Source organism: Gossypium arboreum, chromosome 10, assembly GCF_025698485.1.
Source record: "Gossypium arboreum isolate Shixiya-1 chromosome 10, ASM2569848v2, whole genome shotgun sequence".
NCBI lineage: Eukaryota > Viridiplantae > Streptophyta > Magnoliopsida > Malvales > Malvaceae > Gossypium > Gossypium arboreum.
The window spans coordinates 73001957-73074045 of NC_069079.1; the positions used below are offsets into that span (position 1 = coordinate 73001957).

General features: G+C 37.0%; 3 long non-coding RNA genes across 3 annotated transcripts; 1 reads left to right on the forward strand and 2 right to left on the reverse strand.

Moving 5' to 3' along the window:
• The first annotated feature begins 9466 nt into the window (after positions 1 to 9466).
• LOC128281604 (uncharacterized) lies at positions 9467 to 10626 on the forward strand. The gene is made up of 2 exons (XR_008271851.1): positions 9467 to 9619; positions 10444 to 10626. It is a non-coding gene; the product is annotated as an uncharacterized LOC128281604 (long non-coding RNA).
• Positions 10627 to 17648: 7022 nt separating this feature from the next.
• Positions 17649 to 19299, reverse strand: LOC128281634 (uncharacterized). The gene is made up of 3 exons (XR_008271884.1): positions 19200 to 19299; positions 19042 to 19085; positions 17649 to 17839 (listed from the first exon to the last, which is right to left on the reverse strand). It is a non-coding gene; the product is annotated as an uncharacterized LOC128281634 (long non-coding RNA).
• A 3217-nt stretch (positions 19300 to 22516) lies between these two features.
• LOC128281659 (uncharacterized) lies at positions 22517 to 24166 on the reverse strand. The gene is made up of 3 exons (XR_008271912.1): positions 24081 to 24166; positions 23923 to 23966; positions 22517 to 22707 (listed from the first exon to the last, which is right to left on the reverse strand). It is a non-coding gene; the product is annotated as an uncharacterized LOC128281659 (long non-coding RNA).
• Between the last annotated feature and the right edge of the window lie 47923 nt (positions 24167 to 72089).

Here is a 72089-nt window from a genome sequence, read left to right on the forward strand (position 1 = left end):
TTATCAAGCATTTTCTCAACCATCCCATCACCATACCATAAGATCATTTACACAAAAAGGTATATTGCTATACATGCCATACTTAAATTTACAAGCCATTTACCAAAAGTCTTAGGATAGTGTGGTGAGCCTTGACCTATCCCGACTCTGAGCTGGCTTGTCCAAAACTACAATGAGTAAGAAGGAGGAGTAAGCATAAATGCTTAGTAAGTTCATATGCAAATAATAAGTAACATAACAAACAGTTATACCAATCAACATTAGCATGTATCACTAAAACACATATCACATTTTAATCATTTTCATCATCTTATTACCTTATCGTGGTTGTATCAATACTCAACCCGAGGGTTAAATACATACCTGTCCAAAATATCCATTTCACATCACTTACCAATACGTCTATTTACATCTCGAATATTCCTCCATTTGAGTAGAACTTTACCCGTTGAACACATCGGAATATAATTCGGATACATGGATAACTTGCACATAAGTGCCATATATCCAATCAAGCAATCATGTAACCCGCCCATAAGCGAACTCGGACTCAACTCAACGAGCTCGGGCGTTCGCATCCATAAGTGAACTCGGACTCAACTCAACGAGTTCGGATGCCTAGTTACATTTCACGAACTCGGACTCAACTCAACGAGTTCGGACATTCGCATCCATAAGTGAACTCGAACTCAACTCAACAAGTTCGGATGCTCAACCATCCTAGTGACATGTCACTTGTATCCTAATCTATTCCTAAGGTTCAAACGGGATTTTTCTTGAACACTTATCCTTGCCGTCTTCCGTAGAATGCCGAAATCAATACTCGGTAACAATTATATTTAACAAGTAGTTCACATAATTTACATATTATTTGAAATTAACCACAAAGCATACATTTCATAATAAAATTCAGCATAACATATAATTAACATCAATAACTTAAAAATAACCATTATGCTACATTATTTACACATGAACTTACCTTGGTACCAAAATACAAAGATTTTGCAATTTAGTCCACAATCTTTTCTTTTCCTCGATTGAGGTCGATTCCACGTCTTTCTTGATCTAAAATAACACATTTAGCTCATTTAATACTCACATTATCAAATTAATCCTTAACTCAAATTTTCGCAAAATTACAATTTTGCCCCTAAACTTTTGCATATTTACATTTTTTCCCCTAGGCTCGGGATTAAACTTTATTCCTTATTCTTATGTTTTACAACACGCTGATCACTTTTCTCTTCTATGGCAACATCAAATTCTCACTCTAACATGTACTTGTGACTATTAGGTATTTTTACCGATTAAGCCCTTTTACTCGTTTTTGCTTAAAATCGAGTAGTACAAGTTGTCTAACATAATTTAAAACTTCATATTCTATCATAAAACATCAAAATACACAAATTTCACCTATGGGTATTTTTCCAAATATAAACCCTATGTTAAATTATTGCTAACATAAGCTTTATTGAGTTACTGGGATCTCAAAAACGTAAAAATCATTAAAAACGGGGCTTGGAATCACTTACTATCGAGCTTGGAAGCTTGAAACAAGCCCTAGCTATGGAGAACCCTTGAAATTTCGGGCTAATGAAGAAGATGGACAAAAATTGGCTTTTAATTTTGTTTTTAATTCATTTTAATAACTAAATGTCCAAAATACCCTTACTACTAAACTTTCCAAAAATTCCTTCCATGTCCTAATTTTGTCCATGAACTATTTGAGACCTCCTCATTAATATTCCAAAACAATTTCATACTAAAAACTTCTAGAATGCAAGTTTTGCAACTTATTCGATTTAGTCCCTACTTTCAATTTAAGCACTTTAGGCATAGAATTTCATCACGAAATTTTCACACAATCATGAAATCATATCATAAACCTCAAAATAGTTATAAAATAATTATTTCTATCTCGTATTTATGGTCACGAAACCACTATTCCGATTAGGTCTTAATTCGGGATATTACAACTCTCCCCCCCTTTAAGGATTTTCGTCCTCGAAAATCTTACCGGTAAACAGATGTGGGTATTGATTTCTCATAGTTTCTTCGGATTCTCATGTAGCTTCTTCTACTCCATGCCTTTGCCACAACACCTTCACAAGTGCAACATTTTTATTTCTTAGTTGTTTGACCTCTCGAGCTAAAATCTTAATCGGTTCTTCTTCGTAGGTCATATCTGGTTGTAGTTCAATTTCTGTCGGTGAAACTACATGTGAAGGATCCGAACGATACCGACGTAACATAGATACGTGGAACACATCATGAATCTTCTCTAATTCAGGTGGTAATGCTAGCCGATATGCTACCGGTCCAACTTTTTCAATTACTTCATACGGCCCAACAAAACGCGGACTTAATTTGCCCTTCCGTCCAAATCTAAGGACTTTCTTCCACGGAGTCACCTTTAAAAATACTTTATCACCAACTTGAAATTCAATGTCCTTTCGCTTTAGGTGCGCATAAGATTTACATCTATCCAAGCGACTTTCAAACAATCTCGAATTATCTTCACTTTTTCTTCAGTTTCTTTTATTAGATCAACTCCATAAATCTGATTTTCCTTGAGTTCAGTCCAATACAATGGCGTTCGACACTTACGACCATATAATGCTTCATAAGGTGCCATTTTCAGGCTCGTCTGATAACTATTATTGTAAGCAAATTCCACCAACGGTAAGTATCTTTCCCAACTTCCTTGAAATTCCAATACACAATATCTAAGCATATCTTCAAGAATCAATTATTCTTTCCGATTGTCCATCGGTTTGTGGATGAAAGCAAGATCTTGAAATTTAACCCGTACCTAACGCGTCTTGTAACTTTTGCCAAAACTTGAGGTAAACCTTGGATCTCTATCTAAAATAATCGATAATGGTATTCCGTGTAATCTAACAATTTCTCTAATATACAGTTCAGCCAACTTGTTAAGAGAATAATCCGTACGTATCGGGATAAAATGAGCCGACTTAGTTAATCATCAACTATTACCCAGATGGCATCTTTCTTTCCGAGTCAATGGCAATCTGAAACAAAATCCATAGTAATCGATCCCATTTCCATTCGAAACCATAATAGGTGGAGTAATCTGAAGGTACTTGGTGTTCACTTTCACTGTTGAAAAATTAAGCATTTGGACACAAACTCGATATATCTCTTTTCATTCCATTCCACCAATACATTTTCTTCAAGTCATTATACATTTTGTACTACCCGGATGAATCGAGAAATAACCACTATGTGCTTCCTGTAGGATCTTTTGAATCAATTCCTCATTCTTGATTTTACACAAATCCGATCTTTAAACATTAAGCACCCATCGAACCAATTCAAATCGATCCGTGTCGACTTCACACTTTATTTTCTTTTGGCTAGCAAATCTTGATCATTTTACGAGTTTGAAATCTCTTGTAAAACATCGGTCTTGCTCTTAACTCGCTAGAATCGAACCGTCATCGACATTTTCAAGCGAGTGTTCATAACTCTCAAAGCAAACAACAACTTTCTACTTAAAGCATCAAGCAACCACATTCGCTTTTCCGGATGATAATCAATAACAAGCTCGTAATCTTTCAACAACTCCAACCATCTTCGTTGTCTCAAATTCAAGTCTTTTGTGACATCAAGTACTTAAGACTTTTGTGGTCGGTATATACCGACATTTTCACCATACAAATAATGTCGCCAAATTTTCAAAGCAAACACCACCGCACCAATTCCAAATAGTGAGTAGGATAATTCCTCTCATGAGGTTTTAAGCGCCTCGAAGCATATGCTACCACTTTTCCTTCTTGCATGAGCACACACCCCAAACCATTTAGAGAAGCATCACTATACACCACAAATTCTTTACGATTAAATTTGTACTAACACTGGTGCCTCTGTTAATAACTTTTCAATTCTTCAAAACTCTGTTGACATTCTTACGTCCATTCAAATTTAACATCCTTTCGAGTAATCTAGTTATAGGAGCAGCAATTATAGAAAATCCATTTACAAACCGTCGATGATACCCACTAGCCCTAAGAAACTTCTAACTTCGTTACATTTTTGGTGGTTTCCAATCAACAATGGCTGAAATTTTACTAGGATCAACCGTATACCATCACGAAACAATATGACCCAAAATCCAACTTCACGGAGCCAAAATTCACTTTTACTAAACTTAGCATACAATGCTTATTTCTCAAAGTTTGCATAACTATCCTCAAATGCTCAGCATGCTCTGTCTCATCTTTTAAATAAATTAAAATATCATCTATAAACACCACAACAAATTTGTCCAAGTATGGTCGAAATATGCGATTCATTAAATCCATAAACACAATGAGGAGCATTTGTTAATCCAAATGGCATAACTAAAAATTCATAATGACCATACCTTGTTCTAAAAGCAATTTTAGGCACATCCGACTCTTTTACCCATGATTGGTAATACCCAGATCTCAAGTCAATCTTTGAAAACCATGTTGCTCCTTTTAGCTGATCAAACAAATCATCAATTCTTGGCAACGGATACTTGTTTTTGATTGTCACCTTGTTTAACTGCCGATAATCAACACACAACCTCATAGAACCATCCTTCTTTTTCACAAATAACACGGGAGCACCCCAAGGTGAAAAACTCGGTCTCACAAAACCTTTTTCAGTCAACTCTTGCAACTGCGACTTTAATTCCTTCAACTCTGCTGGTGCCATTCTATACGGAGCAATCAAAATTGGAGCTGTTCCCGGTATCAAATCAATACCAAATTCTACTTCCACGGAGGCAAGCAAACCGGCAATTCTTCGGAAATCGTTCGCAAATTCACACACACTGGCAAGACCGATTCAACTGTCTTTTCAACTTCTTTTGTATTAATTACATACGCCAAATAAGCTTCATAACCCTTTCTCAGATATCTTTGAGCCGACATTGAAGAAATCACACTAGGCAATGCCTCTGATTTATCTGATTCAACCCGCAGAGTTTCACCATTTCCACACTTTAATTCTATAACCTTTTCTTTGCAATTTACTATAGCATCATGCAATGTCAACCAATCCATACCCAAAATAACATCAAATTCATCAAACGGTAACAACATCAAGTCGGCCGGAAAGTAATGACCCCGAATCATTAAAGGGCATTTCTTGCTTACTTTATCAACTATCACGCATTTGCCTAACGTGTTCAACACTCTAATCATAAATTCTGTGTTCTCAACAGGTATATTCATACTAGACACCAGTTTCATGCATACATATGAATGAGTAGAACCGAGATCAATCAAAGCAATAATATTAACATTATAGAGGGAAAATGTACCGGTAATCACATCAGGTGAGGAAGCATCTTCACGTGCTTTAATAGCATAAGTTCTAGCCGGAGCCCTTCCTTCAGGTCTAACTGGTGCAACCCTGGCTTCATTCTTACTGCTTGCTTTGCTCCCAGCTTTTCTTGGATATCTTCCTCTCGAATCCGCCCCACTTGTTTTTGTATTCTGAAATTTTTCTTTTTCAGCTCTCTTTGGGCGTCTCTAATAAAATGATCCGAGAACCACATCGAAAACATTCATTTGCTCTACGGACCAAAATGATTTCTACCACACGGCGGCACTCGGGTTTAACAAATCTCGAGTTCCCTACTTTGGTTGCCAAGTAGTGCGGGATTTAGGACCCATATTTTGCTTCCTATAATTCCCATATGATTGCCCAGTGAAGCTTGGGAGCGAGATTCATATTCCTTGACTTTCCAGTTCTTTGTGAAAATGAACCACTCATCGGTCTTTTCTTCTAATTTCTAGTCTCGGCCTCTACCTTTTCTTTTCTTTAAGTAATTCTTGACCTTACAAGCTCGATCAACCAATACTACAATTTCTTTTAATTCAAGAATTCCAACAAATACCTTGATGTCTTCGTTGAGCCCGTCTTCAAATCGTCGGCACATCTTGGCCTCTGAGGAACATACTCTGGCATACTTACTTAATCGAACAAACTCTCTTTCATATTCATGAGTCAGTCATATTACCTTGCTTCACTCAAGAAATTCTTTACGCTCGATCAATAAATCTTTCACTAATATATTTCTTCCGAAACTCTTCTTGAAAGAATTCCCGGTTATTTTCTCTTTCGGTACCACCAAATCAAAGTCTTCCACCAATTATAAGTGAATCCTCAACAAAGATATAGCGCATTTCAAACATTCTTCAAGTGTACAAGATAATTCATCAAATACCGGATAGAATTTTCAAGCGAACTCGCTTTCTGCATCATCATCAATATTTGCTCTAAATTCTTCAGCCCTTGTTTACGAATTACATCAGCGGGGTTCGTGAAATTTTATCATATCCATACCTTGAGGCATCGGAGGTGCAGATTGAGGAATTGGGGAGGTGGGGAGGTCGTACATTTGGGTTCGTCTGAACGAACTCGATGTACCATGCACTCATCATTTGGAGAAAGGCTTCCGATCCCTTTCTCCTCCTCCCCGACCAACAGTGAGGGGTGGGTTTTCGATCGGTCTTGCTCCTTGGCCGGATGGCGCATTACTCTCTACTTCATCTGCCACAACTGGATCGGGATCCATTTACTATATAAAAAAAATTCATTTAAAAAGGTCAGAAGTCGTCACACTATCACAATTCATACATATGACATGTAAAGCAAAATCCGTACATACAACACGTAGTCCGAGAACCGACTAAACCTGCTCTGATACCACTAAATGTAACGCCCCCACGCCCGAGATCGTCGCCGGAGTCGAGTATGAGGTGTTACTAAGCTTAGTTTAACATATTTAGAACTTTGGATTATTTATTTCTACATTCACAGCTTTTAAGCTACTTGCATCACAGTCACAAGAAAAATCATATCTCGAGTTACAAAACTCAAAATCAAGATCCGTAAATTTTCCCTAAATCTAGACTCATATAACTATCTACTAATTTGTTTCTAGAATTTTTGGTTGGGCCAATTAGTACAGTTTATTAGTTAAAGTTACCCCTGTTTCAGGACTTGACTGGTCTGACCTCTGTTTACTTCGAACCACATTTCTCTCTGTACAAAATCCATATGACTATGAGGTTTATTTCTCCTGAAATTAGACTCAATAAGGATTCTGAGAATATAAAATACACTACCTAATTATATCTTTAAAATTTATGGTGAATTTCTAAAGTTGGAACAGGGGATTCAGAAACTGCTATGACCCTGTTTCACTAAAATTCAAATATCTTGTAACATATAATTCCTTTACCTGTTTCATTTGTTTAATGTGAAATTAGACATAATAAGATTCAATTTGATATGTAGTCCATCACCAAGTTAAATTTCTATGATTTTTAGTAAATTTTAAACTCGCATCGTGTTCTTTGTAGTATTACATTTATGGCAAATTTCATCCCTTATATGAGTTTTTATGCACTAAGTATCTTAATAATTTTCCTTAACATCAAATATAATCTAAACTAACTATTTTCATAATTTATCATTATCAAGAATTTCCTCAACCATTCCATCACCATACCATAAGATCATTTACACAAAAAGGTATATTGCTATACATGCCATACTTAAATTTACAAGCCATTTACCAAAAGTCTTAGGATAGTGTGGTGAGCCTTGACCTATCCCGACTCTGAGTGGCTTGTCCAAAACTACAATGAGTAAGAAGGAGGAGTAAGCATAAATGCTTAGTAAGTTCATATGCAAATAATAAGTAACATAACAAGCAGTTATACCAATCAACATTAGCATGTATCACTAAAACACATATCACATTTTAATCATTTTCATCATCTTATTACCTTATCGTAGTTGTATCAATACTCAACCGAGGGTTAAATACATACTGTCCAAAATATCCATTTGGATCACTTACCAATACGTCTCTTTACATCTCGAATATTCCTCCATTTGAGTAGAACTTTACCCGTTGAACACATCGGAATATAATTGGATACATGGATAACTTGCACATAAGTGCTATATATGCAATCAAGCAATCATGTAACCCGCCCATAAGCGAACTCGGACTCAACTCAACGAGCTCGGCGTTCGCATCCATAAGTGAACTCGGACTCAACTCAACGAGTTCGGACATTCGCATCCATAAGTGAACTCGGACTCAACTCAACGAGTTCGGATGCTCAACCATCCTAGTGACATGTCACTTGTATCCTAATCTATTCCTAAGGTTCAAGCGGGATTTTTCTCGAACACTTATCCTTGCCGTCTTCCGTAGAATGCGAAATCAATACTCGGTAACAATTATATTTAACAAGTAGTTCACATAATTTACATATTATTTGAAATTAACCACAAAGCATACATTTCATAATAAAATTCAGCATAACATATAATTAACATCAATAACTTAAAATAACCATTATGCTACATTATTTACACATGAACTTACCTTGGTACTAAAATACAAAGATTTTGCAATTTAGTCCACAATCTTTTCTTTTCCTCGATTGAGGTCGATTCCATGTCTTTCTTGATCTAAAATAACACATTTAGCTCATTTAATACTCACATTATCAAATTAATCCTTAACTCAAATTTTACAAAATTACAATTTTGCCCTAAACTTTGCATATTTACATTTTTGCCCCTAGGCTCAGGATTAAACTTTATTCCTTATTCTTATGTTTTACAACATGCTGATCACTTTTCTCTTCTATGGCAACATCAAATTCTCACTCTAACATGTACTTGTGACTATTAGGTATTTTTACCGATTAAGCCCTTTACTCGTTTTTGCTTAAAATCGAGTAGTACAAGTTGTCTAACATAATTTAAAACTTCATATTCTATCATAAAACATCAAAATACACAAATTTCACCTATGGTTATTTTTCCAAATATAAACCCTAGGTTAAATTATTGCTAACATAAGCTTTATCGAGTTAAGGGATCTCAAAAACGTAAAAATCATTAAAAGCGGGCTTGGAATCACTTACTATGGAGCTTGGAAGCTTGAAACAAACCCTAGCTATGGAGAACCCTTGAAATTTCGGCCTAATGAAGAAGATGGACAAAATTGGCTTTTAATTTTGTTTTAATTCATTTTAATAACTAAATGACCAAAATACCCTTACTACTAAACTTTCCAAAATTCCTTCCATGTCCTAATTTTGTCCATGAACTTAAAATTGGTCAAATTGCTATTTAAGACCTCCTCATTAATATTCCAAAACAATTTCATACTAAAACTTCTAGAATGCAAGTTTTGCAACTTATTCGATTTAGTCCCTACTTTCAATTTAAGCACTTTAGGCATAGAATTTCATCACGAAATTTTCACAAAATCATGCAATCATATCATAAACCTCAAAATAATTATAAAATAATTATTTCTATCTCGGATTTATGGTCACGAAACCACTATTCCGATTAGGTCCTAATTCGGGATATTACAATTTAGGGGTAAAATGAATTAAAATACAAAATTAAAATCCAATTTTGCTCATCTTCAACCCCATGGCCGAATATAGCAAGGAGAAACCATGGCTAGGGTTTTTCAAGCTTCCAAGCTCGATTAGCAAGAAAAACTGAAATTCGGGCTAAAATGGAAAAATACCAAGTTGTGGATGAAATGGTAAAAGTAGCCATTTTCGCATACGAGGTAAGGTCATGTGTAAATAATGTAGCATAATTGTTATTTTTAAGTTATTGATGTTAATTATATGATATGCTGATTTTTTTTATCGTGAAATATTATGCTTTGTGGTTAATGTTGAGTAATATGGAAATTATGTTTACTACTTGATAAATATGAATTGCTACCGAGTATCGGTTCCGATATTCCATGGAAGACGGCAATGTGAGATCGAGGAAAAAAGCCCGTTTGAACCTTGGGAATAGATTAGGATACAAGTGACATGTCACTAGGATGGTTGAGCATCCGAACTCGTTGAGTTGAGTCCGAGTTCACTTATGGATGCGAATGTCCGAACTCGTTGAGTTGAGTCCGAGTTCGTGAAATGTAACTAGGCATCCGAACTCATTGAGTTGAGTCCGAGTTCACTTATGGATGCGAACGCCCGAGCTCATTGAGTTGAGTCCAAGTTCACTTAGGGGCGGGTTACATGATTTCTTGATTACATATGAGGCACATATGTGCAAATTATCCGTGTATCCGAGTTGTATTCTGATGTGTTCAACGAGTGAAATTTCTAGTGAAATGAAAGAACACTTAAGATGCAAGCGACGTTTTGGTAAGTGTTGTGAAATGGACACTTTGTACAGGTATGTTCTTAACCCTCGGGTTGATAATAGATACAACAACGATAAGGTAGTAAGATGATGAATGATGTTTAGAAATATGATATATGTTTTGGTGATACCATGCTAAAGTTGTTTGGTATATTTGTATTGTTATGTTACTTGTTATTTACATATGAACTTACTAAGCATTTATGCTTACTCCCTCCTCTTTATTTACTGTAGTTTTGAACAAGCCAGCTCGGGAATTGGGACGGGTCGAAGGTTCGATCACACTATCCAAAGGACTTTCATCTGGGTAAATGGCTTGTAAAACTTAAGTATGGCATGTATAGCAAAATATTTATTTTGTGTAAATAATTTTATGATATGGCCATGATTGGTTGAGAAAATGTTTGATATTGATAAGTCATGGTGATGGTTAAATTTAGATCATGTTTGATATCATGGAAGTTTAATAGGTTATCTAGTTCATAACAACTCATGAAAAGATGAAATTTGCCTTAAAACAGAATATTGCTGCAGCAATGACATGAATTTGAAAAATCACTAAAAATAGTATAAATGGAATTAAATGATGAGCAAGTTATGAAATTTAAGCTTAATGAGTCTATTTTCATATGGATAAAAAAAAGAGGCATATAAATTATACTTTATGATATATTTGAAACCTTGTGAAACAGGGCCAGAGTGATTTCTGGATCCTCTATTCTTACTTTAAAAATTCATAATAAATTGTAACAAAATAATTAGAAGTCATTCTTTATATGTGCAGATTCCTTATTGAGTCTAGTTTTAATATAAATAAACCTCGTAGTCATTGAAATTCTTTATAGATAGATATCTGATTCGTAATACACATATGTCAGAGCAGTCAAACCCTGAAATAGGGGAGACTTTAACTAATAAACTGTACTAATTGGCCCAACAAAAAATTATAGAAAAAAATTATTAAATAGATATATGAGTCTAGATTTATGGAAAATTTACGGATCTTGATTTCGAGTTTTGTAACTCGAGATATGATTTTTCTTGTAACTGTGACACGAGTAGCTAGAAAGCTGTGAATGTAGAAACAAAAGATTTGAAGTTCTTAATTTGATAAATTATGTTCGGTAACTCCTCAAGCTCGACTCCGGCGACGGTTTCGGGCATGGGGGCGTTACATATATCATGGCCAGTAGCCAAATCAAGGTATTATTCGCACCCGAAGTGGCAATATCACGGCCTGAAGCCAGTGCATTAACTTAATGACATTTCATTATCATCATAACTATACTTAAGATTCAACCGGGAAGTTTCACTTGTCGATTTCATCGTCGAACACTTCTGTATAGTTGTATTCACAATATAAACATTATCTGCAATCTCATAAACCATTTTATGCAATATCAAAGCATATAACATTCGTTTATAAATGAAATTACACATACAAACTTACCTCGTACTCGTAATTGACGAATCGAATCGATTACTTGATAACCTTCGATTTTCCTTGATCTAAATTTGATTCCTTTCTTTCTCAATCTATATAAATTCAAAATTAACTCTTTTATTCATCGACTCATTCAATTACATCTACAAACACATATTTGGTCATTTTTGCACCTTTAGCCCCTAAAGTTTCACATTTATTCAATTTAATCCCTATTTCATAAATACACAAAATTCACAAAATTCAATATGGCCCATGCTTAGATGAATTCTCTATAAGTCCCTAACAGCCCATATTTTTCATTTATTTCACAATTTAATCCCTCAATTTACACTTTTCTCAATTTAACCCCTAATTGACATTTTTATCAAAAATAACTTTACAAGACATGTATATTAAACACCAAGCTTGCATAATTCGTCCTCAAACATCATAAAACTCATGGATTCATCAATAGAATTTTTCAAAATCACTAACAATTTCAGAAATTAAGGTACGAGATAGCTAGTCTCAAAGCAACGATCACAAAAATGTAGAAATCATTAAAAATCGAGCTCGAAACATACCTTAATAAAGCCACACAAGTGTCGAATGGTTTAAGCATTCAAAACCCTATTTCTTTCTTCAATTTTGGTTTAAAAGATGAGAATATAAGCTTTAAATTGTTTTCCTTTTATTTATGTTAACTTAATGTTTTGTTTACCATTTTACCCTTGATTAATAAACCATTTAATCATCAATTATAAGGCCACTTATGTCCATCTCCCCTATCAATGGTCTAATTACATCATAAGGGCCTTCCATTTAATAAGTCATAGCAATTAGGCACTTTAACAAATAGAATGCAACTTTTGCATTTTACGCGATTAGGTCCTTTTCCCAAATTAAGCACTCAAACACTAAAATTATTTCACGAAACTTTCACACATAGATAATCACATGCTATAAACATCAAAAATAATATTAAAATAATTTTTTAACCTTAGATTTGTGATCCCGAAACCACTGTTCTGATTTAGCTAAAAAACGGGCTATTACAACTCTCTCCCTTAGGGATTTTCGTGCCCGAAAATCATACCAATGAATAGGTTTGGACATTGGTTTCTCATAACATCCTTGGGTTCCCATGTAGCTTCTTCAAGTCCGTGTTGATGCCATAATACTTTTACTAATGTTATTCTTTTATTTCTCAATTCTTTAATCTCACGAGCTAGAATTCAAATCGATTCTTCACTACACGATAAGTCTGACTGAATCTCAACTTTAGTCAGGGAAATAACATGTGAAGGATTAGATCTGTATCATCGAAGCATCGATACATGAAACACATTATGAATCTTTTCTAATTCAGATAGTAATGCTAGCCAATAAGCCACTGGTCCAAGTCGCTCGATAATTTCATACAGCCCAATGAATCTCAGACTCAATTTTCCTTTACAACTGAATTGGAGTATTTTCTTCCACAGTGACGCTTTTAGAAATACTCTATCCCTGATCTGAAACTCAATATCTTTCTGTTTCAAGTCTGCATAAGATTTCTGTCGATCTGATGCTGGTTTCAGACTATCACGTATTACTTTCACTTTTTCTTCTATTTATCTAATCAGATCAACCCCGTGAATCTTATTCTCACTAAGTTTAGTCTAGTACAAAGGTGTTTGACATTTTTTGTAACATCTCAAAATAGGGCCTAGTCAGAATAGTGGTTTCGGGACCACAAATCCGACATTAACATATTTATTTTATGATTATTATGAGGCCTAGAATATGAGTATATGCATGTGTTAAAGTTTCATGAAGAAATTCTAAGTATAAGATGTCCAATTGGAATTTAGGGACTAAATTGAATAAATTGCAAAACTTGGATTCTAGAAGCAATTTGTATGAAATTGCTATAGATTATGAATTAGAAGGTCTTGGAGATCAATTTTCCCAAGTTTTAATTTTTGGACAAAAATGGGCTTGCATGGATGAAATTTTAAAGAAAGGGCATGAGGGCATTTTGGTCATTAGGCATTTTAATGAAATAAAAAGGGAAAAATAAAGCAAAAATATACTCATCTTCTTCCCATAGCTACCAAAATTTGAAGGGCACCATAGATAGGGTTTCTTCAATTTTCAAGCTCAATAGTAAGTGCTCCCAAGCCCCGTTTTTCATGTTCTTTGCATTTTTGAAATTCTGGTAGTTTGCTCTCTCCATTTCTACCCATATTTCATTCTAGGGTTCTGTTCAAAAATTTACCCATGCATGAGTTATTGGTATTTTGATGGATTATGGAAGAATATGAAAGATAAATGTGTGTTAAACATTGGCTTTCATGAGAAACCCTTATAGGGACTATTTTGCAAAAGAAGTAAATGTGTGGTAGAAATGAGGAAAATAATAAAAAATGTGGGTTTCCATAAGAGAGAAAAATGTTTGGTTAGGCTTGGGTAAGATAGAAATTGCATGTGTTTCATTATACGAGCCTAGGGACTAAATCGTAAAGATGTGAAAGGTTAGGGGCAAAACGGTCATTTGGACCGAGGGTAGGTATTAAACTTGAAATATATATAATGTGGGGTATTAATGAATTAATTTTGCTGTTATAGACCCCGAGGAACAAATTTTGGAGGTCAATCGTGGTAAACGCAAGGTTTCGGAATAACCGAAACACAACTCCGAAAAGAGTACCACGTAAGTTCGGATAACTTAAAGTAAACCCTTGATATGCATAATTGTATGAATTATGAATGCTTGATGATTGTATTTGTTATTGGTATGAAATATCATAGAAATGCATATTAATGATAACATGTGAAAAATATCTCGGTTGAGGTTGACAAAGGGAATTCGATGGATAAACCCTCATTGAAAAAGTAAACTGAGATCCTGCATGTGTTGCAGTAAGGATTTAGCCCGGACGGGTAATCCGAGATCTCAGGTATGAAAAAAAATCTAGCGCGGGCAGGTGTTCCTTGAATGATCAAGCCTCTTGAAGAATATGTGTGCATGATGGATTCAGCCTGGACAGGTAATCCGATTAGGGTCTGAATTTAGCCTGGATTGGTAATTCAGATTTGAGCTCATTAAGGGTGTTTGGCCTAGACTGGTAATCCTGACATCACCTTATGAGTTCATATAACGGGGGATTTAGCCTAGACTGGTAATCCTGCCATGTGATGTGAGGTTCGCAAGAGTGCATAGATGGAATAATCATTCGTATGAATTGACGGATATTGGGTATTCCATCAAGGTTTCCTAGAAACTCAACAAGATTAACATGGGATATACATATATGAATGAAATGTTGAATGATGAGCTCATCTAGTTAAATTACATAATACATGATTATATGACTAACTCATTGATTGAGTGCATGTGATAGGAAATCATTTCATAATGGATGATTTCATGAAATAAGTATGGATATTTGCTAGTTACTCGGTAAGTTTACTTTCCAGTTATTCGAGCTTACTAAGCATGAAAATGTTACCCTTCTCTTTTTCCCTGTCTCACAGAGCTCAAGGACTCATAAGGATTGGAAGACAATTAGGGAGTGAACACACTATCAACTAAACAAGCTTTGGTACAAAGACTCAGTTTATTTTGTTCAATGGCATGTATAGTATTTTTGAGTATTTTGTTATATATGTCATTTGATTTGCCCAGTAAAGGCATGTAAAAATATGTTTATCTCTTTGTATATGGCCATGAAAATTGGCTTAATTTAAGTAGGCTATGACCTATTATTTTATGCATGGTTTTAATTACGAAGAATGGGTTGCTATCAATTGGCAATGAATCACATGAATGAGCCAATTTTAGATGGATTAAAGTAAAATGGGAATCCATGACACTAAATAGGAAATAACCATTTATGTATGAAACCAATGATATGAGGTTTCCATACAACTATTTTCATTAAGATTATTTACAAGTATATAATCAGGCTTCTTCTCAAACTTGGTAACCATTAGGCACAAGTAGTATAAAGGGGTGACTAAAGGCTTGGAAAATAGCCTAATAAAGTCCACATGGTTAAACACAAGGACATGTGTCTAGGCCGTGTGTGACACACGGTTCCCTTCCATGGGCGTGTGCTATGGCCGTGTGTCCCCTGAACTTAAAACCTTAGCTCAAAGTTGTACACGGGTAGGCCACACGGGAGTGCGCCATGGTCATGTTAAAATGACAGTTTCGTCCACGGGCAGGTAGCACGGGCGTGTTTCATGGCCGTGTTGATAAGTCAGTGTTGCCCACGGTTGAAGAGCATGGGCGTGCCCCAAAATACACGGGCGTGTGAGTCCACACGATCCACCTACACAGGCGTGTGTCCCTTTTAGTTAAGGAAAATTTTCTTAGGAGCCCAAGGCTAATCGAACGTGCCCGTATTTGTCCCGCATTGCCTTCCGATATGTTATAGGTCTCGAAGGCCTATACAAGGGACGAGATGTTCATGATTGAAAAGTTTTAAATTCAAATGAAATTTTGTGACCCGAGTTAGTATACTGAAAGTGTAAAGTTCCGGTAATGCCTCAAGCCCTGTCCTGGTGTTGGATACGAGTTAGGGGTGTTACATTTATTGGTATCAGAGCTATGATTTAGTTGGTTCTAGGACTACCATAGAGGATGTTAAGGTTCGCTATACATGCCATTATTTGAATGTTGATAGTGTGACGTCTCCTAATTGTTTAAATTGTTTTAAATATAGTAAATGTCTTCTAATCAAGCACAAGATGAGTCTGAGGGAGCCGAGAGCCATACTCCAACTTCTGTACAACGAGCTGTATCTAGTAGTAGTAGAAGGCTGATGTCAGAAGGTCGAGAAGAGGCCCGAGCTGCCTTCTTCGATATGATGGATGAATGGTTTGGGGATTATCTAAGAAATCGCCCCAATATACCAAGACCACCCCCACCCCCTAACCAATCTAAAGAGGATGTGCCACGAGGTATGGCACCGATAAGAATTGGTAAAGCCCCGATAGATAAGCTTAGAAAGTATGGGGCTGAGGAATTTAGAGCGAAAGTTGATGATGACACTGAAAGAGCTGAGTCCTGGCTTGAGAACACTACACAGGTGTTAGATGATTTGTCATGCACACCCGAGGAATGTTTGAAGTGTGCTGTGTCCCTTTTGAAGGACACTACATATAATTGGTGGAAGACCATATCCTCGATAGTGCCAAAAGAAAATATTAATTGGAATTTCTTCCAAGCAGAGTTTAGGAAGAGCTACATTAGCCAACAGTTTTTGGACTCGAAGCGAAAGGAGTTCCTAGAACTCAAACAAGGTAACAATGTTGTAGCGAAATACGAGAGAGAGTTCGTATGACTAAGTCAATACGCAACTGAATGGGTCTAAACTGAATCGGAAATGTGTAAACGCTTCGAAGAAGGTCTCAATGAGGACATCAAGTTGTTGATTGGGATCTTGGAAATATGGGAGTTCGCCACATTGGCCGATCGAGCCAAGAAGGCCGAGGAACTTAATAATGAAAGAAAACAAGTTGAGAGAGAGGCTCGAGTTGCGAACAAGAGGTCTAGCAGTAAAACACTCTCGTTCTCCACGAAGAAAGCCAGGGGCCTGCATGAATGCTCCACTTCGTCAGTGTGATATTCGGGTAGATCAAGAAGCTCTGTAACACCCCAAACCCGGCCCAGATGTTATGGCCGAATCTGACGTGCCACATTGGAGTTGAAAACCCATGTTCCGTTTTAGTGTTTTAAAACCATACATTTTATTGAGTTAACAAAGTGTATGGAAGCTGCGCACTGTAGGTATCCGAGATAGAGGAGGTGAGCCATGAAGGTCGCTAAGTACCAAGCTCTTTAATTGGATCCAATCCTAGACATGCCCACAACCATAGCCACACTTTGTCATATCGAGTTTAAATTTGTTTAAGTGGACGTCTTTGATAAATCGATTAATCGTGGTGTTGAGATATTTTGAAAACAAGTATCATTTTGAAAACACGTCCTAAGTCTAGCCCATTTGAATAATTATCAACCAGGTTTAAAGTTATTAAAATTAAAGTAATCCCGAAAAGAAATAAAAGGAAAGTTAAAATGGCCTTATTACAACCCAAAAATAAATAATATTTAAAGGAAATTTAAAGAAAACCGACGCTTATTTAAAAGTCCAAAGACAATCACCGTGGCCACTCTGAATCCCCTCCGGCCCAAGTCCCCACATCAAGGCTCACCTGCAAGGTTAAGGAAAGGGGGGTGAGTTTGGAAACTTCGTGTGCAACAAGCCCCTTCGAGCCCAAAACAATAACGACCTATTGGGTCTAAGCCCAAATCCAATCTCAATCATGCCTCGGGCAGTAGCCCTTTTCATATTTCATATTTCATAATCTTGGGCGAAGCCTTTTCATATTTCATATTCTTGGGCGAAGCCTTTCTTGTAAGCAGTATGGCCCTTAGGCCCATTTCAATGTCAAATATAATTTCAATGAAAGAATGCAACCCATTTGGGGAGACTACTCAACCCACCATCCGCTACTCTCTACCCGTACCAACCAACACACCATGTGGGATTAACTCGACCCACCCCGCCAAACTCTCCTTTGGCGGCATATTTGCTTTATCATATAACCGAGGCCTAGCCTCTTTTAATAAGCAGGGCAAAAGCCCTTTCAATAAGCGGGGCATAAGCCCTTTTATAAGCGGGGCATAAGCCCTTTTGATAAGCGGGCATAAGCCCTTTTGATAAGCAGGGCATAAGCCCTTTTCACTTCCTCCATCCATATAAAACCCAACCCAATGCATTTATGATTACCTCATGTGCATATCATACATATCATGTGCATAGCATACATTTCATGTGCATATCATACATACCATATTTATCAAAATCCCATGTATTAAAATCATACATAAACCCTAGGGGTATAATGGTCATTTTACCTAGGGGCAAACGATCATTTTCATATTATAAGGGTAATCTCGTAATTTTACCAAAATTAGGGTTTCCATGTTCATTAACGATTACTAACAATCCATGGGTGCAACAGTGATTACGGCCCATTTTAGCGAAATCGAGTTATTGGGCCTAAAACCCTAATGGGCCCTACTTAGCCAATTCATTGTCTAGGCCCACTTAGCCTATATTCCATAACGGTTTTAACGGTCTTATCATGCAATTTAATGATTTTCGTTTTCTACCAATTTTACCCAAATAGGCCGAAAGCCCAATGGGCCCCACTTGACCCCGAGGCCCAACTTACCAAGAACGTCAAAAATCACATTCTTACCGTTTCCATCGTTCTCGATCATCGTCTCATCGATTCTAACCAACTAGTGAGCGTTCGCTTGCTCACAAGTCCTCGAAATGCCAGAATTCCGGCATTTCGGCTTTTCGGCATTTTATCGCTTTAAGCTATGAAAGGGTTCGTTTACACACCTGATTTGCGATATTCCTTGACGAGATCTCCTATGCGATTTCTCCTATAATCAACCACTTATAGATTAGACCATGTTAATATTAAACCAAATCGAAAACTACCTATTATCATCACTTACACATTCGGCCACCATCCACAATGGCCCTTGGGTTCATACCTTTGCCGAAGTTGATGACTAGATTTAGTCACTCCGATGATCCAAGCTTTTCACACACTTCTCGATCGGTAGCCTTTAATCCTCACTAGTACCAACAAACCAAATAACACCAAAAACCCTTTTAGCCTTAGTCGACAGAGGGGTTTTCAGCTTTTCTTAAACCACAAGATACAAATGGAAAGAAGGTTCGGATACTTACCAAGAGATCTACTCATTGAAAAATGTTCCAAATACCTTCCTACCCCATATCCTTTGTGAATCCAACTTAAACGTGCGTAGAAAATAGATCTAAATATTAATTCCCGAATCACTAAAATATGAAGCTTTGACTTTTCAAAGAAATATTAATCTAAGCTATTTAGAGGTTAGTACACACATTATGGGTTGAAGTTGAAACGTTTCCAAAATCAATCGCCTACGATAACCACCACCGTCACTCAAACTTAACTAATCCAATATCAATATATGTAAATCCTAAGCACATCGGTCATCTGAAACATAAGGGCATATTCGTCATTTTACCATACGAGGGTATTTTGGTAGTTTTACAAATTGAGGGTATTGCGGTAATTTCACAAACCAAGGGTATTTTAGTAATTTTGTAAATCGAGGGTAAAATAGTAATTCTGTAAATCAAGGGTAAAATAATAATTACAAACCGAGGGTAAAATAGTAATTACGTAAATCGAGGTAAAATAGTAATTACATGAACCGAGGGTAAAAGCGGTAATTCTGTAAATCGAGGGTAAAACGGTAATTTTACAAATCGAGGGTAAAACAGTAATTCTATAAACTGAGGGTAAAACGGTAATTCTGTAAATCGGGAGTACTTTGGTAATTTTACAAGTCGAGGGCATTTCAGTAATTGGTAAACTAAAGTATTCTAAACATGGATAACAATACGAATAGGCCTAAAGCCTATTCTCACCAAACAGGCCCACACGCTCGTGTGGCCCTTTTACCCCAAACCTAGCCACGGATATGCGATTCACCTAGCCTAGTCCAATATTTACTACACAATCAAACAACTTATCCAATTGGGCCCGTAGGCCCATTGGGCCTACATGGCCCCTTTGCCCATCGCGCTCAAGTAGCCATCCAACAACAAGAGTAGTGATAAATACACACGATAGGAGACTGGAGTTAATCCACGCTCGAGCACTCTTAGCCGACGCCCAACCCAAACGAGCACGCCATACAAATGAAAGGATCGACCAAGAAAGGTACATTTACTCTCTTCATGGTTCCTCTATTTAAAGCCGACTTCACAACCACTCTTATATTAGCTTCGATGTGGGATCCTCCAACATTAGAGTTTAAATTCAACACCAACTCTTGCAGCCTCGTTAGCAAAATAAATGCTCTTTGCTTACCATGGGATTCGAACCTATGCCTCCTTAAATGCTCCACATGCTACTTGCCACTAAGCCACAAGGCTTTTTGTGTCATATTTTATCCCCAATTAATTATAAGGTCTAAAGGCCAAAGTCCGGTTCCTTTAAAAAAACAAAATAAATTGCAAGAGCCAAGGCTTGAACCCAAGCTCCCATACAACCTTAATGACACCACAACCATTAGACTACAAGCTTCCTTGTGTCATTTATTTAACACAATAATTTAAAAACCCTCATCCAAGCGTCCAAGTTTTTTTTTCACTTAATACCAAAATTTTTGCTAAAGCCCAAGTTTGAACCCAAGATTTCTCCAACACTTCTCAAAGCCATTAACCACTAATAGCAAACATTTAATTGTTTCATTTCATTGCACAATTAAATACCTATATAAAACCTCTTTACGGACCCACACTCAAGGCCCAATACTTCTAGGCCCAAATTCGGGGTGTTACAATTCTACTCCTCTTAAAGAAATTTCGTCCTCGAAATTTTCAACTATCAACTAACCGTATTACTCAAGTCAAACCTCTATGCTTCCGCTACGCACTCTAATTAAAAATAATTCTTAGTACAACCCAGAACATCTAATTACCAAAGTAAAGAAACATTTATCAAGCACGCATACAATTCATAACACATATTTAAATAAAATAAACTTGGCGATCCCGAGCTCGATGCTCCTTGGACCCACATCTAAGACATGCTCCTGTCTTCCTATGGCATTCACCCGGATGACGTCCGTTGCAGTCTTTGCAGATTGGATAGTTTGGTCGTGCCTTAACATGTTTCACAGAACGAGGCTTGGTTTTCTAAGAACTAGAATCCTTCCTTTTCTTACACTCCAAGCACCCTACTTGAAGCGTTTCCCTAATTTCCTTAATTTTGGTATCCAATACTTCCTCTACCACTTTCCTTACTAACTCGGCCAGTGCCTCAGGACCAAGCTCCGAGTTATCGCAACCCGAAGTTGGTAGACTTTGCTTACCCTCAGAATCCATATTAATACTCTACATTACCAGTACACATATCAATTAACTACAAAGATCTCAAAAATTTTACTATTTATTCATATGTCTTATGCAGAGATAGTATTTTAAAGTTTCTATTTTCACAGAATCATAGCCTAGCTACAGTCTCGGTATTCTAGAGTTTTTAGGGTTGCCCTAGTTATAATGTCATGATATGGTCTCGTTCTATCTACGGTAATATCTTAATACGATGTAATATGAGGAATGAAATACTTACAGACTTGGTGCCGGGATTGGTCGCCACTTCTTTCTCAATCCATTTAAAACTCGAAAACCATGTTTTTGATCACCGATAAAAAAAAAAAACTTTGATTTGAAAACACCCTTTATTTTTGAACTCTTGATTTAAAACAGAAAAACTTGGACCATTTTAACATATATACTCCGCAAAACATCTTTAAAATGAACTTTTCAAAAACCATTTCCAAAAATACCCTTCTTAGGCCTAAATTTTTGAAAAAAATTTTAGACCCGATCCACAGCCGAGTTGTTGCAACTTAGCTCTGATACCACTAATTGTAACACCCCAAACCCGGCCCAGACGTTATGGCCGAATCTGACGTGCCACATTGGAGTTGAAAACCCACGTTCCGTTTTAGTGTTTTAAAACCATACATTTTATTGAGTTAACAAAGTGTATGGAAGCTGGGCACCAGGTAGGTATCCGAGATAGAGGAGGTGAGCCATGAAGGCTGCTTAAGTACCAAGCTCTTTAATTGGATCCAATCCTAGACATGCCCACAACCATAGCCACACTTTGTCATATCGAGTTTAAATTTGTTTAAGTGGACGTCTTTGATAAATCGATTAATCGTGGTGTTGAGATATTTTGAAAACAAGTATCATTTTGAAAACACGTCCTAAGTCTAGCCCATTTGAATAATTATCAACCAGGTTTAAAGTTATTAAAATTAAAGTAATCCCGAAAAGAAATAAAAGGAAAGTTAAAATGGCCTTATTACAACCCAAAAATAAATAATATTTAAAGGAAATTTAAAGAAAACCGACGCTTATTTAAAAGTCCAAAGACAATCATCGTGGCCACTCTAAATCCCCTCCGGCCCAAGTCCGCACATCAAGGCTCACCTGCAAGGTTAAGGAAAGGGGGGTGAGTTTGGAAACTCAGTGTGCAACAAGCCCCTTTTAGAGCCCAAAACAATAACGGCCTGTTGGGTCTAAGCCCAAATCAATCTCAATCATGCCTTTGGTAGTAGCCCTTTTCATATTTCATATTTCATATCTTGGGCGAAGCCTTTTCATATTTCATATTCTTGGGCGAAGCCTTTTATTGTAAGCAGTATGGCCCTTAGGCCCATTTCAATGTCACATATAATTTCAATGAAAGAATGCAACCCATTTGGGAGACTACTCAACCCACCATCCGCTACTCTCCACCCGTACCAACCAACACACCATGTGGGGATTAACTCGACCCACCCCGCCAAACTCTCCACTGGCAGCATAGCTGCTTTATCATATAACTGGAGGCCTAGCCTCTTTTAATAACTGGGGCAAAAGCCCTTTCAATAACTGGGGCATAAGCCCTTTTATAACTGGGGCATAAGCCCTTTTGATAACTAGGGCATAAGCCCTTTTGATAACTGGGGCATAAGCCCTTTTTCACTTCCTCCATCCATATAAAAACCCAACCCAATGCATTTATGATTACCTCATGTGCATATCATACATATCATGTGCATAGCATACATTTCATGTGCATATCATACATACCATATTTATCAAAATCCCATGTATTAAAATCATACATAAACCCTAGGGGTATAATGGTCATTTTACCTAGGGGCAAAGCGGTCATTTTCATATTATAAGGGTAATCTCGTAATTTTACCAAAATTAGGGTTTCCATGTTCATTAACGATTACTAACAATCCATGGGTGCAAACAGTGATTACGGCCCATTTTAGTGAAATCGAGTTATTGGGCCTAAAACCCTAATGGGCCCTACTTAGCCAATTCTGTCGTCTAGGCCCACTTAGCCTATATTCCATAACGGTTTTAACAGTCTTATCATGGAATTTAACAGATTTCCGTTTTCTACCAATTTTACCCAAATGGGCCCGAAAGCCCAATGGGCCCCACTTCGGCCCCTCGAGGCCCAACTTACCAAGAACGTCAAAAATCATATTCTTACCGTTTCCATCGTTCTCGATCATCGTCTCATCGATTCTAACCAACTAGTGAGCGTTCACTTGCTCACAAGTCCTCGAAATGCCAGAATTCCGGCATTTCGGCTTTTCGGCATTTTATCGCTTTAAGCTATGAAAGGGTTCGTTTACACACCTGATTTGCGATATTCCTTGACGAGATCTCCTATGCGATTTCTCCTATAATCAACCACTTATAGATTAGACCATGTTAATATTAAACCAAATCGAAAACTACCTATTATCATCACTTACACATTCGGCCACCATCCACAATGGCCCTTGGGTTCATACCTTTGCCGAAGTTGATGACTAGATTTAGTCACTCCGATGATCCAAGCTTTTCACACACTTCTCGATCGGTAGCCTTTAATCCTCACTAGTACCAACAAACCAAAAAACACCAAAAACCCTTTTAGCCTTAGTCGACAGAGGGGTTTTCAGCTTTTCTTAAACCACAAGATACAAATGGAAAGAAGGTTCGGATACTTACCAAGAGATCTACTCATTGAAGAATGTTCCAAATACCTTCCTACCCCATATCCTTTGTGAATCCAACTTAAGCGTGCGTGAAAATAGATCTAAATATTAATTCCGAATCACTAAAATATGAAGCTTTCGACTTTCAAACAAATATTAATCTAAGCTATTTAGAGGTTAGTACACACTGTTATGGGTTGAAGTTGAAACGTTTCCAAAATCAATCGCCTCGATAACCACCACGTCACTCAAACTTAACTAATCCAATATCAATATATGTAAATCCTAAGCACATCGGTCATCTGAAACATAAGGGCATATTAGTCATTTTACCATACGGGTATTTTGGTAGTTTTACAAATTGAGGGTATTGCGGTAATTTCACAAACCAAGGGTATTTTAGTAATTTTGTAAATCGAGGTAAAACAGTGAATTACGTAAATCAAGGGTAAAACAATAATTACATGGCGAGGGTAAAAGCAAGAATTACGTAAATCGAGGTAAAATAGTAATTACATGGCGAGGGTAAAGCGGTAATTACAGTAAATCGAGGGTAAAGCGGTAATTTTACAAATCGAGGTAAAAGCAGTAATTCTATAAACCGAGGGTAAAAGCGGTAATTCGTAAATCGGAGTACTTTGGTAATTTTACAAGTCGAGGGCATTTCGGTAATTGGTAAACTAAAGTATTCTAAACATGGATAACAATACGAATAGGCCTAAAGCCTATTCTCATTAAACAGCCCCTGCGCTCGTGTGGCCCTTTTAGCCCAAACCTAGCCACAGATATGCGATTCACCTAGCCTAGTCCAATATTTACTACACAATCAAACAACTTATCCAATTGGGGCGTGAGGCCCATTGGGCCTACATGGCCCCTTTCGCCCATCGCGGCTCAAGTAGCCATCCAACAACAAGAGTAGTGATAAATACACACGATAGGAGGCGGAGTTAATCACGCTCCGAGCACTCTTAGCCGACGCCCAACCCAAACGAGCACGCCATACAGCGAAAGGGATCAGCCAAGAAAGGTACATTTACTCTCTTCATGGTTCCCTCTATTTAAAGCCAGCTTCACAACCACTCTTATATTAGCTTCCTGATGTGGGATCCCTCCAACATTAGAGTTTAAATTCAACACCAACTCTTGCCGCCCCCTGTTAGCAAAATAAATGCTCTTTGCTTGCCATGGGATTCGAACCTATGCCTCCCCTTAAATGCTCCACATGCTACTTGCCACTAAGCCACAAGGCTTTTTGTGTCATATTTTATCCCCAATTAATTATAAGGTCTAAAGGCCAAAGTCCGGGTTCCTTTAAAAAACAAAATAAATTGCAAGAGCCAAGGCTTGAACCCAAGCTCCCATACAACCTTAATGACACCACAACCACTAGACTACAAGCTTCCTTGTGTCATTTATTTAACACAATAATTTAAAAACCCTCATCCAAGCGTCCAAGTTTTTTTTTCACTTAATACCAAAATTTTTGCTAAAGCCCAAGTTTGAACCCAAGATTTCTCCAACACTTCTCAAAGCCATTAACCACTAATAGCAAACATTTAATTGTTTCATTTCATTGCACAATTAAATACCTATATAAAACCTCTTTACGGACCTACACTCAAGGCCCAATACTTCTAGGCCCAAATTCGGGGTGTTACAAGCTCTAAGCGACAAGGTCAATAGTCTTCCTCCCCGATGGTGACTAGTGTGGGGGTGTAGATGATCAAAAATAGAAGTGTAAGAGATGCAACAAATTTCACTTCGGAGAGTGCCGAATGAAAAGCGGCGCATGTTTTAAATGTGGTTCTCTTGATCATTTTCTCAGAGACTGATCGGAACGAGCTAAAAAATGTAACACCCCTTACCCGTTACCGTCGCCGGAACAGGGTACAAGGTATTACCGGAACATAACACATACCATTAAACATAACCGAGATAGAAATATGTCATCCAATTTGATAGTGCATCGTATAACATATGTCTTGAACAATATTAGCCAACTTTAATGGCTTGTGCGAAGTAGCTGGTCGAAATCATTGTAACCAATATATTTTAAACCTAGGCAGTTATGACACTTAACAAAATAATTAAGCCTACTATACATGCCATAATTCAAAACGTTTAGTTCAAATACCCTAAAGTATTGATAGTGCGGGTAGATCTTCACGATCCTCAACTCTTGAGCAAGCTGGAGGACACTATAAGACAAAAGAGAGAAAACAAAGTAAGCTTATAGCTTAGTAAGTAAGTATGTAAATAATAATTAAAGAATCTAATATGTTTACACAACAATTCAAGTATATCTACTTTAACTTCACTATTCATTCCACTTTGATTAAGCTGTCTCTGCTGCGTCATATTTACTAAATAAATCATAACTCGAGTTACAAAACTCAAAATTAAAATCCGTAAAATTTCCCTGAATCTAGACTCATAAATATTCTTGATAATTTTTTTCTATGATTTTTGGTTCAGCCGATTAGTACATTTTATTAGTTAAAGTTTCCCCTGTTACACAGCTCGACTGATCTGACCTCTATTCACTACGAATTGAATTTCTCTCAGTACACAATTCAAACAACCCTGAAGTCTCTTTCATTTAAAACTAGTCTCAATAAGGAATTTAGGCATGTAAACTATATTTCTTAATTTGCTTTGTACAATTTTTAATGATTTTTCAAAGTTGGAATAGGGGATCACATATTCATCCTGAGCAAGTCACGTACAATTGTAAATATCTCAAAATATAGAATTCCTTTGCTTGCTCTGTTTCTTTTATATGAAAGTAGACTCATTAAAATTTAATTTCACCTCTTATTAAACCTCTAATTATATTCCTCCTATTTTTGGTGATTTTTCAAAATCACGTCACTGCTACCATCCAAAACAGTTTTAATGCTAATTTCACTTTTTCACACATTCTTTATGCTAACCTCATTTTATCTTATATATGTATATACCACAAATCATTTTCACCACATTTCATTCACCATAAGTGTAGGTCCAAACCACAATGTCACCACAAAACCATCCCGTTGAACAATTCGGATCAATCCTCGATATTTAATGGTTTGACACACCCCACCATCATACTTCATTTAGTTCGGCTCTCTTGTACACATGGTGAACACTTAGTACCACTCATGCGACCTAGCCAATTTGTCTCGTAGCTCTCTTGTCTACATGGTGTCCTTCACTTGGAATCACGCATGCGACCTAGCTACATTTATCTTTCACGTAGCTCTCTTGTCTACATGGGATACATCCCGTATCACACATGTGACCTAGCTACTACATGGTGTCTCGTAGCTTTCTTGTACACATGATGTGCACTCAGCATCATACATGTGACCTAGCTACGCTCCCTCTATTTTATTCGATCTCTCCGAATGTTCAACCGGGATCTCTCTCTATATTTATTTCCATTCTTCCAAGAGTCGATTTATATTTTAACATCAGCTAGTATATTTATATAATAGGCTGAAATATAAGAATGTACATGAAATTATTGTAATATTTACATACAAACTTACCTTGGTGCAAAATGTGGAAATTTTGCAATTTAGTCTAAAACTTTTTCCTTCCCCCGTTCGAGGTCAATTCCACGCCTTTCTTGATCTATAATAACACATTTAGCTCATTTAATACTCATACTATTTATTTCAATCCAAAATCACATCATGGAAAAATTACATTTTCCCCTAACTTTACAAAATTACAATTTTGCCCCTAGGCTCGGAATTTAATTTCAGCCCTTATTCTTATGTTTTATGATATGCTGAACATTTTTCTCTTCTACGACAACATCAAATTCTCACTCTAACATATAGTTATGAACAATAGGTATTTTTACCGATTATCTTGCTTTTACTCGTTTTCACTTAAAACCGAGTAGCACAAGTTATTTAACATAATTTAAAACCTCATATTCTATCATAAAACATCAAAATACACAAATTTAACCTATGGGTATTTTTCCAAATATGAACCCTAGGTTAAATTATTACTAGCATAAGCTTAATCGAGCTTCCGGATTCCAAAAGCGTAAAGAACATTAAAAGCGGGGCTTGGAATCACTTACTATGGAGCTTGAAAGTTGAAGAAACCCTAGCTATGGAGAGAGGAGAATTCGCAGCAACTAAGGAGGATGATGATCAATTTTGTGTTATTTTTCCCATTTTATTTCATTTAATATCCAAATGACCAAAATGCCCCTCCTTACTAAACTTTCAAAAATTCCTTCCATGTCCTAATTGTGTCCATGAACTTAAAATTGGTCAAATTGCTATTCAAGACCTCCTAATTAATATTCCAAAGCAATTTCATACTAAAAACTTCTGGGATGCAAATTTTGCAACTTATTCGATTTAGTCCCTACTTTCAATTTAAGCACTTTAGGCATAGAATTTCATCACGAAATTTTCACACAATCATGCAATCATATCATAAACCCCAAAATAATTATAAAACAATTATTTCTATCTCGGATTTGTGGTCACGAAACCACTATTCCGATTAGGCCCTAATTCGGGTTGTCACAAAAAAGATGAGGAATTAGCTCCGAAGTCGAGTCTCCCATTCCACGAGGTAGACCTTCGAGATACCCTGGAGTGCTAGTGGCAGTCAGGCCGTGACTAAAGACGCTGCAAAATCAAAAGTTCGAGCCCCGGTAAGAACTTATGCGATACGTGCTCGAGAGGAAGCCTCTGCTCCTGATGTTATTACAGGTACTTTTTGTAACACCCCTAGCCCGTATCCCTCACCGGAACAGGGTTTGAGGTGTTACCCAACTTAAACTTGGTCAATCACACAAAAAACCATGCCAAAAAATTTCAATCAATTTAAAACTTTTCTTTTCACATGTAATCTGTCCATATATGGGCTTACGAGGCCCAAAACATCACTAGCCAACATATGCCTATTTACATGGCCAAAACACTTTATCAATACAAGCCACCACCTTTGGCTAAATTATAATATCATATACTCAACATTAAAACCCTATACATGCCATAGACTCAAAATACTAGGATTTACTTACACCAATATCGTGAGCTCGACAGTGTGATAATATCTCCGGCGAACTCCAACCCGAGCAAGTAACTGGAGCCAACAATCTATAAAATAGAGAACATAACAAATGGAGTAAGCTTTCATAAGCTTAGTAAGTTTTAAGCAGTGCAAACAATTAAATGCAATTATACTTCGATTATTCAATTTCTCAAAAGGCCATTTCTAGGTATATTGCCATTTGGCCGAATATACACAAGCACATAATGCACATTCAGTATTCTTATAACATTTAATCTAAATTCATATAATATAAATAAATCAAATACTTTCACACCTTGACCGAATGTATCATGGTCATAGATATAGTTATAACATTTATTCACATATGTATCACATTATACACTCGTGATTCCATTCAAATTGAACTCACATATGAGTACATAGTGCGTACCTGGCCCACTTAACGTATTGAATGTATTCATTTGTCAAACTAATACGAGGTGCCTTAACCTTAGACTTTTATTCATTCACCGGCATTTCACCTGCTAGGCTCGAGGCCCGATATCATTTCACCGGCATTATAGCCTGCTAGGCTCGAAAGGCCCGAATAATGTCTCACCGGCATAATAGTCTGCTAGGCTCAAAGGCCCGAATATAATACCAGCACTAGGCACGCGATTTAACCGGATATAATACCAGCACGAAGCCTGCGGGATTTAACCGGATATATTACCAAAGACGAAGCCTACGAGATTTAACCGGATATAATACCAAGACGAAGCCTACGGATTTAACCGGATATATTACCAAAGACGAAGCTCATGGATTTAACCCGGATATATTACCAGCACGAAGCCTGCGGGATTTAACCCGGATATCATATTTCGATAAACAATTCACCTATTCTTTCCCACTTTCATAACTTATACTTCAATCATGTATAACTGAAACACATATCTATGAACAAAGATTTTCATCCTTTCAACCACATAGGGTTTAATTTCACATTGGAACACATATCTTAGTACATCAGTTAATAGTATCAAATTCGACTAGATATGCTAGTCACATACGGCTCATAACTTAAATTTAATGTTCATTCAACACAAAGAACATATGTATATTTTCACTGAAGCATCATCTCAATACAATACATCTAGCTCATTGATTCGCACGCAACCATTCAAATTAGCAATTATAAGATGGTTCCACACATAGCCCATCCTTATTGATAATTTACGATGGTTTTACCCTTACTCACCTATATGACATAGGCATTTTCACCTATGCTTCTCAATTCACATACATGATTCAATTCCAATCGATTTAACATGCATAAGTACATTCGCATACCTGACCAACTTAATGTATTGAACGAAATCGATTGTCGATTTAACACAAGGTCTCATAGTTGAACATAAACATGAAACCATTTCTTATATGTTCGATTCACATCAATCATCAAATTCATTTAATTCACATGTACTTAATTAGGTTGTTCGTACCTGAATAATTTACTTTACGGAACGAATCCACATATCGTAATATCTCTACTAGCACATATACGACATAGTTTATTCATTGTAACACTCATTTAGTGCATCAAATTTCCAAATCCAATTCAACTTAAGCATAATAGCCATAATCGGCTTATAGCCTTAAATCATTACATATTCAGCACATTAACTAAATAAAATTTACATTCTCTTTGCCATATTAATTTAACTCTTAGGCATATAAAAAGGAATCAAGATTAAACACTTAAGAACTTACCTCGAATGTTGCTGAACGATTACAACGGCTATTCGATTACTTTCTCTTTTCCCTTATCCGAATTTGCCCCTCTATGCTCTTGAGCTTAAATTCAACAATTTTAAACTTAGTCATTATTCGACTATTCAAGCATCACTTTCAAAATATTATATATATATATATATATTCGACTTCCACACCTACAGATCATAGTAAGCTTATAAGAAATCAATAAGCAACTCATTAACAAATTTTTGTCAATGTTTACCACATAATCAAAATTTCACTATAAGTTGTCTTCCTAAGCAACAGTCACTAAATCATTTATAACTAGAGTTACAAAAACCCAAATCAATTTTTGTTAATTTTTTGAGAAAATAGACTCATAGATCTTCCATTCATAAAATTTTCAGAATTTTTGATTTGACCAATCAATACCAGATTTTTCTTAAAGTTTCCCTTGTTTCACTATTTGACTAATCTGACCACTCTTCACTACGAATCAAATTTCTCATTGTACAGAATTCAAAATATGTTCTCGTTTATTTCATTTGAAACTAGACTCATTATGGAGTCTAAGGATATAAACTTTATCTTATAACCATTTTTTTAAAATTTATAATGATTTTATAAAAATAGAACAGAGGATTCAAAAGTCATTTGACCCTATCCCATATCACTTCAAATATCTCATTATCGGCAATTCTTTTGCTTACATGGTTTCTTTTATAAGAAACTAGACTCATTAATATTTAATTACATAATTTATTATGCTTCTAACTCATCTCCCACAATTTATGGTGATTTTCTAAAATCACATTACTGCTGCTATCCCAAGCAGATTTATTACCAAATCACTCTTTCACACATACCTTGCATGCATGTTATTTAAACATGCATATCGCAAATCAATCATCACATACCTATGATTTCACTTAAGCATAATCTCTATTTCATCATTTTAAAGCACAAACATTACTCAATACTATCCAAGTTCATATTCGGCCATAAGACACACAACATGTTAGCCGATTTTCCCCCTTAGCATCTAAGGCACATGCATGCTCATTTACTTGGCTCAACTTCACCTGTCTTCCATTTTTCAACAAACGAACATGAAACAACAACCATTTACCTCATTTCAATTCATGACCGAATGCTTACAACACAACCAAAAAAATCAAAATATGCTTCATGAGTTAAGGTAGAATCAAGAAGAACTCATGAACATCAAGATAGAAGCAAACTACCATGAACTTACCCTGCACCTTCTTCCCCTTAGTGACCGAATTTGTCAAGAGCTTTCTCCTCTCTTGCTCTCCTATTTCCAGCTATGATGAACAAAGATGGACAAAACTTTGTCCTTCACTTCCTTTTGTTATTTTATTACTCTTTATTTATGACATAAAATGACACATATCAATTAGTACCATAACTTCATGTCTTAATTTATTATTCTCAAGTGCACATGTTGTCTACCACCAACATGATGGTCAGCCACTACACATAAAATGGTAGGTTTGACATGCAAATCCTCCTATTTTGCTCTACAAATTATTTGGCCACTACAAATTAGCCTATAGCATTTTCAGAAATTTTCACATAAGTCCTATTTCATAATTTCACTCATAATTGAAAAAATCAAAGCATGAAATTTTCACACATGCACTTTCACATGAAACAAACACAAAATATAACATCTAATTATTTTTGTGACTCGACTTTATGATCCCGAAACCACTTTTCGACTAGGGCCAAATTAGGGCTGTCACACTTTCTCTCTTTTTCATACAAGTGTTGTTGCTTTAATTGACCCGGGGTCAACGCATTTATATATCTGCATGAGATTGGTGTCTAGTATGAACATACCTGTGGAACCTACGGAATTCATTATTAGAGTGTTAAACCCACTAGGCAAGTCAGTTCTAGTTGATAAAGTCTGTAAGAATTGTCCTTTGACGATTCAAGGTTGTTGTTTCCCGGCTAAGCTTATGTTGTTACCATTTGATGAATTTGATGTAATACTTGGTATGGATTGGTTAGCCCTTTACGATGTAATTATGAATTGTGGAAGTAAGTATATTAAGTTGAAATGCCCGGATGATAAGATTCTATGGGTTGAATCAAGAGAATTGGGTTCGCTGTCGGTTGTAATCACAGCAATGGTTGTCTAGAGATATATGTGGAAAAGATACGAAGCCTACCTTGCGTTTGTGATGAACACTAAGGAAATTGCATTAAGGATTGAGTCTGTGCCGATAGTATATGAGTATCCAGTTGTGTTTCCGGAAGAATTACCCGAACTACCTCCTGAAAGGGAGATAGACTTTGGTATTAAGTTGATGCCAGGGACAACTCTCATTTCTATTGCTCCTTACAGAATGGCACCAACTGAGTTGAAAGAGTTGAAGGCACAGTTGCAAGAGCTGACGGATAAAGGATTCGCAAGGCCAAGTTTTTCACCTTGGGGTGCCCTCGTGTTGTTCGTGAAGAAGAAAGATGTGTTGATGAGGTTATGTATCGATTATCGGCAACTGAACAAGGTGACTATCAAGAATAAGTATCCTTTACCAAGGATTGATGATTTGTTTGACCAATTGAGAGGAGCCACCGTATTCTCCAAGATAGACTTGAAGTCTGGCTATTATCAGCTGCGAGTTAAAGAGTCGGATGTACCCAAGATAGCTTTCAGAATGAGGTATGGCCATTATTAATTTCTTGTCATGCCGTCTGGGCTGACGAATGCACCAGCCGTGTTTATGGATCTAATGAACAGGATCTTTTGGCCATATTTGGATAAGTTTGTCGTTATGTTTATTGACGACATTTTGATCTACTCTAGAGATGAGACAGAGCATGCGAAGCATCTGAAAACTGTGTTGCAGACCTTGCGGGAAAAGAAACTGTATGCTAAGTTTAGCAAGAGTGAATTTTGGCTCCAGGAAGTTGGATTTTTGGGTCATATAGTTTCGGGTGAAGGAATCTGAGTTGATCCAAGTAAAATTTTTGCAATTGTTGAATGGAAATCGCCTAAGAATGTAACCGAGGTTAGAAGCTTTTTGGGCTTAGTCGGTTACTATCGAAGGTTTGTAAAAGGATTTTCCATGATAGCGACTCCGATGACGAAACTGCTACAAAAAGACGTTAAGTTTGAATGGACGGAGAAGTGTCAACAAAGTTTTGAAAAGTTAAAGACATTGCTGACTGAAGCTCCTATTTTAGTGCTACCTGAACCGGGAAAAGAGTTTGGAGTCTATAGTGATGCATCCTTAAATGGATTGGGTTGTGTACTTATGTAAGATGACAAGGTGATAGCCTATGCTTCACAGCAATTGAAGCCTCACGAGAAGAATTACCCAACCCATGACCTAGAGCTTGCTGCCATTGTTTTTTCCTTGAAAATTTGGAGACATTACTTGTATGGCGAGACTTGCCATATCTAACGCCCCAATTTTCGAGATTTTCGGGATTTCTGTGGCTTTCAATGAATTTTAAAATTTTTGTGTTTTGACTATTTGGCGTAGGTTTAATTATGTTAGTGAGCCTCTAGAAGGCCCAAGTTTAAGCAAAAACCCGGTAATTTTAAGTGATTTTAATCCATAGGGAAAAGAGGTTCTGGTTAGCTAGGCTTTTAAGTATTAACTGGGTAAAATAAAACACAAGGAAGCCTGTGGTAAGTTGGTATGTGACGCCACTTGGGGGCTTTAGAGGTGGCGTGTGGATGACCAAGGTGAGCTAAGTTCGAGTTGCAAGGTAAGTAAATTAGAAATATTAATTTTTATGAACAAAAAAGGTAAGTAGTGGAACTGAAGTGAAAGGCTGTCAGGAGAAGATTTAGGAGCTGATAAGGGAGATGATTTAGGAGTTGATAAGGGAGAGGATGTAGGAGCTGATAAGGGAGAAGATTTAGGAGCTGATTAGGGAGAACGGTGTTGGCCGAATGGTGAACTCTTGAGGAGAAAGAGTTGGCCGGCCAAGGGGTGCTTTAGGGGGGCAAAATTTGGCTAGGTTAAGTGCCAGTATAAATTCGATACTAGGGGTAAGTTGTGCTGTTTCCTGACTATTCTCCTATTCTTTTCTTTTTCTCCTCTCTCCATCAACTTTTTTCTTTTTCTTCTTTTCTCTATAGCCGAATCTTTCAATCCTCCTATTCATCTCCATCTTTTTCTTCAGACGATCCTAAACCTTCATAGCCATTTGCTATAAGAAAAGCTGAAATCCCGAAAGCCATATTTCCTTCTGTGCCGATTTCTCCTAGCCAATTCTCTCATCTTTTTCATCATTCTTGACCGATTCTTTAGTTCTCTAAGCCTCAAGTTTCTGTCAACAAGACGACAGCAAAACCCTCCTATTTCATCTTTCGTTACACAATTGCAAGAGAAAAAAACTTAAAACTCCACACTCCTAGGGACTTAGCCAAATATTGAGATCACTGAAGGCTCAACTTTTGCTATCATTTGTGGGCTTAGAACTGCACCAGAATCGAGGGGGATTAAGAGGTATTGTTGACTGAAGGAATTAGTGGTAAGTCGTTTCAACCTAGTCTTTATTTCGTATTCTTCAAAAACCCAAAATCCCTAAAGGTTAGGGAGGCTGTTTTTTGGACTTATAGCCCTAAGGGGGTTGTGATAACTATTTTAAATTTGATAATAGTGGGATCAAAAGGCTGATGATCGCTTGGACAAGCAGAACGACTGGATCTTGATATAATCGCTAACTTCGGCAAAGGTACGATCGCTAGTGCCTAAGGTGCTTTTGGCCGAATGTGGTAAGGGGTTAATATGTAGTTCATTTCGGTAGTTAGATTAACGTGGTAGTAATATAAATGTAGGTAGTTCGTGCGTGGATCTTGTCAATGAATCGTCACAAACAGGTGTGTAACTGACACCCTCTTATAGACTAGATCGGCAATAGCCAAAAAGCCGAAATGTCGAAAAGCCGGTATTTTGAGAACATGCGAGTGTGCGTATGCTCGTGAGATTAATAGTTGATGTATATGGTAGATTAAAGTGATAAGACCGTAGAGTGCACGATTCTGTGCATTCCGATGTTTTTGGGCTTAATGGGCCAAAGTCGGGATAGTGGGCCAACGGGCCCAACTCGAAAAGAAAACGTGGTAAGTGTTTCTGGTCGTATGTAAATGGCTATGCTATGCATGAAAACCCTAAGAATAGTCAAATTACTTAATACCCCTATGTATAGAAATTACTGATATATCCTTAGGTGCAAAATTACCATTATACCCCTAGGGTTACTTTTGACTGAAAAGCATGATGATTTAATTCTGTGTGATGTATGCCATGATTATATATCTGTTGCATAGGGACATGGGTTATATTATGAAGGAAGCGTCCTGGTGGCTATGCCATAATTATCTGATCTGGTGGCACTGCCACATATATCTGTTCTGGTGACACTGTCACATTATACATTGCTGGCGACTATCTTTGCATATTTTCGTGGATGTAGCAGTTGGGTGGGTCGAGTAGTCTCCCCACATGGTGAAAGGTTGGTATGGGGGTGCATGTGGTTGGATATGGGTTGGGTTTTGCATAGACATGTAATATATGTTCTATTCTGTTATGGGCCTATGGGCTTTATTCGACTTACGCTCGGGCTAAGGCCAACTTATTACATTTACGTGGTTGGTGATATAGGCTATGGTTGGGTTAATTTACACTTGAGTTTCCCAAACTCACCCATTTATTTTTCATCCACGCAGGTAATCCCCAACCATAGTGGGCTTGAAGCTGTGAGGGATTCGAAGTGGCCACATGTTCTGCAAGTTGATTTTGTTCTGGTGAATTGGACATTTTTTTATTTACGTTTAAGGTTTTGGATTTTTAAAATGTAATAAGGCCGCTTAATTATTTTCTTTGATGGGTTTTATATGTTTTATTGAGTTAGGTATTATTTATATTTAACTATTGAATTTGGATAGCATTAGGGCGCGTTTTCAAAAACGGTAATTGATTTCAAAAGAACACGACAACAAGCAAAGCTTCCACAATGAGAATATTTTTCCAAAATTAATCACTTTTCCTAAAATGGACTTAATCAAAATGGTTCCCTAGAAATATACACGACGTTAAGGTGTGGTAATGGTGGTGTGCATGTCTAGGATTGAATCCGAAGGGAGCTTGGTACTTAAGCAGTCCGAGGGACTCACCTCCTCTTTTTCGGTTTCCTACCTGGTGCGTAGCTTCTATTTACTTTAACTTGCATTGAAATTATCTTTTAAAAACACTAAACAAGTTTTTCTAGAACAATGACCTAAAATGTTTTTGGAACGTTTTGATATGGCATGTCAGATCCAGCCATAACGTCTAGGCTGGGTTTGAGGTGTTACATTTAATGGTATCAGAGCCAAGTTACAACAACTCGGCTGTGAAATGGGTTTACAAAAACAAATATTTTTAAAAACAAAATTTAAAAAAAAACTCAATTTTCAAAATTTAGATCTTTGGAAGGTGGCATTCCGAATCTCCGTCCTAAGCCTATAAGTATTACTCTGAACTTCTCTGAATATTTTTTTAATTATCTGTCTGTACTGAAATTCCACTAGGATACTCTAGATAGGATGATACTGAAACCATAGGAAAATTTGATAAGAGACTGAAACTGTAGCTTGATTTTGATTCTGTGAAAAACAAACTTTGAATTACTGTCTGATTCATAAAACATCTGTAACAAACACTGGAATACGAAATTAATGCATAAAATTCCTAATCAGATAATATGATATGAGTACAAGATCCACTCGTGGAAGAGGCCGTAGACGGGGCCGAGGAAGTGCTCGAGCGAGATCTTCGTCTTCGGGGCATATGCCTGCGGCGGATGCATCGGTACCACCGGCAATAAAGGTGGAGTCTCATGACTGTGGTGCCAGGGATGATGCCCTGTCATAGGCAATGCTTCGTGTTCTGGAAACGGTTGCCGGGACAAGTACAGGCAACGGAATTTGGGGATCTATTTCTGAACGACTTCGGGCTAATGGAGCGGAGATCTTTAACGGCGTGTCTGGTGTAGCCCCGAATGTGGCGGAGTATTGGTTGGAGGCCACGAAATGGATTATGGACGACTTGGACTGCTCGGTGGAACAGAAGCTGAAAGGAGCCGTATCGTTGCTGCGAGACGAGGCCTATCAGTGGTGGCTCATTGTGAGAGAAGGGACCCCAGCTGATAGGGTCACTTGGGAACTGTTTAAGATGGCCTTTAAAGGAAGTACGTTGGGGCAAGTTATGTGGATGCTCGCAGAAAGGAATTCTTGAATCTGGTGTAAGTAGTTAAAATAGTTGCTGAGTACGAGGCCGAGTTTCTAAGGCTGAGCCGGTATGCCGTGGGCATAGTTGCTACGGAATATGAGCAAAGTTTGCGCTTCGAGGATGGTCTTAGGGATGACCTGAGGGTGCTGATTGCTCCGCAGAGGGAGTGGGACTTTGCAGTCTTGGTGGAGAAGGCAAAGATAGCTGAGGAGGTTAAACGGGCTGAAAAGCAGAATCAAGAGAAGGATCGAAACCGTTTTCGGAGGGATTCAGGACCCTCGAGTGGTGCTAATAGGAATGTTAAGAGAGCAAAAGTGGAGGAACCAGTTCGAGCAGTGCCGATGAATGTGGTTAGACTACCAATCTGTGGAGACTGTGGTAAGGTACATTTGGGCGAGTGCAGGAAATGTTTCGGTGCTTGTTTCTAATGCGGATCTATGGAGCATAGAGTTAAGGACTGTCCTTAGAGAGCTGATCAGGCTCAGGTAGCTGTACAGAGGGTTGCTCAACCCATGAGAGGTGGACCACAACCACCGAGAGGACGTGGGCAAGGTAGGAATGGAAATGGAAATGGTCAAGGCCGAGGCGCACCTAGCAGGGGTGCCGAAAATGCTGAAGCTCAACAGCCAGCGTTGGTGTATGCAGCTCGTCGTCGAGAGGAGGGCGACACACCTGACGTCATAACGGGTACGTTTTTGGTCTCTAGCATACCGTATACTGCTTTGGTGGATATGGGATCTACTCATTCCTATATTGCATGTGCCATATCGGGGTCGTTAGGTGTGCACTCTAAGAGGATTGTAAGTGGGGTATCTGTGCTAAGTCCTTTGGGTCACTCGGTTAGGGTAGATAAACTGTATAGGGATGTACCCTTAGAAACTCAAGGTAGGGTTTTCCTTGGAGATTTGATGGAGTTACCGTTCAGAGAGTTTGATCTCATTCTGGGAATGGACTGGCTTGTTAAGCATAAGGAAACTTTATATTGTGTTGCTAAACGAATGGTGTTAAGGACCACGGAGGATGAAGAGGTTATGGTAATAGGTGAGCGAAGGGATTATTCGTCCAATGTGGTGTCGGTATTAAGAGCCGAAAAGTGGATTCGGAAAGGTTGTGAGGCCTATTTGGCATTTGTAAGTCAGTCGGGGGAAGAGGGTCTGATAGTGGATAAGGTTAGGACCGTAAAAGAGTTCCAAGATGTCTTTCCGGAGGAGCTTCTAGGATTGCCTCCGAACCGAGAAGTTGAGTTTGGAATTGACTTGTTGCCTGGAACGGTGCCCGTGTCCATCGCACCGTATAGGATGGCACCGAAGGAGTTAGTGGAGTTAAAGACACAAATTCAGGAGTTGTTGGATAGGGGCTTCATTAGGCCAAGTGTGTCTCCATGGGGAGCACTGGTGCTATTCGTGAAAAAGAAGGATGGTACGATGCGGATGTGCATTGATTATTGCCAGTTGAACAAACTGACGATTAAGAATAAGTATCCACTGCCAAGGATTGACGATCTGTTTGACCAGCTTAGAGGAGCATCTTTGTTTTCCAAGATCGACCTTCGATCTGGATATCATCAATTAAGGGTCAAGGAGGCAGATATCCATAAGACGGCATTCAGGACTCGGTATGGTCATTACGAGTTTCTGGTTATGCCATTTGGACTGATGAACGCTCCTGCAGCGTTTATAGATCTGATGAATCGTGTTTTCCAACCATTTTTGGATCAGTTCGTAGCCGTCTTTATTGACGATATCCTGGTATATTCTGAAACGGAAGTGAAGCATGATGAGAATCTCCATATAGTACTGTGAGTGTTAAGGGAGAAGGAACTTTATGTGAAGTTCAGCAAGTGTGAATTTTGGTTAAGGGAGGTAACCTTCTTAGGTCATGTGGTCTCTGCTGAGGGGATTAAGGTGGACCCTCGAAAAATTGAAGCGATTTTGGAGTGGAAGCCGCCTATGTCAGTGTCAGAAATACGGAGTTTTCTAGGATTAGCAGGATACTACAGAAGGTTTGTGGAAGGTTTTTCTGTGATGGCAGCACCTCTGACAAAACTCATAAGGAAAGGAGTACCGTTTGTATGGACTGAGACCCAGCAGGAAGCTTTTGAGAAATTGAAGAAAGTTCTAACTGAAGCACCTGTGTTAATTCAGCCGGAGTTTGGGAAGGGTTTTACTGTGTACAGTGACACATCACATGTAGGTTTGGGTTCTGTGTTAATGCAAGAGGGTAAGGTGGTTGCATATGCATCACGACAGATTAAGCCTCACGAAGGGAACTATCCTACTCATGATTTGGAGTTGGCGGGAGTGATATTTGCACTTAAGTTTTGGAGACATTACTTGTACGGGGAGAGGTGTATTATATACACAGACCACAGGGGTCTTAAGTATTTGTTGACTCAGAAGGAGCTGAACCTTAGGCAAAGGAGATGGATTGAGTTTCTTAATAATTATGACTGTTCGATCGAGTATCACCCAGACAACACTAATGTGGTAGCCGACGCTCTAATTTGTAGAACTGTATCTGATCTGAGAGTAATGTTTGCTCATCTGATTCTGTATGATGATGGAAGTCTGTTGGCTGAGTTGCAAGTGAGACCAACCTAGGTGGAACAGATTAAGGAAAAGCAGTTGAACGATGAGTCTTTGGTTGCTCGTTTTCAACAAGTTAAGGAGGGGGAAACTTCTGAGTTTGGGTTAAATGGCGAAGGAGTTCTGTGTTTCCAAGGAAGAATTTGTGTTCCGAAGGACTCTGACTTGAGGCAGGCAATATTGAAGGAAGCTCATGAGGGACTGTGTGCCATGCATCCTAGAGGGAATAAGTTGTATCATGACTTGCGAGAATTGTACTGGTGGCCTGGACTTAAGCGAGAAGTAATGGAGTTTGTAGGAAAATGCCGGACATGCCAACAAGTGAAAGCTGAGCATCAATTACCTTACAATTTATTACATACCGGTGAAGATACCACTTTGGAAGTGAGAGAGGGTAACCATGGACTTTGTGAGTGGGTTGCCTTTGAAACCATCGAAGAAAGACTCGGTGTGGGTGATTGTGGATAGGTTGACCAAATCAACCCATTTCATACCGGTGCGTACTGACTTCTCACTTCCAAAGTTAGCCAAGTTGTATGTGGCGAAGATTGTACGACTTTATGGAGTCCCAGTGTCGATTATCTCTGACCGGGATCCTAGATCCACATCTCGATTTTGGAAAAAGTTGCATAAGGCGTTGGGAACGTGATTGAACTTTAGTACGGCTTTCCATCCCCAAACTGATGGACAGTTGGAAAGGGTTATTCAGATTTTGGAGGATATGTTGAGGGGATGCGTGATTGACTTTCGAGGTAGTTGGGAGGATTACTTGCCGTTGGCAGAATTTGCGTACAATAACAGTTACCAGACGAGTATTCGAATGGCACCATATGAAGCACTGTATGGACGAAGGTGTCGTACCCCTAGTTGTTGGACTGAACTAGGAAAATGACAAGTTCTTGGACCAGAGTTGGTAGCGGATACTGAGGATAAGGTCAGAATAATTAGGGATCGGTTAAAAGAAGCTTCTGATAGGCAAAAGTCGTATGCAGATTTGAAGCGGAAGGAGATTGAGTACTCAGTAAGTGATATGGTGTTCTTGAAGGTTTCTCCTTGGAAGAAGATATTAAGGTTTGGTAAGAAGGGCAAGCTGAGTCCGCGGTTCATTGGGCCCTATCAGGTTTTGAAGCGAGTAGGCCCAGTGGCTTATCAATTGGAATTGCCTCCAGAGTTAGACAGGATTCACGATGTATTTCACGTCTCCATGTTAAGGCGTTATCGCTCTGACCTTGCTCATGTCGTGACGGTTGCAGATATTGAAGTTTAGACTGATTTGACCTTTGAGGAGGAGCCTGTGCAAATATTGGCTCGAGATGTTAAGGTCCTTAGAAGGAAATCTGTTCCATTAGTGAAAGTGCTTTAGTGTAATCATGGCAGAGAGGAAGCTACGTGGGAGCCAGAAGAGGCAATGCAATAGCAGTACCCTCATCTGTTTGAATCAAGTAAAATTTCGAGGAAGAAATTTCTTTAAGGGGGGTAGAGTTGTAACTCCCCAATTTTTGGATTTTCGGGATTTCTGTGGTTTTCAACGAATTTTAAAATTTCTGTGTTTTGATTGTTTGGTATAGGTTTAATTATGTTAGTGGGCCTCTAGAAGGCCCAAGCTTAAGCTAAAACCCGGTAATTTTAAGTGATTTTAATCCATAGGGAAAAGAGGTTCTGGTTAGCTAGGCTTTTAAGTATTAACTGGGTAAAATAAAACACATGGAAGCCTGTGGTAAGTTGGCATGTGACGCCACTTGGGGGCTTTAGAGGTGGCGTGTGGATGACCAAGGTGAGCTAAGGTTCGAGTCGCAAGGTAAGCAAATTAGTAATATTAATTTTTATGAACAGAAAAGGTAAGCAGTGGAACTGAAGTGAAAGGCTGTCAGGAGAAGATTTAGGAGCTGATAAGGGAGAGGATTTAGGAGCTGATAAGGGAGAGGATGTAAGAGCTGATAAGGGAGAAGATTTAGGAGCTGATTAGGGAGAACGGTGTTGGCCGAATGGTGGACTCTTGAGGAGCAAGAGTTGGCCGGCCAAGGGGTGCTTTAGGGGGGGCAAAATTCGGCTAGGTTAAGTGCCAATATAAATTTGGCACTTGGGGTAAGTTGTGTCGTTTCCTGACTATTCTCCTCTTCTTTTCTTTTCCTCCTCTCCCCATCATCTTTTTTCTTTTTCTTCTGTTCTCTATAGCTGAATCTTTCTATCCTCTTGTTCATCTCCATCTTTTTCTTCAGACGATCCTAAACCTTCATAGCCATTTGCCATAAGAAAGGCTGAAATATCGAAAGCCATATTTCCTTCTGTGTCGATTTCTCCTAGCCAATTCTCTCATCTTTTTCATCATTCTTGACCGATTCTTTAGTTCTCTAAGCCTCAAGTTTCTATCGACAAGACCACAGCAAAACCCTCCTATTTCATCTTTCTTTACACAGTTGCAAGAGAAAAAAATCGAAAACTCCACACTCCTAAGGACTTAGCCGAATATTGAGATCACTGAATGCTCGACTTTTGCTATCATTTGTGGGATTAGAACTGCATCAGAATCGAGGGGGATTAAGAGGTATTGTTGACAGAAGGAATCGGTGGTAAGTCGTTGCAATCTAGTCTTTATTTCGTATTCTTGAAAAACTCGAAATCCCTAAAGGTTAGGGAGGCTATCGTTTGGACTTATTTCCCTAAAGGGGTTGTGATAAATGTTTTAAATTTGATAATAGTGGGATCAAAAGGCTACTGATCAAAGGCTTGGACAAGCGGAACGACTGGATCTTGACATAATCGCTAATTTCGGCAAAGGTAGGATCGCTAGTGCCTAAGGTGCTTTTGGCCGAATGTGGTAAGGGGTTAATATGTAGTTCATTTCAGTAGTTAGATTAACGTGGTAGTAATATAAATGTAGGTAGTTCATGTGTGGATCTCATCAACGAATCGTCACAAATAGGTGTGTAACTGACATCCTCTTATAGACTAGATCGGCAAAAGCCGAAATGTCGAAATGCTGAAAAGCTGGTATTTTGAGAACATGCGAGTGTGCGAATGCTCGTGAGATTAATAGTTGATGTATATGGTAGATTAAAGTGATAAGACTATAGAGTGCACGAATCTGTGCATTCCTATGTTTTTGGGCTTAATGGGCCAAAGTCGGGATAATGGGCCAACAGGCCCAACTCGGTAAGAAAACGCAGTAAGTGTTTCTGGTCGTATGTAAATGGCTATGCTATGCATGAAAACCCTAAGAATAGTTAAATTACTTAATACCCCTATGTATGGAAATTGCTAATATACCCCTAGGTGCAAAATTACCATTATAACCCTAGGGTTACTTTTGACTGAAAAGCATGATGATTTAATTCTGTGTGATGTATGCTATGATTATATATCTGTTGCATGGGGACATGGGTTATATTATGGAGGAAGCGTCCTGGTGGCACTGCCACAATTATCTAATCTGGTGGCACTGCCACATATATCTGTTCTGGTGGCTCTGCCACAATTATCTGTTTTGGTGACACTGTCACATTATCAGTTCTGGCAGCCATGCTGCATATTTCTGTGGCGTGTAGCAGTTGGGTGGGTCGAGTAGTCTCCCCACATGGTGAAAGGTTGGTATGGGGGTGCATGTGGTTGGATATGGGTTGGGTTTTGCATAGACATGTAATATACATTACGTTACATTATGGGCCTATGGGCTTTATTCGACTTTTGTTCGGGCTAAGGCCAACTTATTACATTTACGTGGTTGGTGATATAGGCTATGGTTGGGTTAATTTACACTTGAGTTTCCCCAAACTCACCCATTTATTTTTCATCCACGCAAGTAATCCCCAACCATGTGGGCTTGGACTATGAGGGATTTGGAGTGGCCACATGTTCTGCAAGTTGATTTTATTCTGGTGAATTGGACATTTTTTTTCATTTATGTTTAAGGTTTTGGGTTTTTAAAATGTAATAAGGCCGCTTAATAATTTTCTTTGATGGATTTTATATGCTTTATTGAGTTAGGTATTATTTATATTTAACTGTTGAATTTGGATAGCATTAAGGTGCGTTTTCAAAAACGGTAATTGATTTCAAAATAACACGACAACAAGCAAAGCTTCCACAATGAGAATATTTTTTCCAAAATTAATCACTTTTCCTAAAAAGGACTTAATCAAAATGGTTCCCTAGAAATATACACGACGTTAAGGTGTGGTAATGGCGATGTGCATGTCTAGGATTGGATCCGAACGGAGCTTGGTACTTAAGCAGTTTGTGGGACTCACCTCCTCTTTTTCGATTTCCTACCTGGTGCACAACTTCTATTCACTTTAACTTATATTGAAATTATCTTTTAAAAACACTAAACAAGTTTTTCTAGAACAACGACCTGAAATGTTTTTGGAACGCTTTGATATGGCATGTCAGATCCGGCCATAACGTTTGGGCCGGGTTTGGGGTGTTACACCATATATTCACGGACCACAAGAGTTTGAAATACTTGATGACTCATAAAGAATTAAATTTGAGACAGTGGAGATGGCTAGAATTAATTAAAGATTATGATTTGATTATCGACTATCACCCAAGAAAGGCGAATGTGGTCGCCGATGCATTGAGTAGAAAATCCTTGTATGCCCTGAGAGCCATGGATACTCATTTGACATTGCTTGATGATGGTTCAGTTTTGGCCGAGCTGGAGGCTAGGCCAACATTTCTGCAGGAAATTCATGATACTCAGATTAATGATGATGACTTGCAAGCAAAAAGGGCTCAATGTAAGTCTGGTGTTGAGTCAGATTTCTGAATTAGTCCTAATGGATGTTTAATGTTTAGAGATAGGGTTTGTGTACCTAAATACAATGAACTTATTCGGAAGATTTTGCAAGATGCACATAACAGTCGTTTGTCAGTTCACCCGGGAAGTACCAAGATGTACAACGATTTAAAGAAGACGTACTAGTGGAATGACATGGAAAGTGATGTTTCTGAATTTGTATCGAAATGCCTAGTATGTCAGCAAGTTAAAGATAAACATCAAGTGCCTTCAGGTCTGTTACAGCCTGTAACGGTTCCCAAATGGAAGTGGGACAAAGTTACCATAGATTTTTTGACAAGATTACCTTTGACTCCGAAAAAAAAAGTTGTCATATGGGTTATAGTGGACAAACTGGCAAAGTCAACTCATTTTATCCCGATAAGGACGGATTATTCCCTTGATAGATGGGCCGATTTGTACATTTTTGAGATAGTAAGATTGCATGGAGTACCACTATCGACTATTTCGGACAGAGACCCGAGGTACACTTCGAGATTCTAGAAGAAGTTACAAGAAGCTTTAGGTACAAAGTTAAATTTTAGCACATCTTTTCACCCTCAGACCGATGGTCAGTCTGAGAGGATGATTCAGATTCTTGAGGACATGTTGCGTTGTTGCATCCTGGAATTTCAAGATAATTGGGAAAAATACCTACCATTGGTAGAATTTGCCTACAATAATAGTTTCTAAACAAGTTTGAAGATGGTGCCTTATGAGGCCTTGTATGGTAGGAAATGTTGAACTCCATTGTACTGGACAGGACTCAAGGAATATCGGATTCATGGAGTTGATCTGATTAAAGAAACTGAAGAAAAAGTTAAAGTGATTTGGGATTGTTTAAAAGTAGCATCAGATAGGCAAAAGTCTTATGCTGATCTGGAAAGAAAGGAGATTGAGTTTCAAGTTGGAGATAGAGTATTCTTGAAAGTATCTCCATGGAAAAAGGTATTGAGATATGGTCGAAAAGGTAAATTGAGTCCACGATTTATCGGACCATACAAGGTCACTAATGGACCGTTAGCCTATCATTTGGCGTTGCAACCCAAATTGGAAAAGATTCATGACGTGTTCCATGTATCCATGTTAAGGAGATACCGATCAGAACCCTCTTATGTGATTCGCCGACTGAGATCAAAATTTGACCGGACATGACCTATGGAGAAGAACCGATTAAGATATTGGCTCGCGAAGTTAAACAGTTGAGAAATAAAGATGTGGCTCTTGTAAAAGTTTTATGGCATCGACATGGTGTTGAAGAAGCTACATGGGAGCCGGAAGAAACCATGAGAAGCCAATATCGGAATCTGTTTTCTGGTAAGACTTTTGAGGACGAAAGTCCCTAAGGGGGAGAAATGTAACATCCCGAAATAGGGCTTAGTCTGAATAGTGGTTTTGAGACAACAAATTCGACATCAAAATATTTATTTTATGATTATTATGAGGCCTAGAATATGAGTATATGCATGTGTTAAAGTTTCATGAAGAAATTCTAAGTATAAGATGTCTAATTAGAAATTAGGGACTAAATTAAATAAATTGTAAAACTTGGATTCTAAAAGCAATTTGTATGAAATTGCTATAGATTATGAATTAGAAGGTCTTGAGATCAATTTGCAGAAGTTCTAAATTTTTGGACAAAAATGGGCTTGCATGGATGAAATTTTAAAGAAAGGGCATGAGGGCATTTTGGTTATTAGGCATCTTAATGAAATAAAAAGGGAAAAATAAAGAAAAAATATGCTCATCTTCTTCCCATAGCTGTCGAAATTTGGAGGACACCATAGCTAGGGTTTGTTAAATTTTCAAGCTCAATAGGAAGTGCCCCCAAGCCCCGTTTTTCATGTTCTTTGTATTTTTGAAAACCCGATAGTTTGCTCTCTCCATTTCTACCCATATTTCTTGCTAGGGTTCATGTTCAAAAATTTACCCATGCATGAGTTATTGGTATTTTGATGGATTATGGAAGAATATGAAAGATAAATGTGTGTTAAACATCTTTTCCAAGTTGGTTTTCATGAGAAACCCTAATAAGGACTATTTTGCAAAAGATGTAAATGTATGGTAGAAATGAGGAAAATAATGAAAAATGTGGGTTACCATAAGAGAGAAAAATGTTTGGTTAGACTTGGGTAAGATAGAAATTGCATGTGTTTCATTATACGAGCTTAGGGACTAAATCGTAAAGATGTGAAAGGTTAGGGGCAAAACGGTCATTTGGACCAGGTAGGTATTAAACATGAAATATATATAATGTGGGGTATTAATGAATTAATTTTGCTGCAATAGACCCTGAGGAACAAATTTCAGAGGTCAATCGTGGTAAACGCAAGGTTTCAGAATAACCGAAACACAACTCCGAAAAGAGTACCAGGTAAGTTTGGAATACTTAAAGTAAACCCTTGATATGCATAATTGTATGAATTATGAATGCTTGATGATTGTATTTGTTATTGGTATGAAATATCATAGAAATTCATATTGATGATAACATGTGAAAAATATCTCGGTTGAGGTTGACAAAGGGAATTCGATGGATAAACCCTCATTGAAAAGGTAAACTGAGATACTGCATATGTTGCAGTAAGGATTTAGCCTGGGCGGGTAATCTGAGATCTAAGGCATGAAAAGGAATCTAGCCTGAATGGGTGTTCCTTGAATGATCAAGCCTCCCGAAGAATATGTGTGCATGATGGATTCAGCCCGGACGGGTAATTCAATTAGGGTCTGAATTTAGCCTTGATTGGTAATTCAGATTCGAGCTCATTAAGGGTGTTTGTTGCTATAAGGGATTTAGCCTGGACTGGTAATCCCGACATCACCTTATGAGTTCATATAATGGGGGATTTAGCCTGGACTGGTATTCCTGCCATATGATGTGAGGTTCGCGGGAGTGCATAGATGGAATAATCATTTGTATGAATTGACAGATATTGGGTATTCCATCGAGGTTTCCTAGAATCTCAATGAGATTAACATGGGATATACATATATGAATGAAATGTTGAAAGATGAGCTCATCTAGTTAAATTACATAATACATGATTATATGACTAACTCATTGATTGAGTGCATGTGATAGGAAATCATTTCCTAATGGATGATTTCTTGAAATAAGTATAGATGTTTGCTAATTAATCGGTAAGTTTAATTTCTGGTTATTCGAGCTTACTAAGCTTGAAAATGCTTACCCCTCTCTTTTTCCCTGTCTCACAGAGCTCAAGGACTCATAAGGATTGGAAGACAATTGGGGAGTGAACACACTATCAACTAAACAAGCTTTGGTACAAAGACTCAGTTTATTTTGTTCAATGGCATGTATAGTATTTTTGAGTATTTTGCTATATGTGTCATTTGATTTGTCCAGTAAAGGCATGTAAAAATATGTTTATCTCTTTGTATATGGCCATGAAAATTGGCTTAATTTAAGTAGGCTATGACCTACGATTTTATGCATGATTTTAATTACGAAGGATAGGTTGCTATCAATTGGCAATGAATCACATGAATGAGCCAATTTCAAATGGATTAAAGTAAAATGGGAACCCATGACACTAAATAGGAAATAACCATTTATGTATGAAACCAATGATATGAGGTTTCCATACAACTATTTTCATTAAGATTATTTACAAGTATATAATCATGCTTCTTCTCAAACTTGGTAACCATTAGGCACAAGTAGAATAAAGGGGTGACTAAAGGCTAGGTAAATAGCCTAATAAAGTCCACATGGTTGAACACACGGGCGTGTGTCTAGGCCGTGTGTGACACACAGTTCCCTTCCATGGGCGTGTGCTATGGTCGTGTGTCCCCTGCACTTAAAACCTTATCTCAAAGTTGTACACGAGTAGGCCACATGGGTGTGCACCATGGCCGTGTTAAAATGACAGTTTCATCCACGGGCAGGTAGTACGGGCGTGTTTCATAGTCGTGTTGATAAGTTAGTGTTTCCCACGGTTGAGACGTCCCCCAAAATACACGGGCGTGTGTCCCTTTTAGTTAAGGAAAATTTTCTGAGGAGCCCAAGGCTAATCGAACGTGCCCGTATTTGTCCCACATTGCCTTCCAATATGTTATAGGTCTCGAAGGCCTATACAAGGAACGAGATGTTCATGATTGAAAAGTTTTAAATTCAAATGAAATTTTTTGACCCGAGTTAGTATACTGAAAGTGTAAAGTTCCGGTAATGCCTCGAGCCCTGTCCAGGTGTTGGATACGGGTTAGGGGTGTTACATTTTTTACTGTATAAAGCTTTATAAGGTGCCATTTTAATGCTCAACTGAAAACTATTATTATATGCAAATTCAATTAACAGCAAATACTTTTTCCACGTACCTTCGAACTTAAGAATGCAACATCTCAACATATCCTCGAGTATCTATATAACTCACTCGGATTGACCATCCGTTTGCAGGTGAAGTGCGATACTAAAATGTAGCTTTGTACCCAGTGCATCTTGCAGTTTCTTCCAAAACCTCAATGTGAACCTTGGATCTCTATCCGAAACAATAGAAATAGGTACTCCGTGTAATCTCACAACCTCAAAGATATACAACTCAGCCAACTTTTCAAGCGAATAGTTCGTTCTTACTGGAATCAAATGAGCCAATTTTTTCAATCTGTCAACTATAACCTAGATCATATCTTTCTTACTCAGAGATAGGAGCAATCCTGACACAAAATCCGTAGTCACTCTATCCCACTTCCATTCAGGAATCATAATCGGCTGCAACAAACTAGACAGTACCTGATGCTCAACTTTAACTTAGTGACAAATTAAACATTTAGAAACGAACTCTAAAATGTCACGTTTCATACCATGCCACCAATAGAACTATTTCAAATCGTTATACATTTTCGTACTTCCAAGATGAACAGATAAACAACTACTATGTGCTTCGTTCAAAATCATCTGAATCAACTCTGAATTTCTCAGAACACATATTCAGCCTCTAAATCTTAAACAATCATCTGAATCAACTTGAAACTCTGAATTGGATTGAGCTCATTTTGCTAACATTTCATTATCAACTTTCTAAGCTTCACAAATCTGCTGTTAAAACAACGGTCTCGCTTTCAACTCAGCAACAATCGATCCATCATCCGATAGAGTCAACTGAGTATTCATTGCACGTAAGGCAAACAAAGATTTTCAGCTTAATGCATCAGTAACAACATTTGCTTTTCCCAAATGGTAGTCAATCACTAGCTCGTAATCTTTTAGTAATTCTAGCATCTCTACTGTTCAAATTCAAATCTTTCTAAGTTATCAGATATTTTAAACTCTTGTGATCTGAATAAAATGACATTTCTCACCAAAAAGATAATGGCACCAAATCTTTAATGCAAACACAATGGCTACTAACTCTGTATCGTGCGTCGGGTAATTCTTGTCATTCAGCTTTAACTGTCTCGAGGCATGAGCTATGACTTTGGCTTCTTGCATCAAAACATAGCCCAAACCATTCAACAATGCATCACTATAGATCACGAATTCTTTACCTGATTTTGGTTGTACTAACATTAGAGCTTCAGTCAAAAGAGTTTTCAACTGATCAAAACTTTTATGACATTTTTTGGACCATTCAAACGTTACAGCTTTCTAAAGCAATCTCATCAACGGAGTTGCATTCATCGAAAAGCCTTTCACAAATCGTCTATAATAGCTGGCTAGTCTCAGAAAACTACAAACTTCAGACACATTTTTCGAAGGCTTCCAATCTATTATTGCAGAAATCTTACTTGGATCAACTCGAATACTCGATGTTGATACAATATGCCCCAGAAAACCAACTTCACGCAACCAAAATTCACATTTGTTGAACTTTGCAAATAACTACTTATCACGTAGAGATTGCAATACAACTCTCAAATGCTTGGCATGCTCAGTTTCATCTCTCGAATATATCAATATATCATCAATAAACACAACTACAAATCGATCTAGGTACAGTCTGAAAATCTGGTTCATTAAGCCCATAAAGATAGCAGGTGCATTCGTTAATCCAAAAGGCATTACTAAAAATTCATAGTGACCATACCTTGTTCTGAATGCAGTCTTCGGCACATATGAGTCTTTAACTCGTAACTGATAATAACCCGATCTCAAATCTATCTTTGAAAACATTGTAGCCCCTTTTAACTGATCAAACAAATCATCTATTCTAGGCAGAGGATATTTATTCTTAATCGTCACTTTGGTAAGCTGTCGGTAATCTATACACATTCTCATCGTGCCATCTTTCATTTTCACAAACAACATAGAAGCACCCCAAGGCGAGAAACTTGGTTGTGTAAATCCTCTGTCTGTCAACTCTTGTAACTGAGATTTTAATTCTTTTAACTCTATCGGTGTCATTATGTACGGAGCTATCGATATCGGTGTTGTACCAGGCATTAACTCAATACCAAATTCAACCTCTCATATTGGTGGTGAACCCGGTAACTCTTCAGGAAATACATCTGGATACTCACACACAATTGGAACTGATTCAATCTTCTTTTCAGTCACTTTTGTATCAAGCACATAAGCTAAATAGGCTTCGCAACCCTTTCTCACATATTTCTGAGCCAACATCGATGAAATAACTACTAGTAAGCCATTTAAATCATCTGACTCAATTCGGATAATCTTATTATTCTGACATCTCAAATATATCGTCTTTCTTTTACAATTCACAATAGCATCATGCAACATTAGCCAATCCATATCCAGGATTATATCAAACTCGTCAAATGGCAACAACATCAAATCAGCCGGAAAGCAATTATCCCAAATCATCAATGGACAATTCTTGCACACTTTATCAACCAAAACACACCTACCTAAGGTGTTCGATACTGTAATTACAAATTCAGTAGACTCTATAGGAAAAGTCTTACTGGATACTAAATTCACAGATACATATGAATGTGTTGATCCCAGATCTATCAATGCAATAACTTTAGTATCATAGAGAGTAAAAGTACCAGTGATAACATCTGGAGATGACGCTTCTTCGCGAGCGTGAATAGCGTAGGCTCTAGTAGGTGGTCTCACCTCGGACCTCACAATAGAGTCTTTAGTCGCTTTCTGACTACCACTCACATTTCACGTGTTTCTAGGTGGTTTTCCCCTATTTACAGTGTTACTCAACCTTGTGTTTTGAACATCTTCTTTTTCCATTTGTAACAGGCTTTATTTCTTTTGCTCCAGCATTCTCTGAAATGTCATCACCCACACTGCTGACATTCGAGTTTGTTGTCTCTTACACTGCCAACACTAGCTACTTGAGCTTTAAAACCAGAGTGTTGTTGAGCACGATCCTTGTTCGGATATCCAATCGAAGCATTTGGGCGAGTATACGAATCTCTGGATTTCTTTGATAAAGACTGATATGGCTTATTCATCAATCTCTTTCTGGTGTCTCTAGCCTCAAAATTTGCTTTTGTCTTTTCTTTCCTAGGATCTTCGGCTTTACAAGCCCTTTCAACTAAAACAACAAATTTTTTAATTTATAGAATCCCAACTAATAGCATTATCTCCTCATTCAGTCCATCAACAAATCGTTTACACATAATCTTTTCAGTGGAAAAATATTCCCGAGCATACTTAATCGTACGAATTCTCTTTCGTACTCAGTGACAGTCATTCGGTCTGTTTCAATTCCAGAAACTCTTTATGTTCCAGAAACTCTTTATGTTTCTGATCAAGAAACCTTTAGCTTATATACTTCTTTCGGAACTTGGATTGAAAGAACTCCTAGTGACACATTCCCTCAAAACTACTGATATCAATGTTTTCCACCACTGATACGCATTATCTCTTAGTAAGGATCCAACACATTTAATACATTTATCAAGAGTACAGGATAATTCATCAAACACTCTAATTGTATTCTCAAGCCAGAACTCAGCACTCTCAGCGTCATCATCAACTATAGCTAAAAACTCTTTAGCCCTGTGTTTACCTATATTATCCACTGGCGGCTTACTCAATCAAATTGGATCTAACACTTCAGGCACAACAGGAACTTGTTGAGGAACAAGCGGGGTAGAGGTTGTTGAGCAACCAGATTTGTTCAAACGAACTCCATGAACCACTCACTCATCATTTGGAAGAAGGCTTGCTTAGCCTCTCCCCCTGGCTACTAGAATTAGGGCTAGAATTGGCTGGCGCTGCCACTTGAACAAGAGCAGGTACATTACTTTCCACATCGTCAGCTATGGCTCGTTCAAGATCCATTTACTATATAAAAACACATTTTAACTATTAGGAATCATCACACTATCGCAATTTTTATATATGGCATTATAGTTAGACTCTTGCACGCTACATTAGTCTTAGAATCGACTAAACCGTGACTCTGATACCAATAAATGTAACATCCCTAACCCATATCCGTCTCCAAAATAGGGCTACAAGGAATTACCGATCAATACAAATTATTCACAAACATTTATGCATTTAAATAAAAAATACATTCATTTCAATCATATTATCCCTTCTAAGGTCCTACGGGACCCTAAAACATGCTTAGAAGTGGTTCGAGACTAAACCGATAACATTCACAAACTTTGAGAAACTTATAAAATTTTTAAACTTTAAAAGGTCACACGCCAGTGTGAACAGGCCGTGTGCCTCACACGGTTATCAGACACGCCCGCATCATAGGCCATGTGAAAGCAAGGCATACATAATGACTTGTACCACACGGCCAAAGACACACCTGTGGGCTAGGCTGTTTGAAATCTAAGGGAGTTACTGACTTAGGTCACACGACCGACCACACGACCATGTGCCAGCCCGTGTGCCACACACGGCCAGTAGACACACCCATGTGTCTAAGGCATGTCAAAACTGTAGGGTATACTGACTTTAATTCGTAGGGCTACCCTAGGGGACACACGGCCGTGTAACATGACCGTGTGTTGCACACGACTTAGACACACACCCGTGTCTCTGCCCGTGTGGACAAAAATAGGCCATTTATAAGCCAAATTGCCACCCTTTCCACAAGCATACAAATCAACCAAAATAGCACCATTTCAATACATTTTTAAGCAACCAAAAACATGCCAAATCAATCACATATCAAACTATATATCATCAACCAATTCAACTACTAGATTTCCATATACAAATATACCAAATCCATCAAAATTTACCATTCCTCAAACATTGCTAATTAATCAAAATATACGAAAACAAGCTAACATATAAGGCATTATATGCATCACATATATCACTTATCAAGCACATAACTTAAGCCAACTTATATGGCTAAAAACATACCAACATTTACAACATTAACGAGCCAAAACACATGGTGATACGAACCACCTCGAGGAGAGTCGAGTCGTATGCTGAGTTGCCCAATCGTCTAGAGAAAGTATCGTTCAATTTGCTTTTGGAATGAAGTTGATAGAAAAATAGGACGGAAGCTGTGTATAATGGTTCAATGATGGATATGGAAAAAAGGGTTCTTAAAAGCAAGCACGAACGAATATTAGAAAATATTGACCCAAATGCTTTTAGGCTTTCAAGGTGGAGGATGAAAGTGATAAACCTCGACCCGCTACTTAGTAAAGTAGGAACCTCGGTATAAGGGTGAACGCCACACTCGGTTGAACGATAAGTTCAAAAGAAGAACAAGGTTGACACCAACTAAGAACTAGATAGGCCAACAAGTCTTCAACGAAATATGGGAGAAAGATTTTCTCCAAATAGTTTCATTAACAAAGAAACAATAAAACAAAGTTCAAAAAAACCTCTATACAAATGAAAGAAAACAAATATTTATAGGCACATAGATGACCATTCAAATTCGGCATCTAGGTGTTCACACAATAATAAAAACATTCACACTAATGTATTAAAATAGTTCATAAATTCGCCAGATTCATGCATTAGTTGAATGGACACTTTCTTCTCCCTAAGTGTGTGCATGAGTGCTTAGTCATAAAGAAAGGCTTCAAGTGACTTGTATGTGCACCAAAGGTTGCATTCATCTCCTTGGGACGTTCATGCACTTGTATGGAACATGTATCTTCATAATTAAACAATTTAATGGCATGTAGGTTCATAAATGGCAGCATGAACCTAGTAAATTCGTTCTCCCCTTTGTGCATGCACTTAATTCAATCAATGTGTTGAATTATTGAGTTAATTCCTTCCTTTGGAGGTTCTTGAACCCATCCATGCATGTGTAGTAGCTTATAGGTCAATTCAAAGTGTGAACATGTTCAAGGAGCTATGCACTTAAGCCATTCATGCATTCTATCATCCCATGCATTTGATCCATTCATGGGCTAGCCTTTAATGTCCATACATGCATTCAACACATGCATGAATTTGTAGAAACCTTGCATCTAGCTGTACATGCACCAACATTTAATACTTCTTCATTCATGAGTGTGGAATGCCCAAAAGAGATGTTTCTTCATCCATACATTGTGTCATCCTTAATCATTGTATCTAAAAAAAAAAAATCAAATTATGAGACATCATGTGAACACATTAATGTCATGCATTAAATCGGCTAAAATGTGAACATAATTAAAATATGTAATAACTATGACATATTAAAACAAATATTAATATAAGTCAAATTTGATGCTTAAATAATTATGTTCAGATTTTATTTAATTCATTAAAGTCTAAAACCGGGTTTGAGCTAAAATGAGCTAAGCTTTAGCCCTTAAGGTATAGTTGAGCTGAGATTATACTCCTAAGCTAAAGTTGAGCTAAGGTTTACCTCGTGAGCTGAATATAAGTTAGGAGTGAGCTCAGTTTAGCTTAGAAAAGTTGGATTGAGCTCGAATAAGCTGGATTTGTGCTGGACGGAGCTCGTGGAGCTGGAAACGAGCTAGGATTAGCTTGCCAACATGTCAATGCTCGGCTTGACAGACTTGTTCGATAAAGTTCGCGGGGCGTGCTCGTATCATCCCCCCTCTTTTAGGCGACTTGTCCTCAAGTCGAGCTATTTGTCCATGGGAGAACTTTGACTCGTGCATGGTTTTCCTCGATCAAATGGGATGGAATATGTCACACAAACCTAAAAAAGTCTCACCACTTTTGGACAAGAGAAACTCGAAGAAGTTAGAGACACATGATAATCAAAATTCAAGGAAAACACATTCAACTGATCATATGCCCAGAATCTTAATTGTGCAAAATAGGCATACGTAAATTTATCAAAAAGTCTTGTTAAGCCATCTTTACAAACATGTGAACTTAGTTGAATCAAGGGGTAATTAGTCATGAACATTTGTAAAGATTCAAATACGTTAATCCACAACCAAAACTTTGCAATATGTTTATTCAAAAATAACAATTCATGGGAATGTACACGCAAAGTGTACCATGGCCAATTAGAAACTAACTCACTCTTTCGCTTATTAACAACATGATTTGTGTAATCACTTTCCAACACAAACGGATCACTACTAGGCCAAAGACAACAATCAATCACAACAAGGTACAAACAATTTCCAAACATCAAACCATCAAAAAGATTTTCAACAACATTCGAATAGAATAAAGGTATTTGAAAATTTTCATAAACTTTACCTTGTCGATCTTGAAGAGAAGAAAATTTATGATCGGTTTTACCTTTTTCAAACAAGATGAATCTTCTCTCTTCGGACAGATAATGTAAAACAAACCTTTTATCTCGATCAACTTGGGTGGGTGACGAAACACCATGACAGCTCGTGCTTTTTAAAGGGTTACATTCACAAAAATGTAAAAGGTTAGTTTCAATAGGAGGTATGGACTGAAAAGAAAAAAATAAATCATCATTGAAATTTGATTCAAGTCTCAAAGCATAAGTCGATCTTACCTTCTCAAAATGGAACGAAAATTTCAGATGTGGCCAAACAAGGTGATTAGTAAACGAATCAAAATTGAAACCCAAATCATTGAATTTCACCTTCTTATCAAGAGTTCAAACATCAAGCAAACATAATTTGAATGCAAATGATGCAAAGTGCTTAATGTTTCCATAAAATGAATTCATGTAGCAAATACCAGGCTTGAACACACGAACTTGGTCACTTGATTTAGCAGGCAACATGTTAAATAAGGAAAATATAATCAACTCATTGCATGATTCAAAATTTCACTCGTTTAATTAGACTTGAAAAATTGGCACAACCAAGCATATTCATTTTATCACCAAAGAAACGATGCAACATGTTATCATGCAAGTAAATCAAAGGAAACTTAAACATGCAAATACTCAAACAATCTTGCATCGTAATTTCTACTCGAACAGATAGATCAAAGCATGGAAATCTCGCACAAAATTTCAGAGATTTATCTTGAAGAACAAAGTCAAACAGATCAATTACTTCATGCAAAAATCTTTTAACGCATATATCGAGCAAATAAGTTGTGATCATGCGACCTTTCAAAAATTCAAATCCATCACAAATCATTTGAATAGGCATGTTTAAACAGAAAGATGAATTCAAAGAATTTTTATAATCAAACAAATCAAAACGTGGAAAACTGCTATCACACACATTCACAATTTGCACAGGATGAACCAATCCAATAGAATCAACAGAATTATCGCTATAAAACATGTCATAAGACGGAATCTTCATGACATCTTTTGAAACAACATCGTTAACATTGATATGTGAACAGAAATTAACCAAATCAAAAGATGGAAGATATTAAAAAATAAGGCCATAAAAATCTATATGAGCAACTTTGTATCCAAACGGCCTCGAATCAATAAATAAGGAATCCTTACCATTCTTACCTTCAATTGCAAGTGGGTGGTTTTCATTCATGAATTTTCCTTTTTCGAACAACCTAAAACACCTCTTGTTTGGAAGGTAATGTAGGAACCTAAAAAGTTAACTCACAAGAAGATCGAACAGGTGGGTTAGTAGAAATAATCCTCACTTGCTCACTTGTTTTCTCACTCGATTCTTTTTCTTCTGAATCACTCGTTTCTTTTGTTTCAATTTCTTTTTCACTCTCGAATTTCTTTTCGTTCTCTTTTTCAATCTCATTTTCTTTTTCATTTTCTTTTTGCTTTTCACAGGCTTTTTCAAAGGCTTTTTCAAGTTCTCTCAAGATTCGTTCATTTTCTTTCTTACTTGCCTCTTGCCTCTCTTTTGTTTTTATTTTGTTTTCTTTTTCTTATTTTGCTTTTTCTTTTCTTTTCTTTTCTCTGTTTTCTCTTTACAAGAATGTACAAAAGAGTCATGAGAATAAAGATCATGTTCGAAAGGTTGAGAACTATTTGTGTGTGAAAAACTTCGTATAGAACACTCCTTGAATGATTTTTTTGAAGTTCGGGAAGAGGTATATCTATCTATTCGGATTTCATTTTGGACGTCTTCTCGAACGGAGTAAAAATCATAGTCGGCTTCTTGATTTCTCGAATTCCTTGACGAAAAAGAATCTCGATAGTAATCTCTTGGTCTTGAAGTCGATGTCGAATAGGAATCACAATGGGACTCTTTTCTCAAGTAATAATTGGGTGTATCTCTTCCTGGGGTTCTCGACTCTATGTTTCGCCTTGATGAAACTCGTTCTCATGGATCTCTTTGTTCCAATCGATCTAATCTCTCATGCAACTTATCGAATTTGGACTTCACCATTCTTTGCATTTCTTGTACCAAGTATTGGTATTTTGATTCGGTGAACTCTTCGCGTGACATGATTTTTGTTGTTGAAAAGAAAATGTTAGATCACAAAACAAAATAAAAAAAATTAAGTACCTCACCAAAAACCTCACAATTTCGCTCGGAAAGAAGAAGGAAAAGGTGTCACTCCCACTCGTGTAACATCCCTATCCCGTAGCCGTCGCCGGAATAGGACGAGGCGTTACCAGAAATTAGGAATCGGATCAGAACAGTAAAATTTTGAGCCTTTTCTTAAATAAAAGATCATTTATATATATAACTAATAGATACAAACAAAGATCGAATTTAAAACTTATAAAAGTAAACTTCTATAAGATGCCATATTCGCATGGCTTATATACAATAGTCAAAATATCATTCTACTTATAGTCTAACCTATACATGCCATAAGCTATGTCCAAAACACATGATAACCACAATAGTAGATAGTGTGACGAAGTCTTTGATCCCCATGCTAATAGTAAGAGTCAACGATCTACAAAAATAAGCAGAGAAACATAACATTTAAAGTAAGCTTTCATAAGCTTAGTAAGTCTTAAGCAATTTAAGCAGTTGAACTTAAAACAAACCAAATGTTCAAATCACATAACACTTTACGAGTACAATACTATTTGGCCGATTATGCACAAACACATATCATTTTACTCCGTTTATACTCAAACTCATATAAACATAGTATTTACAAGCTTAGGATTAACTTTAATTCTTTCAAATTTCACTAGTGTATCATTTCTTACCCACACTTACTTTCAACATTCATAGTTAAATGGCATATCGAAAACTATCTTGTAACTTTGCATAATAACTGAATGCACACATATACAAATATACATATGAATTTACCACATCTTTTCATATGCTTCTCATTACACATTCTTTATTCTCGTCAGATCAATCTCACATAAATAATATATATATTCTCGTCAGATCAATCTCACATAAATAATATATATATCACATACCTGGATCACTTAATGTGTAATACGAGTTCAATTTATCATCTTAGCATAGGATCTCGTAGTGATATGCTTTATCGAATTCACTAGCATTTGGCCTGCGAGGTATAAAACCCGAACATAACTCCAGTACAAAGCCTACGGGACTTTAAACCCGGATACAATCTCAACACAATTTATTTTATATACTTTTTTACTAACTTTGGCCTCATCAAATATCTAATAATACCCACATTTGATAATTGGTCATTTGGCCACATTATATACACATAAACATATGTACATTTCACACTTGCCCATTCGGCCACACCACATATACAAGCACATATATAAGATAATGCTTTTGTCATTACTTGCTAATACATCATACACTTTGCTTTCATTTAAATAATCACTCAGTCATATTACATTTCTAAGTAACCATTCGGCCTCACTATACAAATAAGATAGCACACATTTTCATAAAGGCCCTTCAGATAACTTGCACACATTTAATATTAGCCATTTCGGCCTCACCACATATACATATCTTGTACATCAATTTCATCATATCAAAACCACTTATATATCATTTCCTAACATCACAATTCAAAATTCACATATGGTTCTAATCAATATCTTATAAGCAACTCAAACAGTTTTATCAATGTTTACAACATATTCTCAAGTTTACGACAAGCTGTCTTCCTGCACAACAGTCACTAAATTATTTATATCTGGAGCTAAAAAAATCCGAATTAAGTTCCATAAATTTTACCTGAAATTAGACTCATTTATCTTTCTTCCATAAAATTTTCAAAATTTTTGGTCAATCCATTTAGTACAGTTTATTAGTTAAAGTATTCCATGTTTCAGGGTATGACTACTCTGACTCCTGTACATTACGAACCAAATTTCTCCCTGTACAGAATTCCAATGACCATGCCGTTTGTTTCCCATAAAAATATACTCAATAAGGAATCCATTCATGTAAGGTATGACTCTTAATAATTTTTTGTACAATTTATGGTGAATTTATAAAATCAGAATAGGGGATCTCGAATTCATTCAGACCCTGTTTTGCAAGAATTCAAATATCACACAATATAGAATTCTTTTTCTTCCCCTGTTTCTTTCATGTGAAAATAGACTCATTAAGATTTAATCCCATATTTTGTTCTGCCTCTAACTCATTTTCCACAATTTTTAGTGTATTTTCAAAGTTACACTACTACAGTAACTCAAATCTATCAAGGCTAAGTTACTCATTCATGATCATTGTTCACAAAATTAATACAACATCATTTCATCCATCATGGTAAGAACACATATTATGCATCATAGATCATCACATATCAAGGCATTCTCATAGGCTTAGTATACATACTTGCACAACTCGTAACATAACTCAAGTGCATACTCACCAATGACTTACCTCATTGGGACCATCATCAACTCTTTCCTTGGATTACCCGTTGAACACTTGGAATACTAATTGGATACTCGGAAAAGCCTTTGCATATAAGTGCCTCAATTGTAGCTAAAGCTACCTCATATCTCATAACATTTCAATGCTCACTCTCGAGCTAGTCATCTAGATTCATAATTCCTAGTGACATGTCACTCGTATCCTATTCTATTCCAAATGTTCAAACGGGATTTTTCCTCGTCTATTAAGGCTTTGTCTTATCATATTTCTATTAATCATATACACATTAATATTTGTACAATTCATGTAATGATAACATTTAAATACATGTATAACATGGTATTGTTTACATACGAACTTACCTCAATACCACAAAGGTAAAAAAAAGGACGTAATTATCCCTTAATCGATTTCTTTCCATTCTAGGTCCAAATCTCGATTTTCATCATCTAAAACATCACATTCAACTTATTAAAACAATGTACTGATCAAATTAGTCCATTGACACACTTGGGCTATTTTTACAATTTTGCCCCTATATTTTACCAAAATTACCAATTTACCCCTAGGCTCGTAAAATAATTTTTATCACATTTCTTTACTCCTTGAGTCTAGATGAACTGTTTTCATAACTATAGCAACTCATAATTTCAACTATTTCACACATTTACAACTCATTTTACAACTTAGCAATCTAGCCCTTTTTAAGGTGTTTTCATGCAATTTCTTTCACAAAAGTTGTTTATTAGACAACTAGAACTCATAATCTTCCATAAAAACACAATAAAAGACACATTTACTCTCATGGCAAAACCCTAGACTCTTCATCATTTTGCACAATAGTCCCCTCTTATGAAAGCTCATGCTTTAGGGGTTACAAAAATGTAAAAATCTTCAAGAAAGACATTAAAATCACTTACTTGCTAAGCCTCAAAGTTGCTGAAAATATGAAGCTTTAAAAACCCATTTCTTGGCTAGAAAAATCGGTGGAGAGAAGATGAAAAAGGGATGATATCATCCTATTTTTATTTTATTACCTATTCGGTCAAAAGTCACCTAATATCCCATAAATTTTGGCTTTTTTAAAAATTTTGTCTCCCCTTGGTCGGCCACACACTTAAAAAGGATCCAATTGCCCTTTAAAGGCCTCCAATTTTAGTTCTCTAGTCTATTAACACCTTTAGGCACTAAAATACAACTTTTACCTTTTACGCGATTTAGTCTTTTTTCGAAATTGGACTAGAAATCGATAAAATTAACTTACCAAAATTTACATGCACTTATAAAATTATATTATAACACATAAAATAATACTAAAATAATTTTTTCTGGCCTCGGAATAGTGGTCTCGAAACCACTGTTCCGACTAGGCCCAAAATCGGGCTGTTATAGCTCGTGTTTACACTCGTTTGGCTTTTGCCTCCACTCGAATGATCTCACTCGCTCGTGCCTTTTACCTCTCAATCTTTTCTCTCGCAACTTCATAGTCGGACTTGCCAAGGCCTTATCATAGGCTTAGGAGTCAGTTTCAATAGGGTAACAAGGGAGATGCGTATAGGTTTAGGGTTGGCTGAAAGAATAGGGAATTGGGTAAAAAAAGTGTGGCGTGTATGAGGTTGGAACAGAAGATGGATCGGGAACGATATCAAATCAAGGGTTTTGACATTCGAACAACAATCGAATTGCATAAAACACCTTTTTTTATTTCGAAATTTTTTTATTTCTAATTTTTTTTATATACTTTTTTTTATAACTACTTAAAATGATAATTACAACACAATACTTGAATCTCACAAAGTAGTTTTTATATATATATATTTTGAATCTACCTCGGGAATGCTTCGCTTCAAACGTTTAAGCTTCTCGTTTTAGGTAGCTTTGATACCAAATGATACGAACTGCCTCGGGGAGAGTCGAGTCGTATGCTGAGTTGCCCGATCGTCTACGAGAAAGTATCGTTCAATTCGCTTTTGGAATGAAGTTGATAGGAAAATAGGACGGAAGCTATGTATAATGGTTTAATGATGGATATGGAAGAAAGGGTATTAGAAAATATCGACCCAAATGCTTATAGGCTTTCAAGGTGGAGGATGAAAGTGATAAACCTCGACCCGCTACTTAGCAAAGTAGAAACCTCGGTATAAGGGTGAACGCCACACTCGGTTGAACGATAAGTTCAAAAGAAGAACAAGGTTGACACCAACTAAGAACTAGATAGGCCAACAAGTCTTCAAAGAAAGATCTTCTCCAAATAGTTTCATTAACAAAGAAACAATAAAACAAAGTTCAAAAAAACCTCTATACAAATGAAAAAAAACAAATATTTATAGGCACATAGATGACCATTCAAATTCGGCATCTAGGTGTTCATACAATAATAAAAACGTTCACACTAATGTATTAAAATAGTTCATAAATTTGGCAGATTCATGCACTAGTTGAATGAACACTTTCTTCTCCCTAAGTGTGTGCATGAATGCTTAGTCATAAAGAAAGGCTTCAAGTGACTTGTATGTACACCAAAGGTTGCATTCATCTCCTTGGGACGTTCATGCACTTGTATGGCACATGTATCTTCATAATTAAACACTTTAATGGCATGTAGGTTTATAAATGGTAGCATGAACCTAGTAAATTCGTTCTCCCCTTTGTGCATGCACTTAATTCAATCAATGTGTTGAATTATTGAGTTAATTCTTTCCTTTGGACGTTATTGAACCCATCCATGCATGTGTAGTAGCTTATAGGTCAATTCAAAGTGTGAACATGTTCAAGGAGCTATGCACTTAAGCCATTCATGCATTCTATCATCCCATGCATTTGATCCATTCATGGACTAGCCTTTAATGTCCATACATGCATTTGACACATGCATGAATTTGTAGAAACCTTGCATCTAGCCGTACATGCACCAGCATTTAATACTTCTTCATTCATGAGTGTGGAATGCCCAAAAGAGATGTTCCTTCATCCATACATTGTGTCGTCCTTGATCATTGTATCTAAAAAAAATCAAATTATGAGACATCATGTGAACACATTAATGTCATGCATTAAATCGGCTAAAATGTGAACATAATTACAATATGTAATAACTATGACATATTAAAACAAATATTAATATAAGTCAAATTTGATGCTTAAATAATTATGTTCAGATTTTATTTAATGCATTAAAGTCTAAAACCGGGTTTGAGCTAAAATGAGCTAAGCTTTAGGCCTTAAGCTAAAGTTGAGCTGAGATTATACTCCTAAGCTGAAGTTGAGCTAAGGTTTAGCTCGTGAGCTGAATATAAGTTAGGAGGGAGCTCAGTTTAGTTCAGACAAGTTGGATTGAGCTCGAATAAGCTGGATTTGAGCTGGACGGAGCTCGTGGAGCTGGAAACGAGCTGGGATCAGCTTGCCAACATGTCAATGCTCGGCTTGACAGACTTGTTCGATAAAGTTCGCGGGGCGTGCTCGTATCACATGGCTAACATCATAGCTCAAAACATACCAAAATGACACTAGTATAGACATGTCATATACCATATATACAAAGCTTTCACAGTACCAACAAAATGATCGATAGTGTGGCGAGGCTCCTGGCGATCCCCGAGTCCAAACTAGCTTTGACTATCTTAAAAAATAGACAAATAACACACAGTAAGCTTCAAAGCTTAGTAAGTTCGTAGTTAAGCAATTCAATTCACCAAATGTACCTTACTAAATCAACTTTACATTAACACAAACCTTATTCATGTCTCAAACATGATTAAATACCATTTCATTAAACTTTCTCAATGTAGTACTTGAATAGGTTCTGTACATGCCCGTATTACCTCGTACTAACCTCTTTCTCAACCACAACATTCTTTTATCCGTTGAACCATTAAGTATAGAAATCTGATATGCAAGAATCACAATCGATAAGTACCTATACCATGGCCTGTAGCCAAATTAAGGTAGCTACTCTCAAAATACCTATATCATGGCCCGTAGCCAAATCAAGGTATTATTCGCATCCAAAGTGTCGATATCATGGTTCGAAGCCAATGCATTAACTTAATGACATTTCATTATCATCATAACTATACTTAAGATTCAACTGGGAAGTTTCACTTATCGATTTCATCGTCGAACACTTCCGTATAGTTGTATTCACAATTTAAACATTATCTACAATCTCATAAACACATTTTATGTAATATCAAAATATATAACATTTGTTTATAAATGAAATTATACATATGAACTTATCTCGTACTCATAATTGATGAATCGAATCGATTACTCGATAAACTTCGATTTCCCCGATCTAAATCTAATTCCTTTCTTTCTCAATCTGTATAAATTCAAAATTAACTCTTTTATTATCAACTCATTCAATTACATCTGCAAACACATATTTGGGCTTTTTTCACTTTAGCCCCTATAGTTTCACATTTATTCAATTTAATCCCTATTTCATAAATTCATAAAATTCAATATGACCCATGCTTAGACGAATTCTCTATAAGTCCCTAACAGCCCATATTTTTCATTTATTTCACAATTTAACCCCTCAATTTACACTTTCTCAATTTAACCCCTAATTGACATTTTTTGTCAAAAATCACTTTACAAGACATGTGTATTAAACACCAAGCTTGCATAATTCATCCTCAAACATCATAAAACTCATGGATTCATCAATGGAATTTTTCAAAATCACTAACAATTTTAGAAATTAAGGGTACGAGCTAGCTAGTCTCAAAGCAACGATCACAAAAATGTAGAAATCATTAAGAACCAAGCTCGAAACATACGCTAATTAAGCCACACAAGTGTCGAATGATTTAAGCATTCAAAACCCTATTTCTTTCTTCAATTTTTAGTTTAAAAGATGAGAATAGGCTTTAAATTGTTTTTCTTTTATTTATGTTAACTTAACTCTTTGTTTACCATTTTACCCTCGATTAATAAACCATTTAATCATCAATTATAAGGCCATTTATGCCCATCTCCACTATCAATGGTCTAATTAAAACATAAGGACCTTTCATTTAATAAGCCATAACAATTAGGCACTTTTAACAAATAGAATGTAACTTTTGCATTTTACACGATTAGGTCCTTTTCTCAAATTAAGCACTCAAACACTAAAATTATTTCACGAAACTTTCACACATATATAATCACATGTTGTAAACATCAAAAATAATATTAAAATAATTTTTTAACCTCAGATTTGTGGTCCCGAAACTACTATTCTGATTTAGCTAAAAATTGGGTTGTTACAGGCTAGCTAGAACTAGTTGCAACGATCACAAAAACATAGAAATCATTAAAAACCAAGCAAAAATGGACTTAAAATTTAAGCATGCAATGGTCGAACCCTAAAATGCTCTCCTAGCTTTATTTTTCTTTTTTAATTCGGTTGAAGATGATGAAGATGGGCATAAAATTGTTTTTGTTTTAATTAATTAAACTTATTATACAAATTACCAAATTAACCTTAATGATAAAACATTTATATCATCCATTTCATGTCCATTAATGTCCACTTACCTTAATATTGTTCCATTTATTACATAAGGACCTCCATATTTAATATTCATAGTCATTTAGTGCATTTAACAAAAAGAATTCAACTTTTACACTTTACATGATTTAGTACTTTTATCGAATTGACCAATCAAACGATAAAATTTCTTAACAAAATTTTCACACCAACATAATATCATTCTGTAGACACTTAAAAAATATTAGAATAATTTTTTGACCTCGAATTTGTGGTCCTAAAACCACTATTCTGATTTGACTAAAAACGGGTTGTTACAACTCTCCCCCTTAGGAATTTTTGTCCCCCAAAAATCTTACCAACAAAAAGGTTAGGGGATTGTTTTCTCATAGCTTCTTCAGGTTCCCACATAGCCTCTTCGACACAGTGTCGTTGCCAAAGTACTTTCCTGAGAGGTTTGCTTTTATTTCTCAACTGTTTAACCTCACATGCTAGAATTCTGATTGGTTTTTCGTTGTACGTCATACCAGGTTGAATTTCTATTTCTACCAGAGAAATTACGTGTGAAGGATCCGATCTATATTGACACAACATCAACACATGAAACACATTGTGAATATTTTCTATCTCAGTCGATAAAGCTAGTCGATATGCCACTGGACCTATTCTTTCGATGATCTCATACGGCCCGATAAATCGCGAACTCAATTTACCTTTACAACCAAATCGAAGGATTTTTTTCCACGGAGACACTTTCAGAAATACTTTATCACCGATTTGAAATTCAATGTCTCTCCGTTTCTCTGTATTTGATTTCTATCGATCAGAAGTTGCTTTCAAATTGTCGCGAATCACTTTCACTTTCTCTTCTGTTTGTCGGATCAACTCAACCCCGTGAGTCTTTTTCTCTCTCAATTTGGTCCAATATAATGGAGTTCAACATTGCGACCATACAAAGCTTTGTACGGTGCCATCTTTATACTCGATTGAAAGCTGTTGTTATATGCAAATTCAACCAATGCCAAAAAATTCTCCCAATTGCCTTCAAACTCTAAAACACAACATCGGAGCATATCTTTGAGAACCTGAATTACTCCCTCAGACTATCTGTTAGTTTGTGGATGAAATTTTGTACTAAAATTAAACTTCGTACCCAGAGCTTCTTGCAATTTCCTCCAAAATCGCGATGTCAACCTCGGATCTCTATCCTAAATAATCGAAATTGGCACACCGTACAATCTAACGATCTCAGTAATGTACAATTCAGCTAATCTATCAAGTGAATAATCTGTACGTACTGGTATAAAATGTGCCGATTTCGTCAGTCACTCATCGACAACCCAAACAACATCTTTCTTTTCTGGAGTCAAGGGTAATCCCGATACGAAATTCATTGTAACTTTGTTCCACTTCCACTCTGTATCATCACAGGTTGAAGCAAACTCAAAGGCATTTGATGCTCGACTTTTATTTACTAACAAATCAAACACCTTGATACAAAATTTGAAATATCTCGTTTTATGCCCGACCACCAATATAACTATTTTAGATCATTATAAGATCATTATACATTTTAGTACTTCTCGGGCGAATAGATAAACAACCACTGTGTGCTTCGTGCAAAATTTTCTGAATGAGCTCAGAATTCTTTAGTACACAAATTTTGTTTCAGAACATTAAAAATTATCGGCTCCGATATGATAATCTAAATTACTATTCGACTCACATTGCTTTCTTTTTAGCTTGCAACTCGGCATCACACTTTTGAGCTTCACAAATTTGCTAAAGAAGAACCGGTTTAGCTTTCAACTCAGCTAATATCGAACCATCATCAGACATAGTCAATCTTGCATTCATCGCTCTCAAAGCAGATAGATATTTTCTACTCAAAGCATCTGCAACTACAGTAGCTTTTCCTGGATGATAATCAATTACTAACTCATAATATTTTAGTAGCTTGAGCCATCTCCGTTATTGAAAATTCAAATCTTTCTAAGTCATTAAATACTTCAAACTCTTGTGATCTATAAAGATGTGGCATTTCTTGCCATAAAAATGATGTCGCCAAATTTTTAATGCAAAAATAATAACGGCCAACTCTAAATCGTGCGTAGGATAGTTCTTTTCATGCGACTTCAACTATCTCGAGGCATAAGCTATAGCTTTTCCCTATTGCATCAAAATGTAACCCAAACCATTCAATGATGCGTCGCTATAAACCACGAATTCTTTACCCAACTCAGGTTGAACCAAAAATGGTGCTTCGATTAGCAATGCTTTCAATTGCTTGAAACTCTGTCAACATTTTTCAGACCACTCAAATTTTACATCTTTCTGTAGCAATCTGGTCATTGGTGTAGCAATCACCGAAAACCCTTTTACAAAACGTAGATTGTAGCCAGCTAACCCCAAAAAGCTTTTGACTTTGAATACATTTCTCGATGGTTTCCAATCAAAAAATGTCAAAATCTTACTTGGATCAACTCTTATACCTTTTGCTGAAACAATGTGCCCCAAAAATCTAACTTCTCTGAGCCAAAACTCACATTTGCTGAATTTAGCAAATAGTTGCTTGTCTCTCAAAGTTTGCAACACAATCCTCAAATGCTTGGCATGCTTAGACTTATCTCGAGAATAGATCAGGATTTCACCAATGAACACACAACAATCTATCTAAATATGGTCTAAAGATCTGATCCATCAAATCCATAAAAATGGCAGGAGCATTAGTTAGTCCAAAAGGCATAACAAGGAATTCATAATGTCTGTACCTCGTTCTAAATGCAATTTTTGGTACATCTGAGTCTTTAGCTCTCAACTGATAATAACCCGATCTCAAATCAATCTTCGAAAACACTATTGCCCCTTTTAACTTATCAAACAAATCATCAATTCTCGGCAAAGGATATATGTTAATTCTTGTAGCTGAGATTTCAAATCTTTCAATTCTGTCGGATCCATTCTGTATGAAGCCATAGATATCTGTGATGTTCTTGGTACCAGTTCAATAGCAAACTCAACCTCTCTAACTGGTGGCAACCCAGGAAATTTTTCTGGAAATACATCTACATATTCAGAAACTACAGGCACCGATTCAATCTTCATTTCAGACACTTTTGTATCTAAAACATAGGCAAAATAAGCTTCACAACCTTTTTTCACATATATCTAAGCCAACATCGATAAAATCACTATAGGTAATCTACTTAACTCATCTAATTCAATTCAAAGAATTTCATTGTTCTGACATTTCAATTCAATGATCTTTCATCTACAATTCACAATAGCATCATGTAGAATCAACCAATCCATACCTAGAATCACGTCAAACTCAGCAAAAGGTAGTAGCATCAAGTCAGCTGGAAAATAGTAACCCTGAGTCACCAAAGGCCAATCCTTGCAAACTCTATCAACTAAAACATACTTGCCTAAGGGGTTCAATACTTTAATTGTAAGTTTTGTAGACTCAACAGGAAAATTTTTACTAGACACTAAATTCATACAAATATACGAATAAGTCAATCCAGGATCAATCAATACAATCACATTAGTGTCATAAAAAGAAAATGTATCGGTGATAACATCAGGTGATGATGCTTCTTCACAAGCATGAATAGCATAAGCTCTTGTTGGTACTCTAGCCTCGGATCTCACAGCTGAATCCCTAGTCACACCTTTTCCACTAGATACATTCCCCGTATTTCGTGGTAGTCTCCCTCTCGCAGTCTTATTGGTCAGTCTAGTGTTCTAAAATTTACCTTTCTCAGATAATTTTAGGCAATCTTGAATAAAATGATCTGGCAAGCCACATTTGACACTAGCTTTATTACTCTTATTCTAGCACACTCAAAAATGTCATCTCCCACACTGTTGACACTCGGGTTTATTATTTCTCACACTGCCAATGCTTGAGACGGAAGTTGCTTGAGCTTTAGGACTCACATGTTGATTTCTACGATCTCTATTCTGGTATCTCACGGATGCATTTGATTGACCATACGAATCTTGGGATTTCTTTGATGAAGAATGATAAGGTTTATTTATCGATCCTTTTCTCAAATCTCTAGCCTTTGAATCAGCTTTCCTCTTTTCTCGGCTAAAGTCTTCGGCTTTTCAAGCCCGATCAACTAATACAATAAATTATTTCAAATCTAAAATCCTGATCAGAAGTTTAATGTCTTCATATAAATTATTAACAAACAGCTTGCACATGATCTCTTTGGTAGAAACATACTCTCGAGTATATTTGCTCAACTGGACAAATTCTCTCTCGTACTCAATTACGGTCATACGACCTTGCTTCAATTCTAAAAACTCTTTGTGGTTTTGATCCAGAAACAGTTGGCTTATATATTTCTTCCTGAATTCAATCTAAAATAATTCCTAGGCGACCGGTTCTCAAGGTACCATAGATACTAATGTATTCCACGATTGATACACGGTATCTCTCAATAATGAAATGGCACACTTTAAACTCTCAACTGGAGTACATGATAGTTCATCACATACTCGAATAGTGTTTTCAAGCCAAAATTTGCTCTCTCAAGATTTTCATCAATGGTAGCTCTGAACTCCTCGGCCCCATACTTACGAATTTTATCAATCGGAGGCTTATTTAGTCATTGGAATTCCATAACTTGAGAGGCTACAAGGATTGATTGAGAATTAGGTAGGGGTAGAGGTTGTTGAGCCACCGAATTTGCTCGGACATACTGCGTGAACCATTCGTTCATCATTTGGAAAAAAGTGTAATAGCCCAGTTTTAGCTAAATCAGAACAGTGGTTTCAGGACCACAAATCTGAGGTCAAAAAATTATTTTAGTAGTATTTTTGATGTTTACAGTATGTGATTATATATGTGTAAAAGTTTCGTGAAATTATTTTAGTGTTTGAGTGCTTAATTTGATGAAAGGACTAAATCGTGTAAAATGC